This window comes from Lagenorhynchus albirostris, chromosome 5 (assembly GCF_949774975.1).
Source record: "Lagenorhynchus albirostris chromosome 5, mLagAlb1.1, whole genome shotgun sequence".
Taxonomy (NCBI): Eukaryota; Metazoa; Chordata; class Mammalia; order Artiodactyla; family Delphinidae; genus Lagenorhynchus; species Lagenorhynchus albirostris.
Window position 1 is genome coordinate 60,304,328 of NC_083099.1, and position 72,089 is coordinate 60,376,416.

Sequence of the window (72,089 nt, forward strand, 5' to 3'; positions counted from 1 at the left end):
CATTTTGTCGATGGTTTCCTTTGCTGTGCAAAAGCTTTTAAGTTTAATTAGGTCCCACTTGTTTATTTTTGCTTTTATTTATTTTGCCTTAGGAAAGAGATCCAAAAAATATTGCTACGGTTTATGTCAAAGGGTGTTCTGCTTATGTTTTCTTCTAGGAGTTTTATGATTTGGGGTCGTACATCAGGTCTTTAGTCCATTTTGAGTTTATCTTTGTATGTGGTGTGAGGAGATGTTACACAGTATCATTTCTTATAGACATAACCTCTTATATTACACCTGTAAGAATATTAGAGCTGGAAAGGAATTTAGAAATTACCTACTCCAATTTCTGAGGTCCAAGGAGGGTAAGTTACATAGTGAACAGGTGCCCCCTAGAGACTATTATAGAAGTTCAGCACTGGCTGCCAGATATGCTAAAAGAGATGGACGATTAGACACATCCTTCTCCTCTCAGACCTCCGCCTCATTGACCACGGTCACTATATTGCTTTCGCTTTCCTTTGCCACATCTGTTCTTATGTTGTTATGTTAGATCTTCATCAAAGGTATAGCTCAGGAACACTTTTTCCTAGAAGATAGGTCCACTCTGTATGATTTTGGGCAGGAGAGAATAGGAGAGAGACCAGGGTTAGGAAAATGAGTGAGGGGCCTGGCATTTGTTCCTTATGGGATGGGAATTAAAAAGAGTCAGGGGTCAGGGTGGTCTCCTTAGTTTCCAGAACGTGTCCTGATCTATCGTGACCTTAGTCATTCCAAAAAGGGAAAGCACCTACCAGTCATAGGTTTGTAGAACCCACAGTGTGAGTCATAGATTTCTGCAGCTGGCATCAATTAACTGGATAGGTAGCAGGTGCTTCATCAAAAGATGATTATGTCTGTAGACTTTTAATACTCAACATCTGAATATATGGTACATATGGCAAACAGGCATGTATACATATATGTAGCATGACATCAACAGGCAATTCAAACAAAAAAGAGAATTACCAAACATGGGGGGAAATGTTCATCTTAATTAGAAACAAAATAAAAACAATCATAAGGTGATATTTTCTGTCCAACACGTTAGCAAAAAAGATATTTTTTCAAAAAATACTTAATGCTATTAAGGTTTCCTTGAAATGGGTGCTGTGAGGGACCTTGTGAAAATACAGCTGACAGTATAAACTCAAAACACAGAAATATTTGGGGCCAATAATCCCACTACTAGGAAGTTAGCCTGAGGACATCATTTAGGAAAGGAAGTTGCTGTAAGCTCTAGGATGTTCCCAACAACTTTATTTTTAACTAGAAAAACTGTAAGCAGCCTAAAGTCCAATCAGTGAGGAATGGTGAGTAAAATTGTGGTAGGCCAAATAGATGAAACATTCAATAGATGATGATTATCAAACCCATATAACTTCATGAGCAGATATTATGATATATCCATAAAAGCAATATGTGAAATTGTCCACAATGATTGACAAACTGAGTGTATGTCTCTGCATGGATAAGTTTTGGAGGAATACACACACAAAACATACAAAGTAGACTTTGTATTAGAACAGGAATATGCAGGTTTTCCCTCCATTTGTAATATTTTGATTAACAATAATAATAAAATTAAACAATAAAAATAACAAATCTAAGAAGGCCTATAAATATTTTCACTTCTCATAAAGTTTTCTCCTGCTCATTCTGTACATATTCTTGCTTGTTCCCACCTAGGATGTGAAGAAAAGATATGTTTTGCTCAATATGTATAATTTCAGGTAGACCCTTTGAGAATTTAAGCACAATTCCAATGTGCTCTCAACTCATTTTGGAATAAGAGGACCCTAATGATGTAACAATAGAATCAAATCACATAGGACTTTAAAAATGGTTGCTATTTTTAAATGCGAGAAGATGTATGCTCATTCAATATTTAAACATTTCCAGTGCCAGTAAGTCTAGCTCACAAAGCAGCATATTCAATTTACAAATTTCCTTTCATTCATGGTATATGTATTGAGCCAATTCTCTCTTTAGAATGAGCAGCCAGACAGTAACAAGACTGAAAGTGGGGAGACCAGTTCGGAGGCTTTCTCATTAGTGCAGATGAGAGATAATGAAACCTGAACTAAGTCAGCACACAGAGAGGAAAATGGAAGAACAACTTTACAATGTATTTAGAAAACAGATCAACTAGACTTAATGACTAACTCCAACCCAAATTCAAGGGAAGGGGATTAGTTTCCATCCCTCAGTAAGAGGAGTAGAAAAGAATGTATGGCCATCTTTAACCTGACACACCCTCCTTCCATGTTCTGTATATTTGTTTTAAAAATCTGAGCTCATCAGAAAGCCCAGACATCTACAGTGTTTCTCCTTTTAATTTTCAGATGCTCACTTCTCTTTCCCCACTGAGAGACACTTTTCTTAGTTTTAAGGACTTTCTTTCCATTTTGAATTAATCTCTGTTAAGATCTGTGTCCACAGAATAATCTAGATCGTGTACCTTAACTTTTAAAAGTTCATTTTTCTGAATTCTAAACAGTGCTTCTCCAATGTTAGTGTGCACACAAATCACTAGGTGATCTTGTTAAAAAGCAGATTATGATTCTGTAGGTCTGGGTGGGGCCCGAGATTCTGCATTTCTAACAGGCTCCCAGATTATGCAATGTTGCTAGTCCTCTCACCATACTTTGTGTTGCAAGAGTCTAGAGAATCCTATCTAATTCCAACATTGCTTAGCTCACTTAGCCGCATGACACTCTACCAATCAGGTCTTCCTTTTGGGACAGAATAAATTTCAGAATGCTGTTATTTCCTAGGCTTTTTCAAGTGATGTAATTGGAGATACATCAAACCAATAATTTATCAAAGACTCTGCTCGTAGTGAAATAAATGTCCAGATAGCTAACGTTTCCTATCATAGATACATCTTGTCACTGTGCCTACTTCATACTCTGTAAGATATTGATAACATTTTTATAGAGTCACATGTCAGAGGTATGAAGCAGATATGGTTATCTTCATTCTATAGATAGAGAAACAGGCTCAGAGAGGACAGGTAAAGTGCCTCAGGTCAAACAGCTGGTAGGTAGTTAAGTGCTGCCTCCCTAACCTGGATCATCAGACTCTAAACAATAAAAAATTGACAGAAGAAAAGTCTGATGAGGGTTCCTAAGACAAGCATTGCTTACTACTAATCACATGAACCAATATCCCAAACCCAGAGCACCCCTAAAGTCTGGGAGAATAAAACTCAATGACGTCTCTGGGTATTTGGAAAAAATAAAACCATCTATTTGCACATGAGATCATTCTTGATCCATTTTCCATCACTAGCCATAGATGAAGAAATACTCTCACTACCTCCAGACCCCAGACAACCATAATGACATGAGCAACTACAAGTCTCCCCCTCCCCAGTCCCCCAAGAACAGGCTTAGGTGTAGGGCTGGCATTGTCATGTTGAAGTTGTATTGAGAGCTTTTCTTCTTTGTTGAACGTCAAGAATCAGGTCTGGGGAAAAAATCTGTAAGTACTGTAATTAACTTCAATTTTAATTTCTGGGTGTCTTTTTTTTCTCCTAGCTGCTGCCAAGGTTCTCCTTCAGTCCCATCACTTAGAGCAGAATTCACGAAGCTCAGGCCAGACATCCCTGGGCAATTTTTGTGAGGTTTCAGGGTGATGTGCTCAAGCTCTTCTGGGAAACTTGGAGCCAAACTAAAATATGGATTGATTGCTTAAAAAAAAAAAAAGTCCACCAGTTTCAAGAAGCCAGTTTACATTTCTCAGTTTGGGGAAAAACTTTTAGGAGTTGGAATTTTAATACTTTATGGTTTTCAAATTGGGTATAATACATCTAAACTTCACTTCATTTTCTTTCTCATTTGCTTATTTTTTATTATTCCTTCCTTTTCTATTACTATTACTTTTCTCTATATGTGTTCATACGTAGCTCTATGTACATTTGTTCTGTTATGAATTAAAAGCACTAAAAGACCCAGAAAATTTATCCCTCTAGTCTGCTCCAGTGCAGTTTAAATTAAGGTCCTCACTTCTTTTAAAATCCAATTTATGTTACTTGGAAGCTACATTTCATATTATCCATTATAATGCCTGTTTACCCACAAATTAATAGTGTACCAGATAGAACAAATGGAATAAAAATAGAATCTATTTGAGAAGTTAGGCTTAAGGAATAAAAAAGGCCTACTGTGTAATAAACTTGTGTAGGGAGAGGGCAAGATGAGGGCACTGTTGACTGACCCAAAGGATAGAAGCCATCCAGTATTATTCTGGCATTTACTGAGGAGTAAGACCGTGCAGGGTATACTAAGTGTTCTGGGGTTTAAAACATGTGAGACTCTATTTCAGTCTTCAAGATGCTCACAGTCTGGATAGGGAGACAGATTAGAAGACAAAAATCAAAGAGTAATGTTATGGGAATAGTAGAGGAACGAGATTCCTTTCAATGGAGGTAGAGGAAACTGGGAAAAGGTCATGGAGGTGATTTCATTTGAACCAAAACTTAAAGGATGGACAGGAATTCAATAAACAGGAATGAATGGTAAGGATAGTTAGAGAGAGCAAATAGCTTATGCTATTATCATCCACAGAGGTGGGAAGGTGAAAGGCATGCACAGAGAATCACAGAGAATGTGATTAATGGAAAAACGTGCATGATGGACTGTAGAACTGAAAGCTAGAAAAGTAAACCTCCCTTTTCATAATTTTACCGTGGTGTATATCCTCTAAGACCAGTGCTTCTAACTTAGTTTTGTAAGCCCACTTCCTTTCTGTAAGGCCTCTTGATTAAGAGTCAAAATTGAGATTTTTTTTTTACTCATTGATAGGTATAAAGAAGAGGTATTGTTTTCCTTCTTGGGCTTCATAACAATGTGTCTCCTATATATTTATAATCCCCCATCACTTTTCAGGCATGTCCATATTCTTTCAAAGTGTGGACATCTAGTCACTCAAAGATAAGTTTATGTATTGTGAATATGAGATGGATAACAGTTTATAATCAGGGCTTAATGAAAGAAGAATATAAGTCATTGACATGTCTTTTCCTTGCTCAGTTTACTTTTAATTTTATTCCATTGTATAGTTCGTATAGGATGTCTCCATTTCTATCAGGAGAGCTACTGAAAGATACTGATTGAAATAATTCTCTTTGAATTAATTTGACTTGATCCTAAATTGCCATATTCTGACTCTCCTCTAGGCTCAAGTGTGAATATCTATTTTCGTTCTATAAATGTTGTTAGGTTCAAGGTCAGTGTCACTACATTCTCAATAATTCTGACTGGTATCACATCTAAGCTGTATCCATTCTCGGGGCTGCAGTTACTTCCAAAGTAATGTGGATATCACAGATTTTTAGGAATGTCAGTCATTCTAAACGTAAGCAAAGTGCCTTATTCTTTAAATTTGTCCCCTTATAGAGTATGGCTTAATTAATCCATTAGGAGATTTTGAAGGAGACTTACGACAGGATAGGAATTGAGGGCCATCCTCCACATCTGGAAGCTTCTTTTTGACTCTCCCACTTCAAAATCCTACTTTTTTAATATATAAATTTATTTATTTATTTATTTTTGGCTGCGTTGGGTCTTCGTTGCTGCACACAGGCTTTCTCTAGTTGCAGCGAGCAGGGGCTACTCTTCGTTGCGGTGCGCAGGCTTCACATTGCGGTGGCTTCTCTTTGTTGCGGAGCATGGGCTCTAGGTGTGCGGGCTTCAGTAGTTGTGGCATGGGAGCTCAGTAGTTGTGGCTCATGGGCTCTAGAGCACAGACTCAGTAGTTGTGGCACACGGGCTCAGTTGCTCCGTGGCATGTGGGATCTTCCCTGACTAGGGCTCGAACCTGTGTCCCCCTGCATTTGCAGGCAGATTCTTAACCACCGCACCACCAGGGAAGTCCCTCAAAATCCTACTTTTGACAGCAAGAAAATTTTGTATTGTGGAAGGTGAAAAAAAAGAAAAAAGAATTATTTGGTTTTTGATAGCTTTCCCTAGGCTTACATCTATTTATTATCTAAGGAGGCAGAAGTCCTCCTTTTTAGGAAAGTGTATCATCATTATTTTGTTGGACTCATAAAAACCACAGTATTTCAAATTACTGTATTGTTTAAAGTGACTATTCATGTGCATATTGAACATATCATAGGTCACAGATAACTCTTCATCTAAACCTTTACTGATAAGGGTGGCTGGATTCTGTTTTCAGTTTCATTTATCTCTTTTTCCAAGATGTGAAGGCAATACATTTTTCTCTTGCCTCCATCTGCTTCCCTCACCCCCTCTTCTTTTGCTCACAGCATGGGAAGGAGAGTTACAGCTTAGCCTGTTTTGCTTATGGAACTGTGCCAGGAGCAGTTTTGAAGGTGTTTTAAAAATGAAGACATCTGGCAGCTGGCATACTTACAATTCATTTGCCAAAGACAAGTTGCACACTGCTGGAATTTTTAACTGAAGATCACGCACCAGGTAAGAAGCAGTCAGGTGGAGCTGGTGCATAGGAAGCCACACACTCAGAAAATGTTAGCTCTGTGAAGTTGGGTGGACTAAATCAAGAAACACGCCTGCATCCTTGTCTACCAACCCCCTTGTCACCAGGCCCCCTTAAAAGAGGTGAGAGGAAAAACATCCAAGCCAAGAAAATTGACAGTGAATCACAAGGCGCTGACATGTCAGCAGAAGCCCTAGAAAACAGGCAAGAGGAAAGGGTATTAAGAAAATAAAAACATGAAAAGAGAATTTAACATAGTGTTGGGTAAACATGGTTCTGTCAATTGAATGGTCCAGTTTTTCAGAAAGAAGTAGCCTAAGAGATTATGGTTTCATGGTTCACCCCACTAGTGAATTACTAACAGTAAACCAATGAATGCTCTGAAAATTTACTTGATGTTTGACAGTATTAGGGTAGTTGTTTTGGGTTTTCTGTTTTAAAATCTTTTATTGTAACTGGAAATCACTAAATACTAGTGCCAGATCAATTGGTTTTGTAATTTTACACTTGGATTAAATGAATCTGTGTTTTATACCTTTGTTCTTCTGAAACAGGAATTTAACTCACAAATATGGGCATTTCATTATGAGATTAACACTTGACCTAACAGAACAAGGGAGAGAAATTATCCCACCACATTGACAATCTCTCTCTGACAAATTTCAGCACTTTAAAAGTAGTGGGGGGGCTTCCCTGGTGGCGCAGTGGTTGAGAGTCCGCCTGCCGATGCAGGGGACACGGGTTCGTGCCCCGGTCCGGGAAGATCCCACATGCTGCGGAGCGGCTGGGCCTGTGAGCCATGGCCGCTGAGCCTGCGCGTCCAGAGCCTGTGCTCCGCAAGAAAAAAAAAAAAAAAAAAGTAGTGGGGGCGACCACCTAGAGGGGAGGAGAGGGAGGAGATATGGGGATATATGTATACGTATAGCTGATTTCACTTTGTTATACAGGAGAAACTAACACACCATTGTAAAGCAATTATACTCCAATAAAGATGTTAAAAAAGTAGTGTGGGCCATATTTGACATACAGGCAATAAGATATATGTTTATAAAGCAAGAATTAGAGATTATTTGTGTTAGAACTTGATATATTTCCATGTAACAAGTCTGGAGTTTTTTCCTTCGGTCCTTCTGCGTCCAGGCCTCTTGTCTCCGGTGTTCTTGTCTCCTGTTCAAAACATTATACATGGGGGTATTGGTTAGTGAAGAAGGAAGGAGACAGTGTTGCAGTTATAATTCTGTTGTTGAGGGCAGTTGACCCTCACCTTACTGCAGATGGAGACAATTGCTGGCCTTGCAGAGGCTGCGAACTTGTGGCCTAAGTGCAGGATCTAGTCCAAATATATGTGCATTTGACTCACTATCAACTTGCAGAGTGTTTATGATTTTTAAAGTAAGTTGACAGGAGAGTTCACATTTTTAAAAGTTTGGATTTCCAGTTTCTTTTTTAAAATCAAAAGATCAGGCATCACCATCCACAATCCCTCATGAGAGCCGTCTGCTGGCCCTGGCCTCCATGATGCGATGGCTCAGGGGTCCTCCAGTCACCAGGTCCTGACACTCTCATTCTCTCCCCAGGGTTGAATGCAAATTGCTACTTCCCTGTGTTCCTGCTGTTATTTTTCCAAACTCAGAGTCAAAAGGAAAGTGAAATGTTTCTTACATCTTTGTCAAAAGTGTGGAAATAGAAACAAGCCAGAGAGACATGTTTTTCTAATACCAGGCCCACTGCCCACAGTGATATTACCTCTCCCGCCCCTACTGCCCCCTGAGTCTGTTTCCTTCCTTACCTCCTCTGCCCACCTCAGATTCTGTGGGTCGAGACTTGGGGTTCAAGCTGCCTCCTGGCCCAGCCAGGATCACGAAACCTGTACGTCACATCAGAACTGCTGCAATATCACAAACAGAGCCTTCTTAAAGATACCCAATAGGGCTTCCCTGGTGGTGCAGTGGTTGGGAGTCCGCCTGCCGATGCAGGGGACGCGGGCTTGTGCCCCGGTCCGGGAGGGTCCCGCGTGTCGCGGAGCGGCTGGGCCCGTGAGCCATGGCCGCTGAGCCTGCGCTCCGCGGCGGGAGAGGCCACAACAGTGAGAGGCCCGCGTACCGCAAAAAAAAAAAAGGTACCCAACAGACGGTCCATCCCTGGATTTCAAATGCTCTTAATGGGTGGGAGGATGGGAAGGTAGGAGACCTGGGGATGAGGAGCTGGGGGAGGGGGACAGTAAACTGTTTGATATTATGTCACTTAAAAATGTACTTTTTGTTCATAAATTTACTCATAAATTGGTATTGCCTGTGACGGATTTTTCTACAATTGGGCTCTGCTGCTTTCATTGAAACTGAGCAGTTACAAAACCTGCGAATATTTTTCTTTCCTTTTTTTTTAAAAAAGAGAAACTGCCATAAGCACATATGGGGAAAATGGTACCTCGTAGAAATGAAGACATTTGCCTGGTGATTTTAGTGATTGGTTATGAAGGCAATGATGCAGGAACTACTCTTTACACGGTCCATCCATTTAGTGTAATTGCTCCCGAAGGAGAGTTTTATAGTTCTTGGAATTGTAACTACGTGAAGTACTAGCAAACTCTACCTCATGTAATCTAAACTGAAGACTCAAGAGATGAATTATAAATGCTTAGAAATGGGTTTTAGAAAGAATATTGATGATTTGTCAACTCTCCATCTTTCCTTTAAAACTTGTTTTTGTTTGACAGTCAAGTGCCTATCAGATGAGGCCCATCTGAAATCCCTGCTGTTTTTCATTCATCACATAAAGATCTTTATTGAGACCTTCTAATATATGAAGCCAAACCTATTGTTTCATTGCAGAATATTGGATCTCTAAAATGACCCTGCAAAATAATTTCTACATTAGTTTTCATTCTCCTTGTGCATGATTTTAGGTCCTTTTTATTTACACAGAATTTTATTACTGGGTTAAAGAGAAGCAAAGTGTACTTTACAGACAGCAAATGTAATCTCCAATAAGAAGGTCTCTAATAGAAAGGGAGTTGGAAAAGTGAAAAATGCAGATTATTGGAAGCAGGTGCATTTTCAAAGAATGATTTCTGGGTGTGTGTGTGTGCGTGTGTATGTGTATGTTGGTAGCAGAGTGGCGGAGACTTAATGTATTCTTTTCAACATTCAATTTTAAAAAGTAAAGTAAAGGAGATGGTTATGTCCTCTTTGTTACTACTATTGATATTAAAACATAAGACTGAACTCGGATGGCATGATCTAGGGCTTTCATTTTAAATTTCAGGTTGTTCATTCACTCAGCCAACACTGAACAAATGCTCTATGCTAAATGTGCTGTGGCTATAGCTGAAAATAAAACAGACATGGTCAGAAGGTCTACAGGCTAATTGGAAAGACAGACATTAAGTAAAATATCACACTTACATGTATTTCAGGAACATACCAGGCCTGCTCCTGCTGTGAGGCATTTGCACTTACTGTTGCCTTTGCTTACACTGCTCTTCCCTCAGATACCTACATAGCTCCATCCCTCACTATCTTAAAGTCTTAGCTCAAATGTCACCTTCTCAGTTGAACAATGCAGAATTCTAAATCCAACTAAATGAGCATAAAATATGAAGAGAAAACAAAGGTATTTTAAGAAATCCATTCAGAAAGAAATGTTCAATGAAGTACTCAAAGAAAACAAAGAAGATTTTAGGAGAAAGAAATACATTAAATACCAAAAATAAGAGAAGAAGAGAAACCAGTGAGACATATGGCTAAGTATAGATCCTGACAAACATGTAAACTTTTAAAAATACTGATAATCTGGAACCAAACTCCAAATGAGTTCAACATAAAAATTGAAGGTGAAGCCAATGTCAGTGAAGGGGAAAATGATAGCATGCTGTGGTTCATTGTCTTTTCTTAGGAGAAGGTTATATACATTTAAATGTACGAGTTTAAAAATTCATGGCTAACCAATACAAGAATAGACACCAAATATGTAATTTTTAAATCTCTGGGGAAGGAAAAAATGGAGAAAACTCAGTTAAATCCCGCCGGCAAAATAGAGAAAGTAAAGAAGAAATTACTTTTTTAAAAAGCTAAATGTTAAATATTTAATAGTGGTAATATGGCCAAACATTTTAATAATTACAAGGAATGTAAAATGTTAATTCTCCTATTAAAAGGTAAAGATTGTCAGATTTTACTTTAACTATGTACTATTTCCCAGAGACACTTCCAAAACAAAATGACACAGCATAATTAAAATAAAGCGATGGACATAGGTATATCAGAAACATGCTAAGTAACCAAGAAAAAGATCAGTTAAAATAATATTAATATTCCTATAAGCTAGTGATGAAAAATCTGAAAGAAAAATTAAGGAAACACTCCCATTTGCCATTGCAACAAAAAGAATAAAATACCTAGGAATAAACCTACCTAAGGAGGCAAAAGACCTGTATGCAAAAAACTATCAGACACTGATGAAAGAAATTAAAGATGATACAAACAGATGGAGAGAGACACTATGTTCTTGGATTAGAAGAATCAACATTGTAAAAATGACTATACTACCCAAGCAATCTACAGATTCAATGCAATCCTTATCAAACTACCAATAGCATTGTTCACAGAACCAGAACAAAAAATTTCACAATTTGTATAGAAACACAAAAGACCCGGAATAGCCAAAAGAATCTTGAGAAAGAAACATGGAGCTGGAGGAATCAGGCTCCTGGACTTCAGACTATACTACAAAGCTATAGTCATCAAGACAGTATGGTACTGGCACAAAAACAGAAATATAGATCATTGGAACAGGATAGAAAGTCCAGAGATAAACCCACACACATATGGTCACCTTATCTTTGATAAAGGAGGCAAGAATATATAATGGAGAAAAGACAGCCTCTTCAATAAGTGGTGCTGGGAAAACTGGACAGCTACATGTAAAAGAATGAAATTAGGACACTCCCTAACACCATACAGAAAAATAAACTCAAAATGGATTGAAGACCTAAATGTAAGGCCAGACACTATAAAATTCTTAGAGAAAAACACAGGCAAAACACTCTATGACATAAATCACAGCAAGATCGTTTTTGACCCACCTCCTAGAGAAATGGAAATAAAAACAAAAATAAACAAATGGGACCTAGTGAAACTTAAAAGCTTTTGCACAGCTAAGGAAACCATAAACAAGACCAAAAGACAACCCTCAGAATGGGAGAAAATATTTGCAAATGAAGCAACTGACAAAGGATTAATCTCCAAGATTTACAAGCAGCTCATGCAGCTCAATAACAAAAAAACAAACAACCCAATCCAAAAATGGGCAGAAGACCTAAATAGACATTTCTCCAAAGAAGATATACAGATTGCCAACAAACACATGAAAGAATGCTCAACATCATTAATCATTAGAGAAATGCAAATCAAAACTACAATGAGATACCATCTCACACCAGTCAGAATGGCCATCATCAAAAATTCTAGAAACAATAAATGCTGGAGAGGGTGTGGAGAAAAGGGAACACTCTTGCACTGTTGGTGGGAATTAAATCGATACAGCTACTATGGAGAACAGTATGTAGGTTCCTTAAAAAAGTAAAAATAGAACTACCATATGACCCAGCAATCCCACTACTGGGCATATACCCTAAGAAAACCATAATTCAAAAAGAGTCATGTACCAAAATGTTAATTGCAGCTCTATTTACAATAGCCAGGACATGGAAGCAACCTAAGTGTCCATCATCGGATGAATGGATAAAGAAGATGTGGCACATATATACAATGGAATATTACTCAGCCATAAAAAGAAACGAAATTGAGATATTTGAAGTGAGGTGGGTGGACCTAGAGTCTGTCATACAGAGTGAAGTATGTCAGAAAGAGAAAAACAAATACTGTATGCTAACACATATATATGGAATCTAAGAAAAAAAAAAAAGAAAAGGTCATGAAGAACCTAGGGGTAGGATGGGAATAAAGACACAGACCTACTAGAGAATGGACTTGAGGATATGGGGAGGGGGAAGGGTAAGCTGTGACAAAGTAAGAGAATGGCATGGACATATATACACTACCAAACGTAAAATAGATAGCTAGTGGGAAGCAGCTGCATAGCACAGGGAGATCAGCTCGGTGGTTTGTGACCACCTAGAGGGGTGGGATAGGGAGGGTGGGAGGGAGACGCAAGAGGGAGGCGATATGGGTATATATGTATATGTATAGCTGATTCACTTTGTTCTAAAGCAGAAACTAACACACCATCATAAAGCAATTATACTCCGATAAAGATGTAAAAATAATAATAATATTAATATGCTATAAATCAGATTTAGGGATCAAAATCATTAATTTGGGCAAAGAGGAAGATTTGACACATTAAACAGAATAATTTGTCAAGATACAGAAGTCACAAATTTTATGTACCTAGCCATCCAGCTTTGACATATATAAAACAAAATGTATTAGAAATGCAAGTAGATATAAAGTCCATATTCTTGGTGGAAGAATTTAGTGCACCTCTCTTAGAACCTGAGGACTAAAGTAACAAAAGAATAATAATAATAAAGATACATAAGGTTTTAATAATACATATAACAAATTATATATGCATACACGTCCAATAAAAAGAGAATACACTTATTTCCAATGCATTAACTTATTTTAAAAAATTTATCACATATTATGCCTCAGTAAATAATCTTAATAAATCTCAAAGAGAAACTGAAATTACACAGGTATGTGCTGACTTCAACAAAATCAGAAATCAATAACAAACTGATGGCTAGAAACAATCTAACTACTTAGGTAAACTTTTAAAAATTCTTAAAATAATTCCTGAGTTAAGAAGGAATAAAAAATACTTACAAGTGAATGATAATGAAGACACTAAATAAAAACGTGGTATATTACTAGGTAAATATATAGCAAAATATTTAAAGAATAATGTCTCAAGTAAAGATAATTTAACATTTAGAAATTTATGTCATTGACTCTAGTAACAATAAAGAAGGACAACAATATGGTCATCTCAGTACATTCCAAATTTTAAAAAAATAAAATTCAGTAACATATATTTTGTTCAAATTCTTAGCAAACTAGGAATAGAGGCAAGCCTCCACACTTTAATAAGGAATATTTATGTCTGCATCTCACAGTACACCAAAATCAATAATGAAACTCTCTAAGTATTACCATTAAAGTCAGGAATAAGTCTCAGTATTGAAGATTGTACTGGCTGTCCTAGGCAATGCAATAAAAAATAATAATAGGGCTTCCCTGGTGGCGCAATGGTTGAGAGTCCACCTGCCGATGAAGGGGACACGGGTTTGTGCCCTGGTCCGGGAAGATCCCACATGCCGCGGAGCCTGCGCGTCCGGAGCCTGTGCTCCGCAACGGGAGAGGCCGTAACAGTGAGAGGCCCGCGTACCGCAAAAAAATAATAATAATAATAATACATTATATGAATATAGGACTAATAATATTAAATAAGAGCTATAAATGTTAGAAAGGAAGAGAAAAATTATGATTTATAAATAATATAATCTTATGTTTTGAAAATCCAAAAGAAATAACTAAAATTACTAGAACTGATAAAAGAATTTAATATAGTAATAAGATTTTAAAAACTCATAGTTTACCTATACACCAATAATAACCAATTAGAAAAATCTTGAATATTATTCACAAATGCAAAAAGGGAAAAACCCCACAAAATATATAGGATATTAGTTTAATAAGAAATATACAAGATTTATACAGAGAAAGTAGTAAAACATTGCCTCAGCAATGGATAGAATTACTCAGTATAGTAAAGCTCACAATTCTCTTCAAATTAATCTGTAATTCAGTGCAATACCAAACAAAAACTTAAGAGCTAATTCATTTTAAAATATATGTGGAGGTGAGAGTAGTCAATAATGTAAAGAAAAATGGAGGTAAAATATCTTCTTAAACCTTTTAAAATATGAAAGCATGTTAAGAAATTAAAAGAGAGTGACATTAGGGGGCAGAAAAATAGATAAGTAAATGAAATAGAATGGAAAGTCCAGAAAAGCAAATTTAAGATATAATAAACATTGTATTTTAAACCGTTAAATACAGGAAAATATTTTTATAATATTGGGATAGGACAAGCACTGTTAAGAGAAAACCTAGAAGCTAAAAAATCAAATTATTGATAGATTTGATAAAATTTCAAACCTATGTATGATCCAATAAAAATCCACAAACAAATTTGTGACAAGCAGTATATTGGGAGAAAATATTTGCAATATATATATAACAAAGGATTATATATAGGATATATAAAGAAGTACTAATAATTAACAAGAAAACGATAAACAACCCATAGAAAAAAATCAGCAAAGGATATCACCAGTCTGGGACTTCCCTGGTGGCACAGCGCCTGCCAGTGCAGGGGACACAGGTTCGATCCCTGGTCCCGGAAGATCCCACACGCCGTGGAGCAACTGAGCCCGTGTGCCACAACTACTGAGCCTGTGCTCTAGAGCCCGCAATCCACAACTACTGAGCCCATGTGCCACACCTACTGAAGCCCGCACGCCTAGAGCCCGTGCTCTACCAAGAGAAGCTACCACAATAAGAAGCCTGTGCACCACAACAAAGAGTAGTCCCCGCTCGCCACAACTAGAGAAAGCCTGTGAGCAGCAACGAAGACCCAACGAAGAAAAGAAAGAAAGAGAGAGAAGGAGGGAGGGAGGGAGAGGGCAGGGGACAGAGAGAGAGAGAGAAAAGAAAGAAAGAGAAAGAAAGAAAGAAAGAAAGAAAGAAGAAAGAAAGAAAGAAAAGAAAGGAAAAAGAATATCACCAGGCAATCTTAAAAAGAGGAAGCATATGTGATTAATTAACAAATAAAAATGTATTCCACCTCAGTAGTACTCAGGGAAATGAAAATTAAATCAGAAGTGAGATATAATTTCTGAGTCATCAGATTGGTAATTTTTTTTTTAATGGCAGAGTTCCAGTGTAATGTAATATTGTTAGAGCCAGCACTTCCACTCCGAGATGTCTGTGGTGGATACTGTTGGCTGCCTGTCCAGCATTTCATCCCTCTAGAACCCTGATTTCTTCAGTATTTCCCTCCCCCTGCCCCTGCCTCCGCAGCCCATATGCCTCAAGAAAAGCTGACCCCACCTTCAGCTTTAGGGGTGAGTCTGACTGAACCAAAAGGTAATCTCAAGCCCTGCTCTCTCAGTCAATGATTGGTTAGAATTCTTGACAATGAGAGGCAAGGAGAATTATGCTGGAAGTTTTCAGCAAAGGTTCTTTCTCGCTCTTAAGAAGAATATCAAGAAGACAAACTTACTTTCTCTCACAAGACATGAAAAAAGCAAAATGTAGCCCAGAAGCTTCTCCCCCCACTGAAATTCCTCTTATATGGACTGATAATTTTCCTACCACATGCCAGATAATGTTCTAGGTTCTAGGAACAGACAGTATATAAAACAGACAAAACTCACAGCTCATAAAACATTCTACTTGGGGAAACAGAAATAAAAAGAAGTTATAAATATAATACATAGTATGACAAATAATAAAGCAGGGAAAGGGAATTGGCAATGTTGGGGTACAATTTAAATATAATAGGGAAGGCCTCCCCCAAAAGGGGACATTGAGCAAATTCTTAAAGGAGGGGAGGAAGAAAGGCATGTTGACATATGAGAGGAAAAGTTTCCAGAAAGAGGAAAAAGTCATTGCAAAGGCACAGAGGCCCAAGTATGCCTAGCATGTTTAAGGAAGAACAAGAAACCCTGTGGGGCTGGATCAGAGTGAGCAAGTAATAAAATAGTAGGAGATAAGGTCAGAGAGATAATAGGGGGCCAGATTGTGGGGGACCTTGTAGACAATTGTAATGGCTTTGGGTTTTGATCTGAGTGAAGTGAGAAGCCATTAGAGGGTTTAGAGGGGTGACATGGTCTTAGTTCCATTTTAGCAAGATAACTCTGGTTGATGGGTTGGCTGGACTGTCAAGGGACAAGAGCAGAAGTAGGGAGAGTAGTTAGGAGTTCACTGCAATAATCCAGGGAGAATTGACCATGGCTTGGAGCAGGATGGTGGCAGGAGTGGGTGGGAAGGGAGTGAAAAATAGTTGAATTCTGAACATATTTTGAAGGTAGAGCCAACAAGATTTGCTGATGGACAAGATAGGGGTGTGAGAAAAAGAGGAGCGTGAAGGAAGACTCCAAAATTTTGAGCCTAAGCAACTCCTGAGAATGGAGTTTTCCTTAACTGAGAAGGGAAACTGGTTTACGGAGGTGGTGGGGAGACATAAGGGGTTTGTTTCAATTTTGTTAAGTTTGAGATACTTATCTGTCAATGTGGAGATGTCAAGTAGACATTTGGATACTTGAGTCTGGCTTTCAGTGAAAATACTGGTTTGGAAGTAAAACTTTGGGAGTTGTCAGAATTCACATGTCACTTTGTCATGAGAAATGTTATGAGATCACCAAGGAAGTGAATGAAGAGAGAACATTTAAGGACTTAGCTCTGGGGCACTCCAGTGTTAATATTTAGGAAAGCTAGAAGGAGGAACAGGCAAGGAGAATAGGAAGGAGCAGTCAAGAAGATAGGGAAAAAATCCAGGGAAGCATAGTGTCCTGAAAGCCAAATGAAGAAAGTGTTTTAAGGAGGAGGAAGCAATCAACTGAGTCAGATGCTAGTGAGTCAGTATAATGTAATGGCTAAGATAACGGCTCTGAAGCCATTCTGCCAGGTTCAAATCCAGCTGTCACATTTATTTGCTATGTGATCTTGAAAAAGTCACTACACCTCTCTGTGTCTCCTTCTCCATATGTAAAAAGGGTATTATAATGGCTCTGATTTCATATGTTATTGTGAGGCAAAGTGTCTATGTTTAACACACTTAGAATAAGTGCCTGGATATGGTAAATGCCCAATAAATGCCAGCTATGATATTTTTTTAACATTGGACATTTTATTATTTTTCTCTTCCAGTTTTATTGAGATATAATTGACATACAGCACTCTATAAGTTTAAGGTCTACAGCATAATGACTTGACCTACCTATACTGTGAACTGATTACCACAAGTAAGTTTAGTTAACATTCATCATCTCATATAGTTACCCCAAAAAAAGGAAAAAATGTTTTTTTTCCTTGTGATGAGAACTCTTAGGATCTACTCTTTTAACAACTTTCAAATATACCATAACAGCTATGATTATTACTACACTTAATAGTAATAGTAGCAGGATGTAGTAGCAAGAAGAAGAGGAAGGAAAGGACTGAGACCCAACCATTGACTTAAGCAATGTGGAGGTCATTTGTGACATTGACAATGAGCAATTTGGGCAGAATGGTGAAAACAGAAGCTTGTTTAAAGTGATATTATGTCCAAAAGAAATTGGGATAAGATGAACCGGAGACAATAAGTACAGGAACTCTTTCAAGAACTTTTTCTTGAAAAACAAAAAGGGCAGCAGAGACATAGATTGGTAGCTATAGGAAGAAATTGAGAAGAAAGGATTTTTTTATTATAGGAGAAACAACAGCTTTCAAATAGTGAGTGTATTTATTTTGTTTTTTTATTGAAGTATAGTTGATTTACAATGTTTCAGGTGTACAAAAAACTGGTTCAGTTATACACATATATACGTATACTCTTTCAGATTCTTTTCCGTTATAGGGTATTACGAGATATTGACTATAGTTCCTTGTGCTATACAGTAGGTCCTTGCTGTTTATCTATTTTATATATAGTAGTATGCATCTGTTAATCTCAAACTCCTAATTTATCCCTCCCTCTGCCTTTCTCCTTTGGTAATCCTAAATTTGTTTTCTATGTCTGTGGGTCTATTTCTATTTTATATATAATTTCATTTGTATCATTTTTTTTAAGACTCCACTATAAGTGATATCATATGGTATTTGTCTTTCTCTGTCTGACTTACTTCACTTAGTATGACAATCTCTAGGTCCATCCATGTTGCTGCAAACAGCATCATTTCGTTCTTTTGTATGGCTGAGTAATATTCCATTGTATCAATATGTATATACCACATCTTCTTTATCCATTTATCCGTCGATGGACATCTAGGTTGCTTCCATGTCTTGGCTATTGTAAATAGTGCTGCAAGGAACATTGGGGTGTATGTATCTTTTTGAATTAGGGTTTTCATCTTTTCTGGATACATGCCCAGGATTGGGATTGTTGGGTCATATGGTAGCTCTATTTTTAGTTTTTTAAGGAACCTCCATATTGTTCTCCATAGTGGCTACACCAACTTACATTCCCACAAACAGTGTAGGACGGTTCCCATTTCTCCACACCCTCTCCAGCACTTATTATTTACAGACGTTTTGATGATGGCCATTCTGACCAGTGTGAGATGGTACCTCGTAGTTTCAATTTGCATTTCTCTAATAATTAGCAATGTTGAGCATCTTTTCATGTGCCTATTGGCCATCTGTATTTCTTCTTTGGAGAAATGTCTATTCAGGTCTTTTGCCCATTTTTTGATTGGGTTGTTTGTTTTTTGGATACTGAGCTGAATATGCTGTTTGTATATTTTAGAAATTAAGCCCTTGGGCTTCCCTGGTGGCGCAGTGGTTGAGAGTCTGCCTGCCGATGCAGGGGACACGGGTTCGTGCCCTGGTCCGGGAAGATCCCACATGCCGCGGAGCGGCTGGGCCCGTGAGCCATGGCCGCTGAGCTTGCGCGTCCGAAGCCTGTGCTCCGCAACGGGAGAGGCCACAACAGTGAAAGGCCCACGTACTGCAAAAAAAAAAAAAAAAAGAAAAGAAAAGAAAAGAAATTAAGCCCTTGTCAGTCACATTGTTTGCAAATATTTCTTCCCATTCCATAGATTGTCTTTTCCTTATGTTTATAGTTTCCTTTGCTGTGCAAAAGCTTCTAAATTTAATTAGGTCCGATTTGTTTATTTTTGCTTTTGTTTCCATTACTCTAGGAGACGGATCCAAAAAAATATTGCTGCGATTTATATCAAAGAGTGTTCTGCCTAAGTCTTCTTCTAGGAGTTTTATAGTATCTGGTCTTAGATTTAGTTCTTTAATCCATTTTGAGTTTATTTTTGTATATGGTATTAGAGAATGTTCTAATTTTTTTCTTTTACATGTAGCTGTCCAGTTTTCCCAGCACCATTTATTGAAGAGACTGTCTTTTCTCCATTGTATATTCTTGCCTCTTTTGTTGTAGATTAATTGACCTTAAGTGTGTGGGTTTATTTCTGGGCTTTCTATCCTGTTCCATTGATCTATGTGTCTGTTTTTGTGCCAGTATCATATGTTTTGATTACTGTAGCTTTGTAATATAGTCTGAAGTTAAGGAGCAGGATTCCTCTAGCTCTGTCCTTCTCTCTCAAGATTATGTAGGCTATTCAGGATCTTTTGTGTTTCCATACAAATTTTTAAATTTTTGTTCCAGTTCTATGAAAAATGCCATTAGTAATTTGATATGGGATTGCGTTGAATCTGTAGATTGCTTTGGGTAGTATAGTCATTTTAACAACACTGATTCCTCCAATCCAAGAACACAGTATATCTTCCATCTGTTATGTTGTCTTCAATTTCTTTCATCAGCATCTTATAGTTTTTGGAGTACAGGTCTTTTGCCTCCTTAGGTAGGGTTATTCCTAGGTATTTGCTTCTTTTTGATGCAGTGGTAAATGGGATTGATTCCCTAATTTCTCTTTCTGATATTTCATTGTTAGTGTATAAAAATGCAACAGATTTCTGTATATTAATTTTGTATCCTGCAACTTTACTGAATTCATTGATGAGCTCTAGTAGTTTTCTGGTAGCGTCTTTAGAATCTTCTATGTATAGTATCATGTCATCTGCAAACACTGACAAAATTTTGCTTCTTTTCCAATTTGGATTCCTTTTATTTCCTTCCCTTCTCTGATTGCTGTGGCTAGAACTTCCAAAACTATGCTGAATAAAAGTGGTGAGAGTGGTCATCCTTGTCTTGTTCCTGATCTTAGAGGGAATGCTTTCAGCTTTTCACTGTTGAGTATGATATTAGCTGTAGGTTTGTCATATATGGCCTTTATTATGTTGAGGTATGTTCCCTCTATGCCCACTTTCTGGAGAGTTTTTATCAGAAATGGATGTTGAATTTTATCAAAAGCTCTTTCTGCATCTATTGAGATGATCATATGGTTTTTGTTCTTCAATTTGTTAATGTGGTGTATCACATTGATTGACTTGTGGATATTGAAAAATCCTAGCCTCCCTGGAATAAATCTCACTCGATCATGGTGTATGATCCTTTTAATGTATTGTTGGATTCGGTTTGCTAGTAGTTTGTTGAGGATTTTTGCATTATGTTAATCCATGTTACTGGCCTATCATTTTCTTTTTTTGTGGTATCTCTGTCTGGTTTGGGTATCAGTGTGATTCTGGCCATAATAGAATGAGTTTGGGAGTGTTCCCTCCTCCGCAATTTTTTGGAATAGTTTCAGAAGGATAGCTGTTAACTCTTCTCTGAATGTTTTGTAGAATTCACCAGTGAAGTCATCTGGTCCTGGACATTGGTTTGTTGGGAGTTTTTAAATTACTGATTCAATTTCAGTACTTGTAATTGGTCTGCTCATATTTTCTATTTCTATTTTAAATATACTTTTAATCAGAGCTTGGCCTTAGAGGAGTCAATCTGAAGACTTTCTGGTGGAGGACAGAGAAGAGGGAGGAATGTGGAGCATTATAAAGTGACTGAGCTCTAGGCACCTCATATTAAGTGTGCTTAGTTGTTATTATATACCTCTCACATACTAGAATGTAAGCTCCATAAGAGAGGGCTCTTATTTTATTCCCTGCTATATCTCTGTCACCTTGAACAGTTCCTCGCACACAGTAGGTATTCAGTAAATATTTGTTAAACTAATGACTACTTTCAGTGAAAATTTGAGGCCCAGAAAAGTTAAATAACATGCTTGCCCAGATTATTATGTCAGAGTTGGATCTAAAACCTGAGTCTCCTTGTTTCCAGTACAGTGAACATTCCAGTATTAGGAAAAGCTGGGTTTCAGAATTTATATCCTTCTCTTCAAAGCAGTATTAAAGAAAGTTACAGCAATTTCAAAGGCTGAAATGAGGCAGAAAAGAGTAAAATGGCTTCCCACTTCTTTTCAAGATTATCCTAAGTCATTGCAAACACTATTTTTATTTTGTTGAAAAGTTAAATTTTGTTGATGATGTGGCTGTTAAGTAATTAAAATAGAAGTCTTGAAAAATCTATAAATGATCTAACAAAACTAGTCATTTATTGAACAATACAAATGAAAACAAAATTTTGAAAATTACCACAGATTTTGACCTTCTTCCTACCACACACATTTTACATATTTTTCAAGGACTACAGTTGAAAATTTAAGAATATAATTCCTTGCGGTAAAAAGTTAAATTGTGTATAAACGTAGCAGATACTTATTTCCACAAAACTCACCAGTAATAGGACTTTTTATGCTATTAGAAATAACCTTGAATCTCTTATTCCTCAATTTAATAAACTGTATACAGCATAAGATTGAAAGGTTAAGACAAGACTTGTATTTCTCTGTAGTATTTACTCTTAGATATTTAGCTGCATTATTAAGCAGCAATGAATCACTTCATCCATATGTAAAACTGCATATATATATATATGAAGCTGTTTTGTAGTTCTGTAAATAACTAGCTAGAACTGGAGAAATATTTTTAGAATGGCCAGGGACTATAAAATGAAGCTAATTCATAGAAGTCTCCAGTTAATTATAGAGAGATTACTAGACGATTTCTACAAAAATATACAAAGTAGGTCTAAATCAACACAGATGGCGACATGTAACATGCCTGTATAAGGAAATTGAAAATTGTGTCTCCAATCATGTAATCATAAAAATGTCCCTCTTGCTAAGTTTCCAAAAACCATAACATTGTGAAATAAAACAAATAGTTTCCCAGAGATTTATTTTTAATCTTAAAAGTGGCCTCATTTTTAGATCTAGTAAACTCTCTTCTGGAAGATTACTCTAGGGAAATAAACAAAAGGAAGGAAAATGCTATATGTTTTGAAGATGTTCATTGTGGTATTATGTATATAATTGGAGAATTGGGAAAAACCTAGATGTCCAACAATAGGGAGACAGACATTTAATTAAATTGGAGTCTATTCACTTAATATAATATATAATCATTAAATTCATAGTATAAAATGCTCATTGTAAAGAAATATATGTTTAATCTGTGTGTGTATCATTAAACAGTTCAATCCCAATCAATCTAGCTACTGTCATATATGTGTGTGTGTGTGTGTGTGTGTGTGTGTGTGTGTGTGTGTGTGTGTGTGTGTGTATAACTGTATGAATGCTACCTGGGCTTAAGGGTAGGGAAAACAAAACCAGAGAAGTAGCACCCCTTATAAAATTCTGTCTTAAGAATGTTTAATTCTGACTGGTTAAGCCACATGCACATGACACATTGATAAAGACTTTCAGGTTCCCAGGGTAATTACAGGTCACATCTAAGCAATCACCATTTAGGCTTTCTCATTCATTGCAGCTAGCCTCATGAAGCAGAGAAATTTAGTGTATTGATTCTGGGTATTCTGCTAGCCTCTTCAAGTCATTTTGGAATCCTTTTTAGGCGATATGAAGTAACCGTATATTTCAGTGCACATCTTTGCTATAGAAACATGATTTTCGGCTTTGCAGCCCAAGGATGCATTCCATGTATAAATAGGGTCTTTGCGCAACAAAAGTAAAGTCATTAGCTTCTATGCTATGAAGAAGAAATGTTCATCTTCTAATGTGCATATATGTAAGCCACCTCTTTAAAATCAGCCCCCATAAATGGCACTGAGTATGCTTGTGTGTATGACACATCAATGTCCATTAATTGCATGAAGAGAACTGAGATTCCAATGGCAAAATCTGTAGAAGTAGATATACAAAGAAAAGTGGAAGCATCTGTTTAATATATACGACATTAGAATTTAATTTTACCTCTGTGATGCTTTTGTGTGGCTGCAGTGTTACAGCAGAGCACATAAGCATAGCCGTGCAGTGTCAGCAGGTGCATGCCACCAAATTACTGCTTTTAATTTGCATATTCATCTGCTAAGAAGCATGTCATTATCATATCAAAGGGATACTAAGCAACATCTAGCTTGGAGAGATGTGGCATAGTTTCAATAGGAGCAATTAATGCGAGATGAGGACTCTCTTTCTGTCATGTCTCCCAGGGCTAGCTGTAATCGGGCTGATTATTGGATACCGATAAGACCGAGGGCCCCGTTGGCACAGAGTAAGAGAAGAACTGGAAAGGGAGCCTGCTAGTCCTCTCCACTGTACACTTGGCAACATGATGCTCTGGTCACTCAGAAGAATCCTGTCCTTATTATAGATGCTCTGTCTGTGCATTCATCTATTTCAGTTGTCATAAAATGACCAAGTGCAGTCCAAAAGTAGTTATGTATTAAAAGAAAAATGATCTTGACTTTAGAGGGCAAGTGAAAAAAAGGTGAGAGAGACATTAAAAACTGCATTCACAAATATAGGTTTTGGCACTTAGGTATCATCAAGCATTTATTGAGCACCTTCAAGCATTTATTGAGCACCTAAATATATGTCAGACAGTGTTAGGTAATGAAGATGCAGACACAAACTAGTCACAGCCCCTAATCTCAATGAACTTGCAGTTGAACAGGGGAGACAAACACGTAAACCAAGCAAAACTTCAATAACATTTCTTACTTATTGTTTATGAACTTAGGAAAGGTCACAAACATGCAGAACCAACTTTCTGATATGACAGTAAGGACATGTGGTGTCATTTCTTTTCAGAAAGTCTTTAAGAACAGAATTTTAAACTTTAGTTTTAGAAATGATCTCACTTTTTCTATCCTAATGGTACTAGCTAAAAACAGTATACAAATTTGAATACTTGAACAGAAGTACAGACAATTTTTGCAATTGTTCTGTTGTTTCTTAATCTTTCATTTGTTGCATTGGTATAAGCAAGTGCTTTTATTTTTTTTTTATCTTTTTTTTTAACATCGTTATTGGAGTATAATTGCTTTACAATGGTGTGTTAGTTTCTGCTGTAAAACAAAGTGAATCAGCTATATGTATACATATATCCCTATGTCCCCTCCCTCTTGCGTCTCCCTCCCACCCTCCCTTTCCCACCCCTCTAGGTGGTCACATAGCACAGAGCTGATCTCCCTGTGCTATGCAGCTGCTTCCCACTAGCTATTTTACATTTGGTAGTGTATATGTGTCAATGCTACTCTCTCACTTCATCCCAGATTACCCTTTCCCCTCCCCATGTCCTCAGGTGCATTCTCTATGTCTGTGTCTTTATTCCTGTCCTGCCCCTAGGTTCATCAGAACCATTTTTTTTCTTAGATTCCATATATATGCGTTAGCATACGGTATTTGTTTTTCTCTTCCTGACTTACTTCACTTTGTATGACAGACTCTAGGTCCATCCACCTCACTATAAATAACTCGATTTCATTTCTTTTTATGGCTGAGTAATATTCCATTGTATATATGTGCCACATCTTCTTTATCCATTCATCTGTCGATGGACACTTAGGTTGTTTCCATGTCCGGGCTATTGTAAATAGTGCTGCAGTGAACATTTTGGTACATGACTCTTTCTGAATTATGGTTTTCTCAGGGTATATGCCCAGTAGTGGGATTGCTGGGTCATATAGTAGCTCTATTTTTAGTTTTTTAAGGAACCTCCATACTGTTCTCCATAGTGGCTGTATCAATTTACATTCCCACCAACAGTGCAAGAGGGTTCCCTTTTCTCTACATGCCCTCCAGCATTTATTGTTCGTAGATATTTTGATGATGGCCGTTCTGACCAGTGTGAGGTGATACCTCATTGTAGTTTTGATTTGCATTTCTCTAATGATTAGTGATGTTGAGCATCCTTTCATGTATTTGAAGTAAGTGCTTTTAAAAAACAGGAACCATTAATAGCTTGCTTCCTACAGTGCCTAAAATGGGATGGTACACACATACACTTCTATTGATTTATTCAACAAATAGTTTTTGAACACTCACTATGTGCCAAGCACTGCTATAAGCACTGGGGGTAGAGCTGTGAACAAAATGGGCCGAGAGTCTGTCCCTGAGTTTACATTCACACGTGCTCCTGTGTGTGAATATATGCACTAAGCACATGCCTAATGGAAAGCTCGATGACATTCATTCAACAAGCATTTAATAACCACCTTATATTCAGACTAGGGAAATGAAAGGAATATAAAGGTTACCTTGGAAACTGTAAGCTAACAATGAGTACAACAAAGCCTTCCAAATGACCAGTAGACTAGAACCACGTCTTATGTGAAACAAAACTTAAAAATAAGAAGGTATTCTTTTATGGGTGTCCAATCTTCCAAGTAGTTTCAGACATCAACCAGTCATCTCAGTATAACCCCAGAAAGTTCATCAACCACCTTCTTATCAATTGCTGTTAAAATTTCACAGATGAAGTATTGAACTTTAGTGAGCATCAGACCCAGGCACTTTGGGCACATCATCTTAGTTAATACTCAGAGGAATCCTCTAAGATATATGCTAATATACCCAATTTAATAAGGAAACCAAAGCTCAGAAATTTTACATTTCCCAAGGTCACCCAGTTGGTAAGTACCTGGTAGGATCAGAACTTAGAGTTTGCTAATGCCAAATATGTGTTCTATCCACAGTTCTTTATAACACAGCATTCAATATTCCAGTCTAACCTATTTTGTAGCAACGAACTTGAATATCAGAACTAACTTACCTGACTATAGCTAATCATTTTGAGCAAGAACAATATTTTCCCAGTGCCACTCTTTTGCTTTATTATGGTGGGGATTATGGGTTAAATGATATATATTGTATTAAAACTACTGATGGAAAATTTAAACAAATGAACAAAAATATATTCTCTTTAACTGTATGTTACTACTCTGGCTGACTTTGTCACCAAATGAAAAGGATCTTTTTTTCTTTTTAATTAACCTTATGCTGAGAATTGTGGACTCAGAGTTTTTGTTTTGTTTTGTTTTGTTTAAATTGGCTGTTTGGTAGAGCTGAAAGAGCTACTGACTTGGAGTCAGAAAACCTGAGTTTAAATCCTGGTTGTCTGTGGAAGATACTTAACTAGTAAGAGCTTCAGTCTTCTCGTCTATAAAATGAGGAATTTAATCTATATGCTATCTTAGGTTTCTTCCAGGTCTGGCTTTCTATCAGTCTATGAAAAACAGCTAGAGAGGGTCATAGTATGTACTGCATTCAAATATAGTACATAAAATATTTGAATAGCCCATACTTCCTGCATCCTCCTTTCCTGCAAAAAAATAAAATTGTTATGTTTTTAAATAATAACTTTAGGTAAAACTTCAGTAAATACTAATTATTGATTAAATGTTTTCTTCTCACAAAAGTTGACTGTATTACAGCACTGAATGTTTATTTCTTCGTTACCAAGAAGAAAGGAAGGAAGGGAGGAAGGAAATAGAAAAGGAAAGAGAAAGAAAGGAAGCCACATATGGGTATATGTATGTTACATATTCACACATATAACATTTGTGTGACATATGCACGCATACATGTATGTACATGGCATATACACAAATGATCATATTGAAAACTTCAAGTTCTATGATTTTTTTTTCTGCCATAGTAGAATGAGGAAAATGTTGCCCTTCAACAAGTTCATATTCCAAGTAGCTTATGGCCTCCTTCCTCTAAGTGAAATGGTGGGTTCCACAAATGTTGGAGTTCCGCAGAAAAGTTTATTTAGTTCTCCTGTTCTATCAACAGGAGTCACCTTTATGAATCAATCATGAATTGGTTGAATTTATACCTATTTATAACTATTCATAGTATTTATCAGTATTAAGTTACATATCATTAATTATCATCTACTCTGGACATTTGGATATTTTCTAATTGTTTTGTTTAAGCCTGCATTCATACAAGGAGGTCTTCAAGATCACTCTATTCTTTTCAAGAGACCCTAATTCAGATCAAAACCTTAACTAATCCCAAACAAAAACTTTAATCTCTGTTAAGGGCATACTCAAAAGACAGAATCTTTCACAAATAAATCACATCTTCAGCTATCAGTTCATTTTGTGCCCTTCCATCAGTCTTGGTACAATTTCCCAAACTTCTATACAGTAATTGTAGGCCTCAAATAGATGCTAAAGATTTTAAAACTTTGAATAGGTTTTTTTACTTATAATTCATGGAGGAAGTTTTTGTGTCAGTTCTTATCTTCATGGCTTATAATGGGGATGGAGTTTCTCAGCAAATCCACTCACAAACCTGTCACCTCCATGTCTGGCTGCTTTGGTAGGAAATGAGAACCTCAGGGCTCTTATGGGAAGGCTTCAAAGTACTTCATCCACCTTATGTAAACATAAGTTTATTAGTATTTGTGTAAATATTTAGGGGTATTGATATAACATAAGATTTTTAGATTTCTAAGGAAAGATAAAGAAGCTGCTTTCATTCATGTATGTGTGCACGTATTAGCAACAGTGAAGCTAAGTGGTGGTACTGGATACAGTAGAATAAGAAAATGTGGTGTTCTTCAGAAGGAACTAAACTTTACTGACACAATACAAGTGGCCAGAGGTAACATTTGTTTGTCCCAAAAAGAAAGACTACAAATGAAAAATATTAAGTGAGGTCTCTAACAAATTAGTGCAGTTGAAATTGAAGAAAGAATTCTAGTATCACACATCGGATTTACTATTGGTTGGGGAGGGGAGATAAGAATAGAATAAGGTAAAATTATGCCATTAATAACATGGGAAAAAGTGCATCATAGACAAATTTTATATTTTAACTACACAAGATCTAAAGAGTAATAGATTCATCATATGCTTATGTTATGCAAAGTCATAGCTAGAAATCCTTGATCCAATTCTATAACTACATATGGTGATAGATGTTAACTAGACTTATTGTGGTGATCATTTCACAGTACATACAAATGCCAAATCATTATGTTGTACACCTGAAACTAATATAATGTTGCATGGCAATTATACCTCAATAAAAATTAAATAAATTAGAAATCCTTGATCCACTTAGGAAGAAATACTTGGTAGAGAGATAAATGAATAATTAATTACAATGAACCTAAAACAAGGGCACATTTTGAAACCATCCACAAGCATATAACGAGTATATTTACATGGCAAAAGAGAATTAAACCAGAATAGAAAATTGGTGACACACAGATATGTTTAGTTTGGCTGCTTTAAAAGGGAAATTTCACCATAAAAATGCCCTGAATTTCTTTCTTTTTTAAGAAGAACAGAAGATCTGAAAGTACTGCCTGTATTCCTACGTGACAAGTGGCAGGAGCTAAGCAGTGGATGTCGCCTTCAGATTGAGCCTCTCCTGTTTTGCCATAGTCCCCGCAGCTCCTCTCACGTTCCACCCAGACTGGTTTACCTATGTGATGCCTTGGTGGCTTTTGAGCGTTCAGCCCCTGATGTGCTATATAACACTTTCTCTGTAAATAATACTTTAAGGGTTAGAAAAGTTTAGACCATTCTCAAAATTAGCTGCATATTAGAATCACCTGAGAAGCTTTAAAAAATGTGTGGACCCTGTCCCAGGCTATATAAATCAGGATCTCTTGAGGTGGCACGGGTATTTTTTTTGGAAGTTTCTCAGCTACTTTTAATATACAGCCAGGGATGTAGTTTAGGTATCAAAAGACAAAATGATTTCTAGTTTGTTCTTAATTCTTATTTTTATTAGTTGTGTCTATGCAAACACATACACACACAGACATTTGGCATTACAAAAAACTGCACTTATTGAATATTTAACATTTGAAAGTGTATATTGTATTATATAGGCAAAGAATTAACAAACCTCCTAAGCTCAATTTGTTTTGACCCAATTCTACATGGAGTTTGTATGGCCATGGTTTGTTAAAGTACTGAAACAAAGCAAATATTTGAATTTTGATGCCTGTTTGCTGTAGGTATCAAACATCTTCACAGGACTAAGTTTCAACTTTGGATGTATGAGGCCCACCAAGCTTGCATCTTTTCTGATGCTTCAGGTCTGTTCTGGGTACTACATGCAAAGCCCAGTTTGATCAATCAGTCAAACAATAATGATACTGGTTGCTTGATTACTTCTTTTAAAGTAAGAAATTGGACTAATTTAACCGGTCAAATTATTCCAGGTAGATTGGTTTGTATGTGTAGACCATCTACAATATTAATGCTATTACTGTATTTTATTAAATTGTAGAAAAAATTCAGTGTAATTTTTCTGTGGATCAATTCAAATATTACTAGATCTGGAGAGAAGGAAGAAGAAAGTAGAAAATATAATTATTTAGTCACAGCAGAATGTGACATTTTTTTTTTTTGCTTTAAAATAAACTCCATGCATTATAGATGAGTATTTGTTTTTAGAGGCCTTGTTCAGTCAGAAAAGAAAAAACAACAAAAAAAAAACCTTGCAAATTACTTCCTTCTTTTGGAATATGTCTTTTCCAGTAAGTGTACTGGAAATTATTCTACATTACAGTGGTTTCTAAAGTGGTTCTAAAATTAGAACATTTACTTCAGACATAACTTATTTTGACACATCCTAAAATTTTGTGAAGAACAGGTTTGAAGTGGGGTTTAAGATTGCAGTGTTCTCTATTTTAGTGAATAGAGCGCTGGATAGTAAATTTCAGATTTTGGATATTCATCCAAAATTAGAAGCTAAAGAAACAGTGGAGTTTGCCACAATTAAGGCATGGGTGTGTGGAAGCCTCATAAGCCTACTTTCAACAGGTCACCAGTATATGTTAAATAACCACTCAGCACCCATAGGCTCTATTAAAATTCCGTATCTCAGCTATAATATAATATCTGTTTTACAGATAGAATACAGAGACAGAGACTGTGCCTTGCTGAAGATGAAATTGCATAAAGTTTAGATCAGCTAACTGAGCACAGTATTAGAGACTGTATGACACTGCGGGGGTGGGCAGGGGAGGAGAGAGAGAGAAATGAGTATGCATATATGTATTGTGTACATACATATACACATATGCCAAATATACATATATAATACTTATAGATTTTGATATGAATGTCATGATATCAAATTCTTTATGATAACATGAGCTTTTTAGTTAGAATCAAGTTGATTGTAAACAATAAAACCCAATTCAAACTAATCTAAACAATAAATGGGAATTACTAGCCAACATACTATGAAATCCAGGAGCAGACCTGTCTTCATTCAGTGGCAAGTGATGTCCTCAGGGCTCTATCTTGGTTTTTTCTCAGACTGTCTCCATTTGGCATCAAGATGGTATTGAAAAGCCTCCCTCTCCCTGAACCTCCACTTCCATCATGGATGGTCTAGCTACCCCTCTGGAAAGCTCTGACAGAAAAGCCCAGGACAGCACCCTGATTAGCCTGACTTGGATCACCTGCCTGCCCTGTACCAATTGCTGAGGTCTGAGGGAGAGTGTCCTCTGACTGCCTAGGCCTTGCTCATGTGCCCACCCTTGTATCTGGGTGAGGAATGGAGGAGCTCAGGTCATTCTGCCTCTCCCAGCCACGGGAATAGGGTCCTCTCCTGGAAGAGAGAGTTCTGTTACCAGGAGAGTTTGGAGAAGCGTAGCGGCTAGATAAATACAACATATGCTCCACTTTAAGGCCCATTGCATCCGGCCCCTGCCTTCCAGCATAGCCTTATTGGTTCTCATTCCCCATAAATACATTAACCCTAGCTAGGCCCAATTACTAGAGTTTCCTGAATTTGATGTGTTTGTTGGATGAATTAATGAGCAACTGTCTCAGTACAGGTACCTCTGTGTTATTACTGGATATATGGAAAACTTGAAGCCTACCTAAATTAACTGAAAATTCCAGGTAACTGAAAGATAATCGATCTTGTTCCTAAGTGATCTTTATTATTCCATAGAATGTTGAGTAAATATGAAAGTGGGCTTATTAATAATGGTTTTATATGATAAGTGTACCTCTATGTATGGATCTAAATATCTGGCTCCTCTCCCAAGCTGAAGGCAGGAATCCCATTGTCTTTGCATCCTTCAAAGCACCTACTATAATGCCGTGCACATACTGTGTATGTGCTTAGTAAAAGTTTCTGAACTGAAATGAATAGTTGATTCCAGTTCTTAGGCAGGGCACTTTCTGCTTTCTGAAAATACGATAGCTATTTTCCTTCAAGCAGCTGTCAAACACTATACTTTACATATGTGTATTCGATGAAGAGACTCTGCTCTAAGGATGAACATTCTGACGTCATGGTAGCTGTCCAGAGCAGCCTATATAATAAAAATTGTGTTGCCTGGTTTCTAGGTTGATGTTGAGCACAGGAGTGTTTTAGAAATATTAGAGTTCATGGGTGATAAAGCTCCTACTCACAGAGATTTTCCTCTACTATTTGCAGGCAGATTAGCTTAACCTGTTTTTTAAAAAATGGTACGGAGATTTTTAGAAGGAAGTAAGAATATCCACCAATTAAAATTTATTCTGTGAACATTTTTGCTTTAAATGTAGGTCAAATCTTCCATTTATGCTACTATTAATAATTAATATTAGCATAGTGATTTATAGTCTATAAATTGCTGTCCTATTCATAAATTTCATAATTCACGTGAAAAAAACCACTTAGGGTTTTAGTTGACAGAAATGTAAAAAGTGAACAAATAAGTTCTTAGTTGACAAGAAACATAATGCAATTTCAGACTACATTACTAGAAGTAAAGTATCTGAACAAAGGAGGTGATAGTTTCACTTCAGTCTGTGCTAGTTAGAAAACATCTGGGGCATTGTGTTCAGCTCTGGGCTTCGTCAAGTCTTAAGAGGGATACTGATTGACACAACTGGAGCTTGTCCAAGGGAGAGTAACCCAGAGGGTGTGAGATCTGAGTAGGCCAAGTCACATGAGGAACAGCTGAAAGAGCTGATGATATTAGGTCTAAAAAAAAAAACTTAATTGAAAAAATAGCAACGGCCTTTAAATATTAATAAGGCTATCATAAGAAGTAAGAATTAGACCTTTACACATATCTATTCAGAATACAGAACTATGACCAAGAGCTGAAAGCTACGTATTTCAGTTCAATATTTTTTTTAAAGCCCTAACCCTCAAAAAGTTGTTTTCAAATGACATAATGATTTACTTGTCACCGGAAGTGATAACTCAAAATCTACACGATCATTTATCGGGAGTATCAGCTCCACCGTCTACTAGTTACGTGACTTTGGACAAGTTACTTTACTTCTCTAAGCCTCAGGATTTTTTAATCTTGAAAATAGATTTTTAGGATTGCTATAAGGAACGCATGAGATGATACAAGTTAGGCCATCAACACAGTATCTACTCATACAACGTGCTCAAAGAAGGGCAGCATTATTATCAGAGTAGCTTGAGACGGGCAGCTCTAAACCACACAAAAATAATACATAAGGATAATGTCAGGGTTTTACGTGCTAGGCCCTTATACACAACCAAAGTTTGACAAAGGCTGGTCCTCATTATGTTGTACAGTAATTGATCTTAATGATTCTCTTGTCTTGAATTTTATTGGAAGCCTTAGCCAAGGGAATTATAATTTTTCTTAATAGTCAAAAAATGTTTGGGCTTCCCTAGTGGCACAGTGGTTGAGAGTCCGCCTGCTGATGCAGGGGACACGGGTTCGTGCCCCGGTCCGGGAAGATCCCACATGCCGCAGAGCGGCTGGGCCTGTGAGCCATGGCCGCTGAGCCTGCGCGTCCGGAGCCTGTGCTCTGCAACGGGAGAGGCCACAACAGTGAGAGGCCCGTGTACCGAAAAAAAAAAAAAGTTTGTGGAATATCTCACTGGCTTTATGGAATGCCATAGAGTATTAATATTAAGTATTTGGGAATGAGAGTTACTCCAGAGGCAGCAGAGATGGAAGAGGGTGGTTGCTGAGCCAAGCTAAGGCCAACTTAGCGTTCGTGACGTGCCACATACATAAGAAACAACTCAGGACACTTAAAATGGGGTACAGAGAACAGGAACATATAATTTATGGGAATGTATTCCATTCAAATTGCAAACATTTATTAAGCAGCCCATGTCAGCCCTTGAAGAATAAAAGCTGAATATAGGAAATATAGAAATAACTATAGGAAATATAGAAATAACTATAGGAAATGATGCCTGCCCTGAGGATTTTATACAGTGGAGTCTGAGATACAGAACTATACAGAACCCAGCATAAATCCAAACAAAACATTTTAAACCAAATGCTGTGGGAAAATAGAGTAGGAAGCAATGACTATAAAAGAAACGTAAGGCCAGCTCAGGGAGTTGGACAAGTTTTGCAGAAGTGAAATTGGCACCAGTCCCACCTTTCTTTACATGATGAAAGGAAGACACGCATTCAAGACCTTGGGAATAGCATTAGTCAAGTTGAGGAGATATGGAAGAGCATCAGTATTCCAGGGATTGCAAGCTGTCTGGAGTGACCTGAATATAGTAGGTTTGTGGGAAAGGAAGGAGTGGCAGGAGATGAGCCTGGAAAGGCAAGTGTGGTCAGATGTTAAGGAGTTGAAAAACATGCTAAGTGAATGAATCAAGAAAGAATAATTGGGGGAGAAGTTCCATGAAATGTAATCACTGTTATGTATCCCACCTGGGGCTGCTAATGACTTCTTTGGGCCAGAAGGTAACAAAACATCCCAGAAAGCTTGCTGAACTTACATTGAGACAATTGGTAGAGGTCTCAAACTGAGGAAATGAGAGAGGATATAACTTGGCGATCCCTAGAGGTTCTTGAATGAGAAGTGAAATCATGAAAATTATGTTTGAGGAAGGTCAGACACACAGTTGTAAAGATCACACAGGGGGGAGACTAAAGGCAGGGAACTGTGTGTGCTCTGGCTAGGGAGATGGAAAGGGAGTAGTGGGTTAGGAGGCAACACTGAGGAGTAAGTGGAAGAAATACGTAGGGAAGGAGAGGAGTAAAAAATACATATAAATATACATCTCCAAAGTTTGGGCTGTGTACCTATATATACCTGAGAGGTTCTATGACTCAGGTTGGTCTTTTGGTTCCTCTTGGGTTCCTGTACTCAACCACTGTCCTGTGTTAAAAAAAAATTAAAAAAACAACCAAGCAAAACTAATGAACACACTATCTTGTTGAAAGTCTGCTTGTTTATTTCTCAATTTTAGTTCTATCCAATCACAAGAACTTCCTAACCAGAAATATAGTTCCTGTACTAAGGAAGGGAATTTCCATATGATGCCAAATGATGATTAATTTCCACCAGTTATACTTGTAAGGAGTAACCAGAAAATAGGCTTTTAGTTTTTGAAGGTTTCGTGAACAAATCTACAATGTAATTTCTGCTATTTGCAAACTGGAGTATTCTAAAGATGACAGTGGAGCAAGCTTTTACACTTGTGTGCATGACGATTTCAGGCTACTTCTAAACTCAATCTGTGAATTAAGGATGCAATTTCCTCTCAGTTTATTGTCTTAAACTAAAAATATGTCAAAAGTCATGATATTTTCAATACCCTTTGACTCAGCTTTCTAAGAATTTATCATTGAAATTTTTCATAGATATATTCAAAGACTTTATTGCATGGATATTTTGTTTTCAGTAGCAAAAGGAGAGCAATCTAAATGTCCCATAAAATTGAATTAATTAAATAAATTATGACACAGTCATATGATATACAGTGAAATATTCTACAGTCTAATAAAAGTGTTCTATCAATAGAGTAATGCCATAATGCTCACAATATAGTGAGTGTTAGGTGAAAAAGCATATCACAAAATATCCTGTACTATATAATCATATTTTTGTAAAAATTAATGCATATGCATAGAAAAAGAATGGTATTTATTTTTATATTCCTCTTTGGCCTTTCTGTATTTTCTAGAATAAATCTATAGAAAATAATACTTTTAAATAAAGGTAAAGTACTTGAAAGTTATTATTTTAATGGCATGTCAGTAGACTTTTATTTTGAAGCTTAAAACATCAATGCATTTGTCACATTCAGTTGGTGGCTAAGGCATTTTTCAAAACAACTTCTTTAATTCTTCACTTATGTGAATTCATTACAACAGTGAGACTGGTATCGTCTAGGTCTCCAAAAGAAAAAAGATGAATAGTTTAATTGTAGTTGAGAAATGATTTTTTTCCTATAACTATGTAGTCAGAATGATTCTTTTGGTCTTTTGGTTCAATCTGACAGTCTCAGCTCTACATTTGTTGGCTGTATATGTGTGAACCACATGGAGCGAATTTGGAAGAAGTCAAGGGTGTAAAAGTGATGAAAGGGGACTTTCTGCTTGGATAGTTGTCCTTTGAATGCTAGTACAACTGTGACAAGAAGGGAAATACCTTTGAAAGAAAGAATCAGGAAGCTACTTGGGAGAGAAAGAGAAAGATAGAGGGGAGGGATTTCTGTTGTTAGAAGGAAAGCTTTATAACAGCATGTTTTCATGCCAGAGATGAAAAAGAATGGCTTTCCAAAGAGCTGAACTGAGATTATGAAATGACTGAGATGTGACTTTCAGAGTGTCCTGGGCAATGCGATGATAAGATGAGGGTGGCCAGTGTGTGGCACAGTGCTCAGCAGAACCTGTACTGGTCACCCTCCCCTTGGCCATGTGACTCAGGTAAGAAGCATGAGACCTGTCTTGTGGAAGTGAGCGGGGAGGTAAGGGAAGAGAGAGAAAGGCAAATCTTGAGAGATGTGTGCAAAAACAATGGCATAAGACAGAAGCACAGAAACATATAGTATGATATGGTGTGATAATCAAACTAAAGCCCTTAGTGAAAATGGTTGTAGTTTCTCCATCAGTCAACCCAATGAAAGATAAAATCATGCAGATGAGAGGTAAGAAAGTCATGGCCATCATAATGACCATATGAGCTACTTTTAGAGAGAGATACTGCAACCAGAGAAGGTGGGAGTCATCTTGCATGATATGCCGGATTTAATGTCCAAATGCACGACTCTGATGGTTTTCAACACTCTGTCCTCAGAAACCATCCATGTCCCACCCACCCCCAGTGTCTGTGAGAAGAAGCTCAGATTTCTTAGCCTGGCTTTGGAAGTGTTCCCTGAACTGGATTCAATCTCCTCCATAACTTCACCTCCCAGTGTTCTCTTTCACAGCCCCTATGCTTCAGCCAAACAGGATTATACACTGGACACACTCTGGCTTTCCCTGTTTCCCACTTTTTGCACACATTGTTTTCTCTACTTCTTCTTCCTTTTCTCTTCCTTCTTCCTGGATATCTACACTCAACTATGCTTCAGGGTCTCATCTCAAGCGCCATTTGATCCTTTCCACTGTTACAAATAATTTCTGCCAACTCTGAACTTCCTTATTTCTACTCCTCTCAGGCTCTTTCCTTTCAATTTAACCAGAATTTATTGATCACACACCACGTATGAGATACTCTACCAGATACTAGAAATACATCTACACATACACACAAATATATTTCATGTCCTCAAGAAACTAATAGTATAAATGGGAAATAATGAGGCTATGTAATAATTCATTGTGAATCAGTGTGAAAAATTCAAGAAGAGAATCATGTGCTAAATATACCACCAGTGTCCCAAAGGAGTGATCAGTCCCCATCTCAGTAAATGGCCCCACCATTCACTCAACTGCTTAAGCCAAAAACTGTGGTGGTCATCTTGGAGGCCTTTTTTCCCCATAGCCTCCACATCCAGTCTATCAGCAAGCCTGTAAACCCCTATTCCAAAACATATCCCAAATCCATTCGCTTTGCTCCTTTTCTACTACTACCATCATCTCTTGTCCTATCGGTCTCCTTATGAGTCTCTCTGCTTCCGGTCTTGCCTTCCTGCAATCCATTCTCCAAAGAGAAGTCAGGATGAGCTTTCTAAAGCATTAATTGAATCATATCCTTCTACTGCTTATAACTTACTGCAGTGGTTTCTAGCTACACATAAAGTCAAAACTTCTTTCCGTGGCCTATGAAGTCTGCATGACCCAACCCCTGTTACCCTCACCAACTTTATCTGCTACCTCTCATCCTCTCCAGTATTTCCCAGCCACACTGCTCCCATTTCTGTCCTCAGACATACAAACTTGTTCTAATTTTGGCATCTTCATACTGTCTGTTCCTCCTGCCTGGAGCATTCTTCTCCCAGATGCCCTCATGGCTTTTCTCATTATTCATTACTAGCAATGGAGACTTACACCCGCCCTTTGATCACTTACACATCACTTCCTTGACCATCCTACTTTAAGTAGACGACAATGATGACTACTACTACTACTCTCTATTATATTCCTGTGTTTGTGTCTTTTATACAAATTTAAAAATTATCTTTATTTACTTATTTACTGTCTGTCTCCCTCACTACAAGGCAAGAAACTATTTATTTCACTTCTGCCTATCAACAAAGCTTAGCACAGTCCCTGGCATCTTGTAGGTACACAATAAATATTTTTGAATAATATTAATCCCAGTTATCACTTATATAATACCTACTGTATACCAGCTACTCTTCTAGCACTTTACATATATTACTTAATCTTTGCAACAATGCTGTAAGATAGATAAGATACTATTATCATCCTTATTTTACAGGCAGGAAATAGAGGCTCCAAGAGGCTAAGTAACCTGTCCAAAATTATACAACTCTTAAGTGTCAGAACTAGGATGCCAACCCTGAGTCTGACTCTAGAGCACTTATTCCTAATCTCTACACAATATTACTTCTGCAAGTGAACTCAGTGTTGAACTGTGTTTATGTGGAAAGGATAATTGCTTAGAGGAGAAAGTGCTATAGTGGAGTTTTGAAGGACAGCAATGAGTTTGCCAGGGAATAAAGGAAGGAGAGGCATTCTAAGTTGAGGGAAGAGTGCATTCAAAAGTTTACATTTCGTAATAATCATTTGTGTATATCTTTCTTTTCATATTTGCATATATCTTAACTTTCAAATAACATTTATTATGTACTTACATGCCCTGAGTGATGCGCATATGTATTAGTTTTTAACATCCTTTTCTGGAAGGGGCTTTGACAAGAATCTAGAAAAAACTGTGTTCTAACCCCTATACTAGAATTTCAAATTTCTATGACCTATTAAATGCTATTTGATCCTTTGTTTCCTTACTAGTAGATTGGGATACCACCATTTCCTCTAAGAACAGGAAAAAGACAAGGGTGCCCACTCTCACCACTAGTATTCAACATAGTTTTGGAATTTTTAGCCACAGCAATCAGAGAAGAAAAAGAAATAAAAGGAATCCAAATTGGAAAAGTAGAAGTAAAACCGTCACTGTTTATAGCTGACATGATACTATACAGAGAAAATCCTAAAAAATGCCAACAGGAAACTACTAGAGCTAATCAATGAATTTGGTAAAGTAGCAGGATACAAAATTAATGCACAGAAACCTCTTGCATTCCTATATACTACCGATGAAAATCAGAAAGAGGAATTAAGGAAACACTCCCATTTACCACTGCAACAAAGAGAATAAAATACCTGGGAATAAACCTACCTAAGGAGGCAAAAGACCTATATGCAGAAAACTATAAGACACTGATGAAAGAAATCAAAGACAATACAAACAGATGGAGAGATGTACCATGTTCTTGGATCGGAAGAAGCAACACTGTGAAAATGACTGCACTACCCAAAGCAATCTACAGATTCAATGCAATCCCTATCAAACTACCAATGGCATTTTTCACAGAACTAGAACAAGAAATTTTACAATTTGTATGGAAACAAGAAAGACCCTGAATAGCCAAAGCAATCTTGAGAAAGAAAAATGGAGCTGGAGGAATCAGGCTCCCTGACTTCAGACTATACTGCAAAGCTACAGTAATCAAGACAGTATGGTACTGGCACAAAAACAGAAATATAGATCAATGGAACAGGACAGAAAGTCCAGAGCTAAACCCGTGCACATATGGTCACCTTATCTTTGACAAAGGAGGCAAGAATGTACAATGGAGAAAATACAGCCTCTTCAATAAGTGGTGCTGGGAAAACTGGACAGCTACATATAAAAGAATGAAATTAGAACACTCCCTAACACCATACACAAAAATAAACTCAAAATGGATTAAAGACCTAAATGTAAGGCCAGACACTATAAAACTCTTAGAGGAAAACATAGGCAGAACAGTCTATGACATAAATCACAGCAAGATCCTTTTTGACCCACCTCCTAGAGTAATGGAAAAAAAAAACAAAAACAAACAAGTGGGATCTAATGAAACTTAAAACCTTTGCATAGCAAAGGAGACCATAAACAAGACGAAAAGACAACCCTCAGAATGGAAGAAAATATTTGCAAGTGAAGCAACTGACAAAGAATTATCTCCAAAATATACAAGCAGCTCATGCAGCTCAATTAAAAAAAAAAAAATCCAATAATGGGAGGAAGACCTAAATAGACATTTCTCTAAAGAAGACATACAGATTGCCAACAAACACATGAAAAGCTGCTCAACATCACTGATCATTAGAGAAATGCAAATCAAAAACACAATGAGGTATATACCCTCCCAAACGTAAAATAGATAGCTAGTGGGAAGCAGCCGCATAGCACAGGGAGATCAGCTGGGTGCTTTGTGACCACCTAGAGGGGTGGGATAAGGAGGGTGGGAGGGAGGGAGACTCAAGAGGGAAGAGATATGGGAACATTTGTATATGTATAACTGATTCACTTTGTTATAAAGCAGAAACTAACACACCATTGTAAAGCAATTATACTCCAGTAAAGATGTTAAAAAAAACAAAACAAACAAGAAAACCAAAATACTACACACAGAAAAAGTATATTGCATGTTTCCATGTTTTTTTAAGATTATAAGTATCTGTTTGATGAAATTTTAAAGTGGAATAAAATAAAACACATTTAAACAAACAAACACAAAAAAACCACAATGAGGTATCACCTCACACTGGTCAGAACGGCCATCATCAAAAAATCTAGAAACAGTAAATGCTGGAGAGGGCATGGATAAAAGGGAACCCTCTTGCATTGTTGGTGGGAATGTAAATTGATACAGCCACTATGGAGAACAGTATGGAGGTTCCTTAAAAAACTAAAAATAGAACTACCATACGACCCAGCAATCCCACTACTGGGTATATACCCTGAGAAAACCATAATTCAAAAAGAGTCATGTTCACTGCAGCACTATTTACAATAGCCAGGACATGGAAGCAACCTAAATGTCCATCGACTATATGAATGGATAAAGAAGATGTGGCACATATATACAATGGAATATTACTCAGCATAAAAAGGAATGAAATTGAGTTATTTGTAGTGAGGTGGATGGACATAAGAGTCTGTCTACAGAGTGAAGTCAGAAGGAGAAAAACAAATACCGTATGCTAACGTATATACATGGAATCTAAAAAAATGGTACTGATGAACCTAGTGGCAGGGCAGGAAATAAAGATGCAGATGTAGAGAACAGACTTGAGGACACTGTGGGGGAAGGGCAAGCTGGGACGAAGTGAGAGAGTAGCAATGACATATTTACACTACCAAATGTAAAATGGATGGCTAGTGGGAAGCTGCTATATAGCACAGGGAGATCAACTCGATGCTTTTGGCGACCTAGAGGGGTGTGGATAGGGAGGGTGGGAGAGAGCTCAAGAGGGAGAAGATATGGGAATATATGTATACATATAGCTGATTCACTTTGTTGTACAGCAGAAACTAACACAACATTGTAAAGCAATTATACTCCAATAAAGATGTGACAAAAATAAAATAAATAAGCTACAAGGATATAATGTATAGCACAGGGAATATAGCCAATATTTTATAATTACTTTAAATGGACTATATAAAAATTTTGAATCACTATATTGTACACCTGAAACTAACTGTAAGTCAGTATACCTCAGTAAAAATTCTTTATTTAAAATATTTTAAAACGTGGTTTCATATCTTTTAGCAGTTTGGGAAGTTCTCAGCCATTATCTCTTCAAATAGTGCTTCTCTCTACTCTCTTGTCTACATATACATCTGATACGCCTCTTATACTTTTTTCTGTATTTTCGTTGTTTGTTTCTCTATGCTTGTCTCATGTTTTTTCCTGAACTGTGTTCCACTTCATAAATTTTTTCTTAAACTGTGCCTAACTGGTTGTTAAATCCAGTTATTATATTTTTCATTTCTAGAATTTTTATTTCATCCTTTTTTATAACTTTCAATTCCCTGTTGAAGTTCTCTGTCTTGTCTTTTAGTTCCTTGGACATATGAAATATAGTTATTTTTAAGACTGTGTCTGATAATTCCATTATATCTCCTGTGTATTTGTTTCAAGTACATGCTTCTCCTTTTCTTTTTCTTTCGTTTTATTATTTTAAAGATATTTTGAGGCTTTGGATTATAGTATTTTTCTCTAAAGAGAATTTACAGTGGTTTCTGGTAGAAAGATAGGCTGGGACCACTACCAATCTCAGATGATCTTAATCCAGTTAGGAAATGAAATTTATTCAAATCTGGGCTTTAATTCTGGTAAGGGACAGCGAGCCCAGGCTACCCATGAGCTTGGGGGGTGGGGTGCTCATGAACCTTGCAAGAAATCTTCCTATGAGGGATGCCACTGAACTTTGTGAGAAGCTGGCCAGGTGCCTGGGAACTCAGCAGGAACCTGGCCACTGGGACAGCTGCTGTACTTGCTGGAAGTCACCTTCATGTCAGGGGGAAGGGTGTCTGAAAGTCACTGGGTGTGAACTCCACTGGGTATGCAAGAGTACCCACTGAGCAGCACCATAGCAAGAAAGAAGAAGAGCGCATCTGAACCAAGAAGGAGAGAGGTTTAAAACTGCTCATTCCCACGTTGCATTATCAAAGAACTGAAAAAAAACTTTCAACATTATTGGAATAGATAAATAAAATATGATATACTTATAAAACAGTTCAATATAGAGTTAAAAATAATTTGGTCCTACATGTAGCAATGTTGACATATCTCAGAATATAATTTTAGTGAAAAATTGCAGAAGTATTATACAGTATTTTAAAATTTATAATAACTTTTAAAACATACAAAGCCATACAAACGTATCTAGTGATGTATATGTAGGAATGTATCAAGTTCAGGATGTTGGCTACCTTTGGGAAAAGTGAGAATAGAATAGGGTGGGAAAGAGGCATACAGGGGAATTTAATTATTTCAGTAATATTTTATTACATCTTAAAAGATCTTATAAAAATGGGAAATGACTAGTGAATACCCATGGTTTTATAATATTATTCTTTATTTTCTATATGTTTGTCATATTTTATAATAAGATATTTTTTATAAGAGAGAATGGGTAGAGTCTCCATTATCTGTCACAGAAGATATTTTATAAGTAGTCATGAGCATTATTGTTTCAAGAAGGCCATTCCTATAGGGATGATTGTGATCTGAGAGTTTCCCAATCTGTGTTCTGGATGGTTCTAATAGGTATTCTGTGAAAAAAAAATCCTCCTGCTTAAATAAGTTGACTGTTGACTGGTTACAATATATATTGGCATATACTGAAGGTTAGGGGAACATTTTCTTTTTTGTCTGCATTGGGTCTTCGTTGCTGCACGTGGGCTTTCTCTAGTTGTGGAGAGCGGGGGCTACTCTTCGTTGCTATGTGTGGGCTTCTCATTGCGGTGGCTTCTCTTTTGGCAGAGCACAGGCTCTAGGCACGCGGGCTTCAGTAGTTGCACCACGTGGGCTCAGTAGTTGCGGCACGCGGGCCCTAGAGTGTGCAGGTTTCAGTAGTTGTGGTGCGTGGGCTCCATAGTTGTGGCTCGCGGGCTCTAGAGCGCAGGCTCAGTAGTTGTGGCACACAGGCTTAGCTGCTCCGTGACATGTGGGATCTTCCCAGACCAGGGATCGAACCCATGTCCCCTGCATTGGCAGGTGGATTCTTAACCACTGCGCCACCAGTGAAGTCCCGGAACATTTTTTTTTAAATCTGTTTAACGTGAACTTTCCTGGCCCCAGATTTTTCTTCTATGTGATACTCATTGATATCTTACTGAACCCTATTCCACGCAGCACAGATTAGATAAATGCTGATTTGCTAAAATAAACCATGGTTATAACATACATAATTCAAGCTGTAAATTTATGAGACAAAATTATGCTATTAAAGAAATCATCCCTTTGTTTAAGCTGAGTATGATTTCTCAAATGATAAACACAATTCCCCCAGTGTTTGATTTTACAGCCATACCTTATCAACCCATTTGTGATACCTTAGTTCAAGGCTTGATTTTCAACTGAAGCATCATTTATAGTAGAAAATATTACAAAAGAAACATGGTGTGACCTACATGTCCATTCCAATCCCACCAATTTTCCTAATTCTATACAAGCTCAATCAGTTGTAACACCCTTTAATTATCCACTAAAATAGTCGTTTTCCAGTTCAAAGCATTCAAAACCTACAAAAGCGTATGTTTGGGGCAATGACTGACAGTACACTTTGGGGGTGGGACTAGAGAAATGCAGCTAATTCTTCACTATTTCTTCTGATGGATGTTCTCATTATTGAAAACTTAAATTTTGTAAATACTACTTGTCTAGACAGGATGTTTGATTCTTAAGTGAATCAAGGAATTCATAAAAGTAATCTAAATGAAAATATACCATCGGGTCACTGGCTGGTACCATTTTATGTAATTTGCTGGCCTCAATATTTGTCAGTTTTTTTTATAAACGCATAAATTCCAGTGTAATCTTAATTTGTAAAATAGTAAGAAAGGCTTGCCAGGGGTGACTTATTCAAGAGTTGAAAATTGGCACTACATTTGAGCATTAAGGAAGGATTATTCATTCCCCTTTAAAGTTCTGTCTTTCATATATGGAGTTGACCCTTTCTCTGGTGTCACAAAAATGTTCATTTATTCATTTACTCAACAAAGATTTTTTTTTAACATGCCAGGCACTAAACACCTTTAAGCCAACTCAACTGCTCTATAAAAATGATCAGTGAGATTATAGAAAAAGCTGTATGACCTTGGAATGCCATTATCCCTTCATTCAGTGAATTTTTTGAGCACCTACTATGTGCCATACATTTTTCTAGGCACTGAAGAGTATAACAGTGATGAACAAAAAAGACAAAGTCTTTTACCAGTCTAGTGATTAAGAGAGATATTAGTCAAGTAATCCTGATAAAGTATGATGATTATGACTATATGGGAAATACAGGTTGATCTTTGAGAAGTTAACTGACCCTTGTTCATTTATTTAACAAGTATTTTTATTATCTAATATGTGCTAGGCATTGTTCTAGGAACTTGTGGTCAGCAAGAAACAAATCAAAATATCTGTTCTCATGAAGCTTCCATCCTTATGGAGGTCAAACCTGCAACGCTGGTCTTTGTCAGCACCATGCACCAAACCAGTATTTTCCAAAGGGTGGAACTCATACCACTAGTGAAATGTGAAATTATGTAGGTGGTACACAGACTAATACAATAATAGTTTTACATTTATGTTTATTATTATATTTTGCTCATGGTTCATGATATTGGCTTTCCATTTGTGATAGTATAGACAATGATTTCTTCCTAATTGAATTTAATTTTAAAAAGCTGAGTTCAGTCAAAGAAAAGTATCTAGTAAATAAGTATAGATTGTATATAGACTTAGGGAAAAATGTTATGGTGATACGTATATTATCAAAAAACAAAGCAAAACCAAAAAAAAGAGAAACACAGCTTTCACCTAAAATAAAATGTCCAGATGTCAACAGTATCATTCCATTGCCCAAATTCTCAGGATAAACTTTTCATTATTTTAAAGTTTTATAGCTACATGACATAAACTCAATGGAGTGGGGATGAGGGGGGTGGCGAAAATAGATTTACAACATTTTTTATTCCACTCTTCTGTAAACTGCTTGAGAGTAGGGAAAGTCTTATCCATAGTTTTCAACATAGTATACTGCACTTAATAGGTGCTAAATAGATGTTAGATGAAGGAATGAAAGAATCAATTAATGAAATGGGAAATGCTCTATTGTACCATTCAAACTACAGTGAATGCTCTGGCCTGACTCAATGTAATTAGCCACAGGGCATAAGAAGGAACAGTCTCTCTGAACCAGTCTACAAGAGCAATTTAGGACTCTGCCCTGAAGATTCAAGATCTGCTTTTCTAATAGAAGGAACATAAAAGAGATTAACCTTTCTGCTATGTAACGACAGACCAACTAGTACAGCTTGCCTTATATCACTGTCATAGAAGAGCAAAGATAATGAAAAACCCTCACCAAATTAGTTATATGTATTTTTTAGAGGACTGATTAAGACCCTATTAAGTAATCTTTTGCCACCACCAGGGTCTCCGTATTACGCTAACAATCCAAAGAGAAACCATAGAAACTGCAAATTATAGAGAGTTCTTTTTGAACCTATGAAAACTAAAAAAAGGGACGGGGGGAAGTAACCTTTGAAAAGTGGCATCCTGACAATTTTGTGTGGGAGAGAAATTCTAAGATGCGGGAGAGAAATAGTAAGATGCTAAAATATGGTTACCTTCCATATTTTCTGCAGCTTAAGAATAAAATTTTATATCCCTTATTACTGAGGAAACCATTTTTTCTATTTTGAGAGTTTCAAGAATTAAAAGGTCATTAAATTTTTTGCTAACAGAAAATCTTAAGAAATAGCTCAATTTCAAAGAATTAAGGATTCAATTATGATGAATAGCCCGTATTTTTTTTTGCTGTGACAATATAAATAATGATTCTGTAAGAGGCAATCTTTCACAATCACATCAGTTCAATCAGGAATTATTTTCTTTCCTTTCCAAACTCTGATTGTTTCACAGTTATCAACACACAAATGAAGTTAATATCCTGGTCCTGTTGATGTCATGCTTGGGTTTCTTGTCAACTGTCATGAGAAATCCTGTGATGAGGCAGGTTGGTAGATGCCCACTGCCAAGTCCTCTTGCCTCATTAGACCAATTTCATAAGGCTTTCTGAATCTGTTTGATAGAAATGGGATCCAGACATCCATGTCTGAAATTCAATTCTCCCAGCAGTTACATCCCAAACAGTGGTCCTCTCTCTGCTTTCTCTTTTTATCGGCTGTGGTGTGAGTTGAGTAGGATAGGATGAAGATGGACTGCTTGGCTTTCAAACTTGCCATTCTTTAAGGAACACGACATGGTCTCCTCAATTTGAACAATTCCTTGGAGCACGATTAGGTCCTTGATCCTGCCTAAGTTTGCTGTAAATAGCTTGACAAGGGGAAAAAAATGGCTTTCTTCCTCTTCCTAATACATCTTCGATATACACTGTCTAGATCCACTTACAAGTACTTGCTATGTCAGTCCTTTGACTGCCCTTGCAAATCAATCAAAGGATCTACCATTTCTCTGTAACAAAACAAATGATTTCTTAGTGCTAACCGACACCTCCATGATAAAAGATCCTTTACAAGCCTGCATTTTGTAAATCAAAACTATGGTAAATACAACACACAGAGCATGCTTTCTTTCCAGGGACTAAATAAGCAAGGATTATTTATTCATTTATTTATTCGCATATTTACACTCATGTTTTTGTTTGAGGGCATGTCAAGTAAGAGATTAGAAGGCAATTTTCACACCAAAGCCCCAAAGAAACATGATGTTATTCTGTGGAAGTTATTGGATTGTTCTTCATAGTCTTTTCCTTTCAATTGGCATTTAGAGAACTAGCCACACAAGCTGCTCTGTACCTTCCTGCATGATACCATTCCTTCCTGTTCTCCTTATCTGTACCTGTGAGGATGCCCGGCTTTCTCTTTTCTCTTTCTTGTGGGTTTGTGCAGTTTCTTGATGTTTGTGACAGGCCACGATAGGGGAAGCTTTTATCACCGTGGGGTTTGGAGGCCTCAGTAAATTGAAAATTGCAAATGAAATCCACTGGGCTTGAATTCATCAGCTATTATGTCAGATGACCTTTGGCAGCCGCTGATAAAAATGAGAGAATGTTAGCTCTGATCCAATTTTCAGCACTAACCATTCCTTTTCAAATCCATTCACAGTCAGGCAGCAGACACATGGGAAGTGAAAATGATAGGGTTTCAAGAGAACGGCATTGTGTTGCAGATTAAGATTTTCTCCCCCTATTTCTAGAGGTCGGCCCCCAGGCCTCTGTCTGGTATCTACCTATTGTCCAATCAGTTTCAATATCTGCTTCAGAGGACATGTTAGCCATCCTTACAGATAAGTGCTTACAGGAGAGAATGTTGGACTTAATAGTTTTGCTTAGGAGGCATCAAGGGTCGCAGTGTAGCAATATTGACTGGCACATGTTAGTTTAATCTGACATTCTAAGGAATGTGACACTAGATTCTTTCAGAGTTGTTGATATCTAGGTGATTTTTTGTTACCAGCTCTGGTTTTATAAAATTTATTTTTGCACAACTATTTATATTCATGAGTCAGAGATATTCTAAAATGTCTATCATAGCCAAGCAAGGCAGCCTAAGCTTGTCTAAATAATGTACGGATGCCAAAATTATGAAACTGGGAACCAAATGACTTGTATGCATTCTCATCGTGCAATCCAGTTGAAGGTAAATGTCATCAATAGTATTACAGGAGCTACACTATCCTTAAATAAATGAGTTCCTACAGCTGGTAGGTTCCCCAATAAATGTAATAGATTTTTATTATGCAGGGGAAAAACACTAGACTTGGTATTTTCCACTGAGGTAGCAAGAACCAGCAAAACAACACTCTGGGCGGTTGAGTCATCAGTATGATTTCCCTACCTATGAACACAGAAGCCTTCTAAAAATGAAGAAAATTAAAATTAATCACTATTTCCCTCACTTGACTGTTCAGAAAAGGAAAAAGTCTCTCCTTCAATTCTTTGAAAATGCTGAGTTCATTGAGGGAACAGTCCCAAATAAATGTGAACTCAAAAAGCATCTAATAACTGAAATCCAGGTATCATCATAATCATTTTCAAAAGAATCTAATAAACTGAAAAATATTAATATCTATATTTATTTAGATTCTCTTGGTATGAAGACTTACTTTCATATTTGCCCTTGACACTCTATTAGTTAACAGTACATTGAAAACAGGTGTTTATATGTAAATAGGGTTACAAAAATACTTTTCATGGCATAGTAGTTGCTTTGTTTGCGCATAAGATTATGGAACTATAAAGACACTTAGATGACACTGACACTCCTCCAAATGTCAGTTGTTGGGTGGAAAGAATATGGTTCTATAAGCTTCCCTCATAAGAAAAAACATAGTAAGCGCATATATATTTATAGGATATATAGTATGCATATAGTACCTCTTATTTTGAAAAGTAATTATTTAAAATTAGTATCTCACTGTTATTTCCCCTTGCCTTTTTCTGGTACTCTTAAGCCCTTTTAAGAGAAGACAATGATCTATTGTCCAATGAGCATGTATAAAATGCCTGATGATGGGGTCCAAAAAAAATCCAACCCCCCCAAATATACACATTAAAAGTCAATTAGTATTGGGCTTGCCTGGTGGCGCAGTGGTTAAGAATCCGCCTGCCAATGCAGGGGACACGGGTTCGAGCCCTGGTCCAGGAAGATCCCACATTCTGTGGAGCAGCTATGCCCGTGCTCCACAACTACTGAGCCTGTGCTCTAGAGCCCGTGAGCCACAACTACTGAAGCCCACGCACCTAGAGCCTGTGCTCTGCAACAAGAGAAGCCACCGCAATGAGAAGCCTGTGCACCGCAACGAAGAGTAGCTCCTGCTTGCTGCAACTAGTGAAAGCCCATGTGCAGCAACGAAGACCCCACGCAAATGATGACCTGGATGGCTCTGTAAAAACACCACTACAACTCATTTGGCTGAACTACCCTTCTGACAGTGTGGACAGCAACTCTTATCAAAAGGCTGAAGCCTGCACCTTCACAAATTTATCAGTGACTAACGTCACACATGGCTCAATTCATCCATATTCGTACAGCAGGACTTGTTTCTCTGAGTCATAGTTTCCCTCAAACCTCTACCTACTTTCAGGTTTTATAGTGGATACTGCCACTAGTTCTAAAGAAGCCAGTGATTTAATAGTGAGCATGTTCTTAGGGAATTGCAACTGTGACAGGCCCAAGCCATTCGGTTTGGACCCAGTCAGCTAACAGGTCCCTGCCAGAAGAAATAGCAGCACCACACTTGGCTGGGCCCTAGGTCCTGGCTTTCAGCCACTGTGATCTGCATGCTCAGATGGATGGAGCAATTAGATAGGCCTGTTAGGTTTTATGTCTTCATTATTGATTTATAGTATGAACTCAGCATGACTATTGAACCAGACCAGCCAGTGAAAAAATTGAGTCATTGATCTTTACATAGGCATGTATTTCCAATTTATATTTGGGGAGGAAATACATGGATATACCATTATTTCTGGTATTTTGTTCAAGGACTTGAGCAGAGATTTGGGTAATTCATTGTTCCCACCTCCTGATCTTTCACTGCCGTTCCTTCTGTGGAAACACTATACAATAGAACATTTCTGAAATGTTCTACTCTATCCTGTTCAATATGGGTAGCCACTAGCCACATGTGGCTATTAAACATTCAAAATGTTACTAGTCAGACTGAGGAGGCGTATTTTAATTTTTATTTAATTTTAATTGGAATTAATAACCACATGTAGCTAGTGCAGCTAGTTGGACAGTGCAGCAGCTTTACAGAATACTAAACTTTTCTCCTCCCTCCATCAATAGCTTTTTCACCTTTTCAAGACCCTGTCTGAACACTACGTCTTTTATAAAGTCTTTATTGATTCTCCCACCACAACAGTCCCCACCTCTTTCTGAATATATACCATTTTGTGCCTTTGATCATTTTCTGCCTTGTATTACAATTATCTGCTCTACAATGCTACAAACTGCTTGAAGACAAAGACTGTGTCTACCCAGTGATGTGCTGTCTACAACAAATACTCAAGAAATTAAACTGAGTTTTAGGTCTTATAGGGAGAGAGGATATTATTGTTTTAATACATGCTAATTAGAGAAGAATTGACACTTTGTCATCCTTCTTTTCATGCACTCTTTTTAAAGAGAATTTACGCGAAGCCCTATCCCTCTCCTGATTTATCTATTAGGTAGAAGTGTAAAACTATTACATTCTCTTCTTTTGAAGGCAGTAAACCTGGGGACACTTCTTCATCTTTATAAATAATAACACAATGCTATACATGTAGAAAAAACTCGGTAAATACTTCTTGAGTCAATTAATAAATGAATGAGAATTATTATCCAAATGTCAAGTATTTTTTATGTCCCTGAATCAAGGAGATGTGCTTACACTGGCTTCTAAAGTTAGAAAAATTCCTTCTAGGATATTCATATAAGATTCTACTCAAAAGTAAACTCTAGGAACTGTTCTGTACAGTAGTTATACAACTGTATGCATTTGTCAAAACTCGAAACTATACACTTGAGGGTGAATTTTACTACAATATATGTTTTAAAGGTGAGGAAAACTACCATGTACTTTAGTATATACTTATAATTTTTAAGTAGCTGCTTAGCATTTTGGTGCTAAATTAACTATATTGATATAGTATTAATTTTATTTAATTGTGTGTTTCTGTGATGCCATATGACACCTAAATGACTTTTGGGGAATAGTGAAGCAATCTGAGACAATTGTGCTATGATTAAAAGAGCACTTAGTGTGGAGTTAAAAGATCTTGTTTTAAAAACCAAATTCTTCCATGTACTAATTAGAACTACTACTAAAATAGCCACATTATATGATAGTAGCTTACGCTTGCTGAATATATGCTATATGCCAGACACCGTTCTCAGGAATCTATTGAGATTAATTCATTTAATCCTCCAGCAACCCCATAAAGTTAGTATTATTATCCCCGCTTTAAAGATGAGGAAACTAAGGTACAGAAAGATTAAGTAACTTGGCAAAGGTCTCACAGAAGTTACAGTGGCACTTGGCCACAGTAGGTTCTCCATTATTTTTGGTCCATTTGAATATTAGCATGGTAGAGTCAGGAGACAGGTTTTAGCAGCACATACTGGCTCTATTGGCTCTTACCATTTTACAACATCTCTGGACTTGTATTTTCTTCAATAAAAGAAAGATTATTTTTAAAACATTTCACGGAGAAGGCTGCAATGAGGGCCAAATGAGATATTAACATGGTACAATTACTCATTTACTAATTGTGCTTGCTACTTGTGCTTAGTATTTTAAATTAAAGTTGGCATGCCTTTTTTGTGTGTATGAAAGTCATCGACCCCAAATATGCCTCATTTCTGACAAGATGTCCTCCTTACTCCCATGTTCACAGTTAATTAGTCATGACCGCCCTTGAAGAAATCCAGGGAAAGGAACAATAAAGATTTCAGCCTTCTGACACCTAATTATACAGCAGAGCCCTTTGGGCCATTTTTCCTTTGTGAAAAATCTGGGAAAGAGGAACAGGAAGAACAGATGAGAAAGGAAAGGACAGGAGGTTGAAAGGAAAAGTAGGAGAATCCCCCAGAGCTCACTGTGAAAAAACACAACTAATTCAACCAAGATGAACCATTCTAGCATTTTCCTTTGCCCTCTGCCCCCTTCCATTCACCTCAGCTGGGTACTGTCAGATTCACAAAATGCTGGATACTGAATGGATTCCTAAAGTAAAATTTTTTTAAATAATAATAAAATAGTTCATATCAGAACATTTTGAAATTGTTTCTCATTCCCAGAAATATATACATGGACTATACGAGGGCTGGGGGTGTTAATGAGGTTAAATTGTTCTACCTAGTGGTACTTTAGACATTTTATACCTATTCATTGTCTGTGAATAAATTACTTTAACAAGGATCACATGTCCCTGTACTTAAGGGTTTTTTTTGTTTGTTTTTTTTGGTACACGGGCCTCTCACTGCTGTGGCCTCTCCCGTTGTGGAGCACAGGCTCCGGACACGCAGGCCCAGCGGCCATGGCTCATGGGCTCAGCCGCTCCGCGGCATGTGGGATACTCCCAGACCGGGGCACGAACCCATGCCCCCTGCATCGGCCGGCGGACTCCCAACCACTGCGCCACCAGGGAAGCCCCTGTACTTAAGTTTGTTGGTGTATATATACACCAACAAATATTTGGGGTATAAATATCCCAAATTATGTCCAAACAGATTTACAGCTATAGACCAAACTTTACTAATCAGTACTTTCCACCAACATATTGTATTAATTTCCTTTTCGTGAAATCAGTTATTCAGATGAATAAGAGACAGTGGCATTAAGGAGTTCAGGTTAAATGGAGACCTTAAAGAAATAAAACTTAAATATAAAATACTATACTTCTTCATACTTCTTGTGAAAACATCATCCTGAGAATATACAATTTTTTAAGTAGGGTACAGAGTACAGGGTACAGGGTACAGAAGTTTTCAGAGTCAGAGGGACATTATTTTAGTCCATCTGGCCAATGAATATTAAGTATCATTAAAGTCTAAAGCTAACACTGGCCATTACTTTTGATGGTGAACAACAGTAATAATGGTCATAGCTTCTGTTCCTTGTCTACCATGTGCAAATGTGAGGACAGGTAAATAACTCTAGCTGCTGCAATCAGTAAACCCCCAAATCCCAGTTCTTAATAAAAAAATATCTGCTAGATATCAAGAGAGTTTGATATGGATCCAGTGGCTCTTCTTTGTGGCTTTCCTCTAACTGATGATTCAAGAAAATAGTTTCCTTCCATTCTGCAACTTTGCCATCTCAGAGTCTCTCACTCATAGCAGTAATGGTAGAATAGAGAGGACTCCTTCCTACTTCAGCCTGTAAAGTGACATATCACTTCCCTTTACATTCCATTGGTGAGACTTAGTCATATGGCTTTACCTAGATCTTGGGGAGCTGAGAAATATAGTTTAGCTCCATGACAAGGAAAATGAAATGGATGGTGAACCCCTACGCTGTATCTGCCACAGCCAGACACTTTACTTTACATATATTAACTCCTTTAATGTTTATAAGAACCCTGGAAAGTAGATGTTATTAACCTCACTTCATAGATAAGCAGCCAGAGATACAGAAAGTTTAAATAAGCTGCCCAAGACACACAGTTAGTGAATTGTGGAACCAAGATTCAAACACAGCCTGTCTTTAATGGATTAAAAAAATAAGATTTTATAAATGAACATGAAAAAATATATATAAATGGACAAAGGATATAGAAAGAAACAAGAGCTAGTAACTTAGTTATGAGAAGTGTTCAAGCTCAAAATAATTAGAAAAATGTTCTAAGCTATCAGAACGTTAGTGGAGAGAGGATATTACCACATAATTAAAAGGAAACTGTCATGTGTTACCCAATAGTAATATCAGTCATACAGAAAGCAATGTAAAGACTGTAAATGCAGAATAAAGTGGTTTAAAAAGACTATATCCTGACAAATTGGACAGAGCAATATTAGGGGGTAGGGGGTGAAGGTGGGAGGTAGGGGAAGGACAGAAGGATGGAATATTTCATAGTGCTTATGTTTCTGGCCATGTGGGGAAATCCATTTTCAATTCAACAGCCAATTCAGACATGACTCTTGTAGCCAAAAAGGGAGACTCTAACCACCTCTCTCCTCTCATTAAGACAGCGTGTCAGTGACACAGACACAAGACACATATTTAAAGACAAGTCATTTCTCTTATTTTCGGTATTAAAAAGAAAAAGTTTTCATGAAAATCAGTTAATAAAGACTTGCACCTTTAAGTGAATTTTGAGAGATTCCATTATCAGAGTCTAAAACTAATCTATAAATAGTAAAAAGTTCTGAAATAAGAAAGTGACTAAAGCCAATGTAGACCAGCATAAGACCAGAAGAATATGGGGAAAGCAAAATAAAAGTAAAAACATAAAAAAGAGATCCCTATAGCCTGGAAAAAAGAAGAATCTAATATGGAGAATATTTCCCTGATCAAGGAACAGTGTAAGGTTTTAACTTTAAGGCCCGTTTCACTAAATCCAAATAATTGGTTTGCCTTGCTAACTAACAACATATGGTTCTCAAACTGTTAGCAACAGTTATTTTGTAACATGGCCAGTTATTAAAGCATTTTAATGCAACATTTCTCAGATGTAGTTTATATAGTACCTATTCTGAGATACAGTAATAGATACTATGCAAATGAAGATCCTGTGCTGGGTGAAACAAATTATGAAAAGATTTATTTATGATAAAACTTAATAGAGCCTTTAATACTAGTACTTACTATGGATTTGCAATGGGAAGAGGGGTATATAATGTTCAGTGTTTCACCAGTGGACCCTTTTTTTTGCCATGAAACATATTGAGGGACTTGGCTTTTGGATCACTCTTTGGAAGTACTGATTTGGCACCACTTCTCCCTATCAACAGAGGCCTTTCTTTTTAGTTGTGAAAAAGGGGATAATGCAGTGGTTAGGAGTACAGACTCCGGAGCCAGACTGCTGGCGTTTAAACTGTGACTTGCTGCAGGCTCTTGGGCAAGTTACTTGGTCTCGCCTTTCTTCAGTTTCTTCATCTTTAGGGTGGGCATGATAGTAGTACCTAACTAAGAGAAAGTTAGGGGTGTTAAACAACTTGATACTTTTAAAGTACCTGGAACATTTCCTAGCATATGGTAAACTCTGAATATTAGCTCTTGGCTACTAAGGCAAGTAACAGTTGCTCCAAATAAATATCCTTCTTTACCAGGACAACTCCAAATCTACTTTGGGTTATGCTGTACAGGACATCTTTATTTTTTAGGAGGTTTTTTCCTAAGACTACAGATGATAAACATTTTTAGAAGTCTAAAGTTTGTTACTAAAACCAGGGAGGTTTTATTTTTTTCCTAGATTAAAAACATGACCATTTAAACCTTCCTCTCAAGACCCCAATTCTCACTATGTTGCAGTGAGATATTAAAAGATGAGGTTATTTTCATCTTTGTTTTACCATCAGGACTCCAAAGATGACCAGATCCTTCTACTGAGAAATAGCACTTAAATTCTGCATCCATGAATAACCAGATAACTAAGGTTTGATTAATGCTTCATCACTGACAATATGTTTTCACATACATAAGAGCACTTATGGTTCTTCCTGTACCATTTTCCTTTAGCCCAGGCTGTCTCCTTGCCTCCACCTGTAGGTTCAGCTGTGTATATATTCAGCTCCAAGCAGGAAGTATGAGTTATTTATTACTTGTTTATTTAAATCCATTTCACTTAAGAAGGATTTCAGACAGGTAACAGAAGATTGACTGAGGATCAACAGTAGCTTTGCTCTTATCACCCTACCTCCCACAGCAAATGACCTTGCTGCTCAGATACCCAGTAGCTGAGTCTGACTCCATTGCTCCAGCTCTCTCCTACAGAGCCCACATACTACCATCTCCTACAGCCTGTCTTGTTGGCCCCAAAGACCCTTTATTCCAACTCCCAGATTCCAGATAAACAGATCTCCTATATCACAATCTGTTCTCAGGAACCCTTGATCAAACTCTCTTTCATAGACCCTCGGGAAAAAATAAGGAAAACAGTAAACGGTGATGGATAGTATTCTCAAGGAAGTCACACCAACTTCCATGTTCACTTTGCTCAGAAAGAAAATTTTCACATTACTGAATTCATGGGAAAGACAATGAAACTTTCTTGGAAATCTGTCCAAAAGTTTCCCAGTTTTCTGTTTAATTTTGCAATTAAAGAACCAATGGGACCTGTCCAATAAGTCCCACCAATGAAGTAATGGATCGTCAATCACAACTGGCCAGAGTGCCTCCCATGTCTTTGAAGCTGACACCCAGATTACTTACAATCTAGAGAATGTAGATATGCTCAGACTTAGGAAAAAGAACAAAGCAGGAGCCCGAAACTAATGTTTGATATCTGAATGGTATATACTAATGGGTTTTTTTTTTTTTTTTGGCTGAGTGATTTATTCAGATTTTCCCATTAAAGAATTCCAAGATGCTAAAATACAGGTTCATTTTTCTGATACTTATCTGCTCCTTCGCTTCCCTAAATAATATTGCCCAAATTTGGGGGTATATTTTTATTGTGGTAAAATATATGCAACATAAAATAATTTTAAAATGTACAATTCGTTCGTATTAATTACATTCGCAAAGTTGTGCAACCATCACTACTATATATTTCCAAAACTTTTTCATCACCCCAAACAAACTCTGTACTCATTAAGCAATAACTCCACACTCTCCCTTCCCCCAGCCCCTGATAACTTCTATTCTACTTTTTGTCTCTATGAATTTGCCTGTTCTAGATATTTCACGTAAGTGGACTCATGCAATATTTGTCCTTTTGTGTCTGGTTTATTTCACTTACCATAATGTTTTTAAGGTTCATCTATGTTGTAGCATGTATCATAACTTCATTCTTTTTTATGGCTGAATAATATTTCATTGTATTTATATATCACATTTTACTTATCCATTCATCTGTTGAAGGTGCTCAGGTTGTTTCAAACTTTTGGCTACTGTGAATAATTCTACAGTGTGTACAAGTATCTGTTTGAATCCCTGTTTTCAATTATTTTGGGTATATACCTAGGAGTTGAATTGCTGGGTCATGTGGTTATTCTGTGTTTAGCTTTTTAAGGAACCTCCAAACTGGTTTCCACAGCCGCTAAACCACTTTACATTCCCACCAGCAATGTATGAGGATTCAAATTTCTCCACATCCTCACCAATACTTGTTATTTTGTTTTTGTAATTTATTATAGCCATCCTAGTAGGTGTGAAGCGGTATCTCGTTGTGGTTTTTATTTGCACTTTCCTATTGGCTGATAATGTTGAGCCTCTTTTATGTGCTTATTGATAATTTGTACATCTTTTTTGGAGAAATGTCTATTTAAGTCCTTTGCCTATTTTTTAATTGGGTTGTCTTTTTGTTGCTGAGTTCTAAGAGTTCTTCATATATTCTTGATATTAAACCCTTATCAGATATATCATTGTAAATAGTTTCTCCCATTCTGTGGGTTATTTTTTTTTACTTTCTTGATAATATCCTTTGATTCACAAAACTTCAATTTTAATGAAGTCAAATTTATCTATTTTTTCTTTTGTTGCTTGTGTGTTTTCTGTCACTGACCCATTTTGAGTTAATTTTTGTGTATAGTATGAGGTAGGAGTCCAACTTCATTCTTCTGCGTGTGGAAATCCAGTTGTCCCATTACCATCTGTTGAAGAAGCTCTTCTTTCTCCATTGAATGGCCTTGGCACACTTGTCAAAAATCAATTGACCACATATGTTTATTTCCTGACTCTCAATCCTAGTCTATTGGCCTATGTATCTATCCTAATGCCAATACTACACTGTTTAGATTATTGCAGCTTTGTACTATAGGCTTTGAAATCAGGAAATGGGAGTCCTCCAACTTTGTTCATGTTTTTCAAGATTGTTTTAGCTATTCTGGGTCCTTTACAATTCCATATGAATTTGAGGATTGGCTTTTCCATTTCTGAAAAAAAAAAGGCTGTTAGAATTTTTTTTTTTTTTTTGCAGTACTTGGGCCTCTCACTGTTGTGGCCTCTCCCGTTGCGGAGCACAGGCTCCGGACGTGCAGGCCCAGCGGCCATGGCTCATGGGCCCAGCCGCTCCGTGGCATGTGGGATCCTCCCAGACTGGGGCATGAACCCGTGTCCCCTGCATTGGCAGGCGGACTCTCAACCACTGCACCACCAGAGAAGCCCTAGAATTTTTATAGGAATTGCATTGTATCTGTGAATAGCTTTGAATAGTACTGACATCTTAACAACATTGTCTTTCTGTCCATGAACACAAGATGTCTTTCCATTTATTTAGATCTTCTTTAATTTATTTTTGCATGTTTTATATTTTTCAGTATACAAGTCTTTCACTTTGTGGTCAAATTTATTCCTAAGTCTTATATTCTTTTAGATGTTATTGTAAATGGAACTGCCTTCTTAATTTCCTTTTTCGGATTGTTCATTTTTGTTGTACACACACACACACACACACACCCCTGATTTTTGTGAGTTGGTTTTATACTCTGCAACTTTGCCACATTCATTCATTAGCACTAGTTGTTTTCTTGTGTATTCTTTGGGATTTTCTATACATAGTATCATGTCATCTCTGAATAAAGATAGTTTTACTTCCTTCTTTCTGATGTGGATGCCTTGAATTTCCTTTTTTCTTGTCTAATTGCTCTGGCTAGAAATTCTAGTACAACAATGAAAAACTAGTAGTTCCCGATCTTAGGGGGAAAGATTTCAGTCTTTCACCATTAAATATGTTAGCTGTGGGTTTTTCAATTAATGCCCTATATAATGTTGAGGAAGTTCCCTTCTATTCCTAGTTTTCTGAGTGTTTTTATTATGAAACTGTGTTGGATATCATAATGTCTTGAGTATATAACAACTGAGACATAAAACAACTCTTTGGCCTCTGGGTCTCTTGCAGTACTGAATTGCTGTGTCATTGCTTGTCTAATAGGACCCAAATTAGGCATGACCAATGGAGAAAATCACCCCTGATTCTGGCAAGTATCTGATAAACAATCTTCGCTGCCAGTTCTGCTTTCTTAGGTCATGATTTATGCCACTTCTGTCTATGGATCCAGACTACACACCTACCTTGGCCCTCTAATTGGGACTGGGTCTCTTGACTCAACAAAAACACTTAAGTCTCCAACCTTAGCTTTTCCCACTAGATTGACACTATCTGCAGAACCCCAGTTTCTGCATTAATGACTTCTTCCCACTACCTCCAAGCTGTGGTCCTTTGCTTAGTCCCTCATGATCTACCATACCTTAAATCAGCCTCTCAGCACCTCTTATCAAACCCCCATCCTTATCCTCTCCAAGCTTTCTGGTCATTCCTGGTGATTTGGTTGTAATGGTCCCTTCTGGCTTTGAGAGCCTACCTCCACAGAGTTCTCAGTGTCACTCCTGAATCATCACTTCCTACTGTGATGAGTGCATCATCACTCATCTCTTCTGGAATGATTCAAGGGTAAACCTCAGCCCTCTTTGATTTTCACCAAAAGAACACTCACATAAGGCATGTGTGTAGAGCATTCTACACTGAAGGTCTGCAGAGATGGTTTGGGTTCATAACCCAGTAACATAAAGTAGAATATCAAATTTCACTATTCTTAAAAAAAAACCTCCGCAGTCATTTGTGTTAATTGGAGGTCTAGTCTCCCGCCTCGCTCTTTTATTTAACTGCTCACTTTATTATGCAGAGCAGTTCAGTTCTTCTTAGTCTATTCTAAACTAGGTTCTGGCATCCCACTGCCTATCAACAGATTCATTCTTGTGCTGGGCCTCACCCTTTCTTCTTCCCTTCATCAAGAGGAAAAGAACAGAAGAGAGATGCTTTGCCCTTCTCATGAATTAGGCCATCTCCCTTAGAAGACAGAAAAAGCCACAGGCAGTTTGATTTCTAAATAACAGCGTCTCTCTCTGTCTCTCTCTGCCTCTGTCTCTGTCTCTGTCTCTCTCTCTCTCACACACACACACACACACAAATGCAGTTTAAATACTTAAACACCTTCTGCTAAAAGATAGGATATCATATATAATACCCTAATCCCATGATTCCCAGACTGTGTGCAGAGGTGCCCCAGAGTGCCAAAGTGAACTCACAGGGGCTACCATGGGTTATTTTATATTTATAGTCTGGTATTTTGCACAGACACTGTGCAAACTGCCAGCCCCAGGTGGTTCGTCGTTTCAACATTAGATTGTTCTACATTCCTTTTATTTCATATCTTTGCAAAACTGAGCTTTCTGTGGTTGCTTTGATAAAAAGCAAGTACTATACTAAAAGCAACGTGGAAAAGGAAATAAAGGTGGTGGGAACCAATCTGATTCCAAGGATTGATTAGTTTTGCAGTGGCCAGTAGGTATACACATCCCACTAGTAAGTAATTCTGATTAGGAATAAAATGAAAATATTTTCTCTTTCAATTTATATGAATTAATTTTTTCAAAGGCACTAAATTGTTAAGACATAAATACTTACTAAGTCCACTGGACCTTACTACTTAATACATGAAACTACTAAGTATTTGCTTTGGCTTTCAGGCACTGTGAAAAACTACCAAGAAAGTTTAGGAAACTCTGCCCTAGTCTTTTATATATATCAACTATAAAACTCATATTTAACATTATGAAAAGTTATAGAGTAACTAATAAAAACATCCAGGGAAATCATTATAAAAATCCCTAATTAACAAGAAGATTACTGTAATTAATATTATCTCCCTTTTTAATGTAAATACTTGAAAAACTTTAAAAGGTATAATAACAATGTTTCTGTCTTTATTATTATTTTGTATTACTGAACTATAATTCAATTACAATATTATATTAGTTTCAGGGGTATGACATAGTGATTGGATATCTTATACATTACAAAATAATCACCATGATAAATCTAGTTACCATACAAAGTTATTACAATATTATTGATTATATTCCCTATGCCATCTATTATAAAATTATTTACTTTATAATGTGAAATGTGTACCTCTTAATTTTCCTCACCTATTTCACTCATCCCTCCATTCTCCTCCCCTCTGGCAACCACTCATTTGTTCTTTTTATCTATGAGTCTGTTTTTGTTATGTTTGTTCATTTGTTTTCTTTTTTAGATCCTACCTAAGTGAAATCATATGGTATTTGTCTTTCTCTGTCTGACTTATTTCACTTATTATAATACCCTCTAGGTCTATCCACCATTGCAAATAGCAAGTTTTCATTCTTTTTTATATGACTATTATTCCATTGTATGTATGTGTGTGTGTGTGTGTGTGTGTGTGTGTGTATGTGTATATGACATCTTCTTTATCCATTCATCTATTGATGGACATATCTTGGCTATTATAAATAATGCTCCAATGAACACAGGAGTGCATATATCTTTCTCAGCTTAGTGTTTTTCTTTTCTTTGGAAAAATACCCAGAAGTGCAACTGCTGGATCGTACAGTAGTTCTATTTTTAATATTTTGAGGAACCTCCATACTGTTTCCCGTAGTGGCTGCAACAATTTATATTCCCACCAACAGTGTACTAGGGTTCCCTTTTCTCCGCACCCTCTACAACATTTATTTCTTGATAATTTCCATTCTAACAGGTATGAGGTGATATATCATTGTGGTTTTGACTTGCATTTGTTTCCCTGGTGGTTAGTGATGCTGAGAATCTTTTCATGTGTCTATTGGCCATCTGTATGTCTTCTTTGGAAAAATGTCTATGCAGGTGTTCTGCCCATTTTTTAATCAGGTTGTGTGTGTGTGTGTTTTGATGTTGAATTGTATGAATTCACTGTATATTTTTTATATTAATCTCTTATCATATATATCATTTGCAAATATCTTCTCCCATTCAGTAGGCTGCCTTTTTGTTTTGTTGATAGCTTCCTTCGATGTGGAAAAGCTTTTTAGTTTGATATAGTCCCATTTGTTTATTTTTGCTTTTGTTTCCCTTGCCTGAGAAGACAAATCCAAAATATATCATTGAGACCAATGTCAAAGCACATACTGCCTATGTTTTCTTCCAGGAGTTTTATGGTTTCAGGTCTTACATTTAAGTCTTTAATCCATTTTGAGTTTATTTTTGTATATGGTATTAAAAAGTAGTCATTCTGATGAGCATTTAGCTGATCTGTGCATTCAACCAACTGTGGATCGAAAATACCTGAAAAAAGAAATTCCAGAAAAGTTCCAAAAAGCAAAACTCGAATTTGCCCTGCATCAGCAAGTATTTACACAGCATTGCTGAGATTCAAGATAATCCATTTGTCTTGAAGTAGAGGGAAGGAGGTCTGTTGGGTATGTCTCCTTTCAGACACCTCCACTCAATGAAGATGCCCAGAGATTTGTTTCCAGTCCCTGATGCCCTCGAGGCTATGGAAAGCAAAGTTCCATAGTTGCATGTAGCTGTCTCGTTTTCTCAACAACATTTATTGAAAAGGCTGTCTTTTCCCCGTTGTATATTCTTGCCTCATTTGTCATAGATGAATTGACCATAAGTGCATGGGTTTATTTCTGGACTCTCTATTCAGTTTCACTGATCTATGTGTCTGTTTTTCTGCCAGTACCATGCTGTTTGATTACTATAGCTTTGTAGTACACTTTGAAGTCAGGGAGCATGGTTACCCCAGCTCTGTTCTTTCTCAAGATTGCTTTGGCTAATCAGGGTCTTTTGTGTTTCCATACATATTTTAAAATGATTTCTTCTAGTTCTGTGAAAAATGTCATTAGTAATTCGATAGGAATTGTACTGAATCTGTAGATTGCCTTGGGAAGTATGGTCTTAACAATATTAATTCCTCCAATTCATGAACATGGTATACCTATCTGTTCATGTCATCTACAGTTTCTTTCATCAGTGTCTTATGGTTTTCCAAGTACAGGTCTTTTACCTCCTTAGATTTATTCCCAGGTATTTTATTCTTTTTGATGAGATGGTAAGTGGGATTGTTTCCTAAGTTTATGTTTCTGACAGTTCATTGTTAATGTATAGAGACGCAATGGATTTCTGTATATTAATTTTGTATCCTGCAGCTTTACCAAATTCATTGATGAGCTCTAGTAGTTTTTTGGTGGCATTTTTAGGGTTTTCTGTGTATAGTATCATGTCATGTGCAAACAGTGACAGTTTTACTTCTTTTCCAATTTGGATTCCTTTTATTTCTTCTTCTTGTCTAGCTGTTGTGGCTAGGACTTCCAATACCATGTTGAATAAAAGTGGTGAGAATGAGCATCCTTGTCTTATTCCTGATTTAGAAGAAATGCTTTCAGCTTTTCACCATTGAGTATGATGTTGGCTCTAGGTTTGTCATAATGAGCCTTTATTGTATTGAGGTACATTCCCCCTATACCCACTCTGCTGGGAGTTTTTATCATAAATGAATGCTGAGTTTTCTCAAAAGCTTTTTCTGTATCTACTGATATTATCATATAATTTTATTCTTCAATTTGTTAATGTGGTGTATGACACTGATTGATTTGCAGCTATTGAGCCATCATTGCATCCCTGGTATTCAGTCTTGGAAGATTGTACATTTCTAGGAATTTATCCATTTCTTCTAGGTTGTACATTTTGGGGCATATAATTGTACATAGTAATCATTTATGATCCTGTGTAATTCTCTGGTGTTGTTTTTAATTTCTGCTCTTTAATTTTTGATTTTATCTGAAACCTCTCTCTTTTTTTTCTTTATGAGTCTATCTAAAGGTTTATGCATTTTGTTTATCTTTTAAAAGAATCAGCTCTTAGTTTCATTGATCTTTTCTATTGCTTTTTTAGTCTCTATTTCATGTACTTCTGCTCTGGTTTTGATATTTCTTTCCATCTCTTAACTTTGGGCTTTGTTGGTTAGTCCTTTTCTAGTTCCTTTAGGTGTAAGGTTAGATTGTTATTTGACATTTTTCTTCTTTCCTGAGGTAAGCTTATATAACTGTAAACTTCCCTGCTTTTTTCATGGGAACTGCTTTTGCTGTGTCTCTAGATTCTGGATCATTTTGTTTCCATTTTAATTTGCCTTCATGTATTTTTTTAATTTTCTCTTTGATTTCGTCAGTGCACCATCAGTTTTTTTTTTTTTAATTTTTGAACTTTATTTTTTTATACAAGAGGTTCTTATTAGTCACCAGTTTTATACACATCAGGGTATACATGTCAATCCCAATCGCCCAATTCATCACACCACCACCACACCCCCCCAAGGCTTTCCCCCTTGGTGTCCATACGGTTCCCTACATCTGTGTCTCAATTTCTGCCCTGCAAACTGGTTCATCTCTACCATTTTTCTACGTTCCACATATATGCGTTAATATACGATATTTGTTTTCCTCTTTCTGACTTACTTCACTCTGTATGACAGTCTCTAGATCCATCCACGTCTCAAAAAATGACCCAATTTCGTTCCTTTTTATGGCTGAGTAATATTCCATTGTATATACATACCACATCTTCTTTAACCATTCGTCTGTTGATGGAAGTTGAGGTTGCTTCCATGACCTGGCTATTGTAAATAGTGATGCAATGAAGATTGGGGTGCATGTGTCTTTTTGAATTATGGTTTTCTCTGGGTATATGCCCAGCAATGGGATTGCTGGATCATATGGTAATTCTATTTTTAGTTTCTTAAGGAACCTCCATACTGTTCTCCATAGTGGCTGTATCAATTTACATTCCCACCAACAATGCAAGAGGGTTCCCTTTTCTCCACACCTTCTCCAGCATTTGTTGTTTGTAGATTTTCTGATGATGCCCATTCTAACTGGTGTGAGGTGATACCTCATTGTAGTTTTGTTTTGCATTTCTCTAATAATCAGCAATGCTGAGCAGCTTTTCATGTGCTTCTTGGCCACCTGTATGTCTTCTTTGGAGAAATGTCTATTTAAGTCTTCTGCCCATTTTTGGATTGGGTTGTTTGTTTTTTTAATATTGAGCTGCATGAGCTGTTTATACATTTTGGAGATTAATTCTTTGCTGATTCGTTTGCAAATATTTTCTCCCATTCTGAGGGTTGTCTTTTCGTCTTGTTTATGATTTCCTTTGCTGTGCAAAAGCTTTTAAGTTTCATTAGGTCCCATTTGTTTATTTTTGTTTTTATTTCCATTACTCTAGGAGGTGGATCAAAAAAGATCTTGCTGTGATTTATGTCAAAGAGTGTTCTTCCTAAGTTTTCCTCTAAGAGTTTTATAGTCTCCGGTCTTACATTTAGGTCTTTAATCCAGTTTGAGTTTATTTTTGTGCATGGTGCTCGGGAGTGTTCTAATTTCATTCTTTTACAGGTGGCTGTCCAGTTTCCCCAGCACCACTTATTGAAGAGACTGTCTTTTCTCCATTGTATATCCTCGACTCCATTGTCATAGATTAGTTGACTAGAGGTGTGTGGGTTTATCTCTGGGCTTTCTATCTTGTTCCATTGATCTATGTTTCTGTTTTTGTGCCAGTACCATATTATCTTCATTACTGTAGCTTTGTAATATAGTCTGATTCCTCCAGCTCCGTTTTTTTCCCTCAAGACTGCTTTGGCTATTCGGGGTCTCTTGTGTCTCCATACAAATTTTAAGATTTTTTTGTTCTAGTTCCATAAAAAATACCATTGGTAATTTGATAGGGATTGAATTGAATCTGTAGATTGCTTTGGGTAGTAGAGTCATTTTCACAATATGTATTCTTCCAATCCAAGAACATGGTATATCTCTCCATCTGTTTGTATTGTCTTTAATTTCTTTCATCAGTGTCTTATAGTTTTCTGCATACAGGCTTTTGTCTTCCTAGGTAGGTTTATTCCTAGGTATTTTATTCTTTTTGTTGTAATGGTAAATGGGAGTGTTTCCTTAATTTCCCTTTTAGATTTTTCATCATTAGTATATAGGAATGAAAGAGTTTTCTGTGCATTAATTTTGTATCCTGCAACTTTACCACATTCATTGATTAGCCCTAGTAGTTTTCTGGTGGCATCTTTAGGATTCTCTATGTATAATATCATGTCATCTGCAAACAGTGACAGTTTTACTTCTTTTCCAATTTGTATTCCTTTATTTCTTTTTCTTCTCTGATTGCTGTGGCTAGGACTTCCAAAACTATGTTGAATAATAGTGGTGAGAGTGGACATCCTTGTCTTGTTCCTGATCTTAGAGGAAATGTTTTCAGTTTTTCACCATTGAGAATCATGTTTGCTGTGGGTATATCGTATATGGCCTTTGTTATGTTGAGGTAGGTTCTCTCTATGCCCACTTTCTGGAGAGTTTTTATCATAAATAGGTGTTGAATTTTGTCAAAAGCTTTTTCTGCATCTTGAGATGATCATATGGTTTTTGTTTTTGTTTTGTTTGGTGGTACACGGGCCTCTCACTGTTGTGGCCTCTCCCGTTGTGGAACACAGGCTCCGGATGTGCAGGCCCAGCAGCCATGGCTCACAGGCCCAGCCACTCCATGGCATGTGGGATATTCCTGGACTGGGGCACGAACCCGTGTCCCCTGCATCGGCAGGCGGACTCTCAACCACTGCGCCACCAGGGAAGCCCAATCATATGGTTTTTATTATTTAATTTGTTAATGTGGTGTATTACATTGATTGATTTGTGTATACTGAAGAATCCTTGCATCCCTGGGATAAATCCCACTTCATCATGGTGTGATCCTTTGTGGGTATGATCCTTTAAATGTGTTGTTGGATTCTGTTTGCTAGTATTTTGTTGAGGATTTTTTCATCTATATTCATCAGTGATATTGGTCTGTAATTTTCTTTTTTTGTAGTGTCTTTGGTTTTGGTATCAGAGTGATGGTGGCCTCATAGAATGAGTTTGGAGTGTTCCTTCCTCTGCAATTTTCTGGAAGAGTTTGAGAAGGATGGGTGTTAGCTCTTCTCTAAATGTTTGATAGAATTCACCTGTGAAGCCATCTGGTCCTGGACGTTTGCTTGTTGGAAGATTTTTAATCACAGTTTCAATTTCATTACTTGTGATTGGTTTGTTCATATTTTCTATTTCTTCCTGGTTCAGTCCTGGAAGGTTATACCTTTCTAAGAATTTGTCCATTTCTTCCAGGTTGTCCATTTTATTGGCATAAAGTTGCTTGTAGTGGTCTCTTAGGATGCTTTGTATTTCTGCAGTGTCTGCTGTAACTTCTCCTTTCTCTTTCTAATTTTATTGATTTGAGTCCTCTCTTTTTCTTGATGAGTCTGGCTAATGGTTTATCAATTTTGTTTATCTTCTCAAAGAACCAGCTTTTAGTTTTATTGATCTTTGCTATTGTTTTCTTTGTTTCTATTTCATTTATTTCTGTTCTTATCTTTATGATTTCTTTCCTTCTGCCAACTCTGGGTTTTGTTTGTTCTTTTTTCTCTAGTTCCTTTAGATGTAAGGTTAGATTGTTTTTCTGAGATTTTTCTTGTTTCTTGAGGTAGGCTTGTATAGCTATAGACTTCCCTCTTAGAACTGCTTTTGCTGCATCCTTAGGTTTTGGATCGTCCTGTTTTCATTGTCATTTGTCTCCAGGAATTTTTTGATCTCCTCTTTGATTTCTTCAGTGATCTCTTGGTTTTTTAGTAACGTATTGTTTAGCCTCCATGTGTTTGTGTTTTTAACGTTTTTTTCCCTGTAATTCATTTCTAATCTCATAGCGTTGTGGTCAGAAAAGATGCTGGATATGATTTCATTTCTTTAATTTACTGAGGCTTGATTTGTGACCCAAGATGTGGTCTATCCTGGAGAATGTTCCGTGTGCACTTGAGAAGAGTGTAATCTGCTGTTTGGGGATGGAATGTCCTATAAATATCAATTAAATCTATCTTGTCTATTGTGTCATTTAAAGCTTCTGTTTCCTTATTTATTTTCATTTTGGATGATCTGTCCATTGGTGTAATTGAGGTGTTAAAGTCCCCCACTATTATTGTGTTACTGTTGATTTCCTCTTTTATAGCTGTTAGCAGTTGCCTTATGTATTGTGGTGCTCCTATGTTGGGTGCATATACATTTATAATTGTTATATCGTCTTCTTGGATTGATCCCCTGATCATTATGTAATGTCCTTCCTTGTCTCTTGTAACATTCTTTATTTTAAAGTCTATTTTATCTGGTATGATTATTTCTACTCCAGCTTTCTTTTACTTCCAGTTGCATGGAGTATCTTTTTCCATCCCCTCACTTTCAGTCTGTATGTGTCCCTTGGTCTGAAGTGGGTCTCTTGTAGACGGCATATATATGCGTCTTGTTTTTGTATCCATTCAGCAAGCCTGTGTCTTTTGGTTGGAACATTTAATCCATTCACATGTAGGTAATTATTGATATGTATGTTCCTATGACTATCTTCTTAGTTGTTTTGGGTTTGTTTTTGTAGGTCCTTTTCTTGTGCTTCTCACTTAGAGAAGTTCCTTAAGCATTTGTTGTAGAACTGGTTTGGTGGTGCTGAATTCTCTTAGCTTTTGCTTGTCTATAAAGCTTTTAATTTCTCCATCGAATCTGAATGAGGTCCTTGCCAGGTAGAGTAATCATGGTTGTAGGTTCTTCCTTTCATCATTTTAAGTATATCATGCCACTCCCTTCTGGCTTGTAGAGTTTCTGCTGATAAATCAGCTGTTAACCTTATGGGAGTTTCCTTGTATGTTATTTGTTGTTTTTCCCTTGCTGCTTTCAATAACTTTTCTTTGTCTTTAATTTTTGCCAGTTTGATTCTATGTGTCTCGGCATGTTTCTCCTTGGGTTTATCCTGCATGGGACTCGCTGCACTTCCTGGACTTGGGTGGCTATTTCCTTTTCCATGTTAGGGAAGTTTTCGACTATAATCTCTTCAGATATTTTCTCGGGTCCTTTCTCTCTCTCTTCTCTTTCTGGAACCCCTATAATGTGAATGTTGTTGCGTTTAATGTTGTCAGAGAGGTCTTTTAGGCTGTCTTCATTTTTTTTCATTCTTTTTTCTTTATTCTGTTCTGCAGCAGTGAATTCCACCATTCTGTCTTCCAGGTCACTTATCTGTTCTTCTGCCTCAGTTATTCTGCTATTGATTCCTTCTAGTGTAGTTTTCATTTCAGTTATTGCATTGTTCATTTCTCTTTGTTTGTTCTTTTATTCTTCTAGGTCTTTGTTAAACATTTCTTGCATCTTCTCGATCTTTGCCCCCATTCTTTTTCCAAGGTCCTGGATCATCTTCACTATCATTATTCTGAATTCTTTTTCTGGAAGGTTGCCTATCTCCACTTTCTTTAGTTGTTTTTCTGGGGTTTTATCTTGTTCCTTCATCTGGTACATAGCCCTCTGCCTTTTCATCTTGTCTTTCTATCAATGTGGTTTTTGTTCCACAGGATGCAGGATTGTAGTTCTTCTTGCTTCTGCTGTCTGCCCTCTGGTGGATGAAGCTATCTAAGAGGCTTGTGCAAGTTTCCTGATGGGAAGGACTGGTGGTGGGTACAGCTGACTGTTTCTCTGGTGGGCAGAGCTCAATAAAACTTTAATCCGCTGCTGATGGGTTGGCCTGGGTTCCCTCCCTGTTGGTTGTTTGGCCTGAGGCAACCCAACACTGGAGCCTACCCAGGCACTTTGGTGGGGCTAATGGTGGACTCTGGGAGGGCTCACACCAAGGAGTACTTCCCAGAACTTCTGCTGCCCGTGTTCTTGTCCCCATGGTGAGCCACAGCCACCCCCTGCCTCTGCAGGAGACCCTCCAACACTAGCAGGTAGGTCTGGTTCAGTCTCCCCTGGGGTCACTGCTCTTTCTCCTGGGTCCCAATGCGCACACTACTTTGTGTGTGCCCTCCAAGAGTGGAGTCTCTGTTTCCCCCAGTCCTTTCAAAGTCCTGAAATCAAATCCCACTAGCCTTTAAAGTCTGATTCTCTAGGAATTCCTCCTCCCATTGCCAGATCCCCAGGTTGGGAAGCCTGACGTGGGGCTCAGAACCTTCACTCCAGTGAGTGGACTTCTGTGGTATAAGTGTTCTCCAGTCTGTGAGTCACCCATCCAGCAGTTATGGGATTTGATTTTACTGTGATTGCGCCCCTCCTACTATCTCATTATGGCTTCTCCTTTGCCTTTGGATGTGGGGTATCTTTTTGGTGAGTTCCAGTGTCTTCCTGTCGATGATTGTCCAGCAGCTAGTTGTGATTCTGGTGTTCTCAGAAGAGGGAGTGAGAGCACATCCTTCTACTCCGCCATCTTGGTTCAGGGCCCCATCAGTTGTTTAGTAGCATTCTGTTTAGCCTCCACTTGCAGTTTTTTCCTTGTAGTTGATTTCTAGTCTCATGCAGTTGTGGTTGGGAAAGATGCTTGATATAATTTCAATATTCTTAAATTTATTGAAACATTTTGTGACGAAGCATATGATCTATTATACAGAATGTTCTGTATGCACTGCTTTGGGATGGAATGTTCTCTATATATCTTTAAAGCTCATCTGAGCTAATGTGTCATTTAAGGCCAGTGTTTCCATATTGATTTTCTGTCTGGATGATCTGTTCATTGATGTAAGTGGGAAAAGATATAAAAATTTTAAATCAGGAAAGTTTCAGAAGGTCAAACACTAATTAATAAAACTGTTTAAAGAAACAAGGTACTCTGGTTAAATATTTTTAATTAACTGACTATTAATGAAATACTCTCTTTCAACTCTTCTTGAAAATTTACACAAAAAGATATCTTGGTAGGTACAATTTACTAAATATAGCTAAATTTTCTTTTGTTGATTAAGTAACTTTAATAAGAGGTTAAATCACTTGCCCAGGGTTACAACCATAGTGAATGGCAGAACCAGGTTCCAAAACTGAGTTTTCAGGCTCAAGCACTTGAGAGATCAGTTAGGGTTCAGTAAGTTTAGGAATATCACATATTATATTCCATACTATTTCTAAAGATTAATTGTGCACTGGCATATTAAACACTTTGAGAAATCCTGTAAGAAAGAAGTTTTTGAAATTTGGTTTAAATCTACATTTCCAAATCCACTGGCCTGAAAATCCTTTTTCACCTAACAGCTATTCTGTACTGTTTGAGACTGTGAGCTCTGGAGTCAAAGGGCCAGGTTCAAATCCCAGCTCAATTGCTTAGCCATGCCATTTATCTAATCCTCATATCCCTGATCCATAAAATGGAAATAATACTAATACCACTTCAAATACTTGTGAGCACTAGATGATAAAATGCATAGAAAGCACATACTAAGTGCCCAACAAATTTAGCTAAAACATTTCTCAAAATTAGCGTTTGTAGAACATAATTTGAGAATGCCATCATAATTATTCAGATGAAAGTATAAAAATGCCTAAACAAATAATTGCTGCAGGTCACATGCCACTGAATCATAAAACTTATTGGAAGGCTTTCAGGTAGCACATATTTGTGAAAAGAAGATTTGCAATCCTGGCGAAGTTTGGAGTTTTCATTTAGAGATGAAGGACCATATAGTGTTGTGGCCACTGCTGAGGTGTGCTGATGTCTCTCTAGATGTTTGAAGACACAAAGATGGTCCAGGTAAGGATAAAGGAAAAGCTGGTCCTCAAAGGCAGATAAAGAAAGGGCAGAAAGAGAAGGGAGTGCTAACTCATGACTCTTCTCTTACCCCAACCAGGAGTATCTATCTTCCCATTAATTTAACCCCTTTTCTCAACTATCAAAGAAAAAAGATGCCCTTTTTAGTGGTTACTGTTCCCAAAGAAAGATAAATCACGTTCTCTTTCTTTGAAACAGAAAGTGGAGAATTACATAGAGAAAATACTACCAACTGTTTTTCTTTTAAAATGTAGGGTTAGGTGAAACCATAAAAGAAGATAATACACAGTAAATACATCAGACTTTATTTAGGTTGATGAATTAGAAAATTCCTAGGGGGCTTCCCTGGTGGCACAGTGGTTAAGAATCCACCTGCCGATGCAGGGGACACGGGTTCGAGCCCTGGTCCAGGAAGATCCCACGTGCTGTGGACCAACTAAGCCCATGCACCGCAACTACCGAGCCTGCGCTCTAGAGCCCGTGTGCCACAACTACTGAAGCCCACAAGCCTAGAGCCCATGCTCTGCAACAAGAGACGCCACCGCAATGAGAAGCCTGCACACTACAAGAAAGAGTAGCCCCCACTTGCTGCAACTAGAGAAAGCCCGTGCGCATCAATGAAGACCCAATGCC